Source organism: Nicotiana tomentosiformis, chromosome 12 (assembly GCF_000390325.3).
Source record: "Nicotiana tomentosiformis chromosome 12, ASM39032v3, whole genome shotgun sequence".
NCBI lineage: Eukaryota > Viridiplantae > Streptophyta > Magnoliopsida > Solanales > Solanaceae > Nicotiana > Nicotiana tomentosiformis.
This window is the reverse complement of record NC_090823.1, coordinates 73,207,784-73,279,872: the sequence shown is the minus strand read 5'-3', so window position 1 is coordinate 73,279,872 and position 72,089 is coordinate 73,207,784. Positions and strand designations below refer to the sequence as shown.

The 72,089-nt window shown below is 38.0% G+C and overlaps 1 protein-coding gene, 1 long non-coding RNA gene and 1 pseudogene across 5 annotated transcripts; all 3 read left to right on the top strand.

The window, feature by feature from the left end:
- Positions 1 to 33,036: 33,036 nt before the first annotated feature.
- On the top strand, positions 33,037 to 44,256 carry LOC104109114 (probable pre-mRNA-splicing factor ATP-dependent RNA helicase DEAH4). Of its 4 annotated transcripts, XM_070192257.1 has the most exons (17): positions 33,206 to 33,338; positions 33,817 to 36,051; positions 36,215 to 36,307; positions 36,425 to 36,529; positions 36,692 to 36,909; positions 37,077 to 37,129; positions 37,265 to 37,381; positions 38,069 to 38,160; positions 39,960 to 40,046; positions 40,571 to 40,785; positions 40,897 to 40,989; positions 41,263 to 41,386; positions 42,202 to 42,349; positions 42,515 to 42,584; positions 42,820 to 42,980; positions 43,222 to 43,397; positions 43,479 to 44,256. In XM_070192257.1, the coding sequence occupies exons 5-17, from the start codon at positions 36,711 to 36,713 to the stop codon at positions 43,627 to 43,629; spliced, it is 1,686 nt and encodes a 561-aa protein (XP_070048358.1). In that variant the 5' UTR covers positions 33,206 to 33,338; positions 33,817 to 36,051; positions 36,215 to 36,307; positions 36,425 to 36,529; positions 36,692 to 36,710; the 3' UTR covers positions 43,630 to 44,256. The 4 variants fall into 4 exon arrangements, with proteins under 4 accessions (XP_009616612.1, XP_033515301.1, XP_009616613.1 ...); XM_009618317.4 differs by lacking the exon at positions 33,817 to 36,051 and having other exon boundaries at positions 33,037 to 33,338; XM_033659410.2 differs by lacking the exons at positions 33,817 to 36,051; positions 37,265 to 37,381 and having other exon boundaries at positions 33,037 to 33,338.
- On the top strand, positions 43,833 to 43,952 carry LOC117279807 (U2 spliceosomal RNA; annotated as a pseudogene).
- Positions 44,257 to 49,899: 5,643 nt separating the features above from the next.
- LOC104109112 (uncharacterized) lies at positions 49,900 to 53,135 on the top strand. Its single transcript, XR_689166.4, has 2 exons — positions 49,900 to 50,059; positions 50,178 to 53,135. It is a non-coding gene; the product is annotated as an uncharacterized lncRNA (long non-coding RNA).
- The last annotated feature ends 18,954 nt before the right edge of the window (positions 53,136 to 72,089 follow it).

Here is a 72,089-nt window from a genome sequence, read left to right as displayed (position 1 = left end):
GAGAAAGACAGATACAAAACGACATTTAATGTTCCCTTCGGTCAATACGAATGGAATGTGATGCCATTTGGGCTCAAGAATGCCCCATCTGAGTTTCAGAACATCATGAACTCCATCTTTAATGATTACAGTTATATGTCTATAGTCTATATAGATGACGTTCTTATATTTTCTGATAATATAGATTCTCATTTTAAGCATCTCAACACCTTCCTGAAAGTTGTTAAGAGAAACAGTTTGGTAGTTAGTGCCCAAAAGATCAAACTCTTCCAAACCTCTATTAGATTCTTAGGTCACGACCTTTACCAAGGATCTTACAAACCAATTTGCAGAGCCATAGAGTTCTCGTCCAAATTTCCCAATGAGATTACTGATAAAACTCAACTACAGAGATTCTTAGGAAGTCTCAATTATGTTGCTGATTTTATCCCCAACATTAGACAAGTCTGTGAACCTCTTTACAAAAGACTTAGGAAGAATCATATTCCATGGAGCCAAGAACAGACACAGTCAGTCATCCAAGTTAAAAAACTTGTACAAAACCTTCCTTGCTTAGGAATCCCAAACCCAGAAGCTTCTATGATAGTTGAAACAGATGCTTCAGATATAGGTTACGGAGGTATCCTTAAACAAAAGATGTCCATCGAGTCTTCTGAACAACTAGTTCGTTTTACATCAGGAATCTGGAATTCCGCTCAAAAGAATTATTCTACTGTTAAAAAAGAAGTTTTGTCTATAGTGCTATGTATCACTAAATTTCAAGACGATCTTATTAACAAAGAATTTTTGGTTAGAGTAGATTGTAAATCTGCTAAAGAAATTTTACAAAAAGATGTTAAAAATCTGGTTTCAAAACAAATATTTGCTAGATGGCAAGCTCTACTGTCTAGCTTTCATTTCAAAATCAAATTTATCAAAGGAGAAGAAAATTCTTTACCTAATTTTCTAACAAGAGAATTTTTACAGGGAAAAAATGAGGCCCTTCAGACCTAAAGCTCCTTCCAAAGAAGATAACAAACCACAAATGGCTAGACCATTTGTCCCTCTTCCCATAACTCCAACTAAAACATCAGCCCCTCAAAGGCCACAGCTTTCCTTCCAAAATAGGTATACAGCTCTAGCTGAGTACCCAAAATTACCAGCACCCATCCCAGTTCCCTCAGAGAAACTCACCAAAACCCAACCAAAGCCTTTAGAAAAAGGATCGACATCCAGCTCTACAGTTCAGACTAAAGAGAGCTATGCCATGAAAGTCCCAGAGACTTTTGCAGAAGCAGTAAACCCTTCAGCCAAGAAGGCAATTCAAGAAGATCTTCAGAAAGAAGAAAAATTCGAATACATTACCCTTCAGGTATTACCGATTTTAGCTCTAGACAAAGAGTATGAAAGTCTCAGGATAGAAGACTTGATCAAACCTTGCTATATAGATTTTAATTACGTGGACACTGAGAGTTCATATAAAACAAGAAGGTTTTACGAAGCCATTCTTATTGATACTGATTCTATCGAAGTAGAACATACTTTGTGCCAAAATAGACCAGGATTCATTAATTATTCTAGGTTTACTATTAAGAAAATTTTATCACCGTTCGAGTGGTTCGCCGATCACCTGCACACACCAGTTGCACTCACCATGACTCATCGTCCCCAGACTTATTGCTGGCACGATTACAAAGCAGCATGGTTCAATTTTTTGTATATTAGACCAGGACATACTTGGTTTGTTAAGTATAGCTTAGAGGTTACTAAAGCTATAATCCCTAGATGGTTCTACGAATGGTGGAACGTATTCGGAGGAAATAGAGAAATCCTCCCCCAACAATTCCTCAACAGGTTTGATGATTTTCAGACCAAAGAGGCCATTTCTACACTACCAGAACACATTAAAATGTGTAAATACTTTGTCCAGAAGAGGATATCTTTTATCGTCAGCTGGAACTTTATCAAGGCAGAATTTGACAGAATCAAATATCTGTCCAAAGAAGTCAAGATCAAGGGATGGACTCCTAAACAACAAGTCCCCAAAGTCCAGAAACCCGTTCAACAAAGCTTCCAGAAAGCTTCATCTTCTAATGCAGCCCTCAAGGAAAAGCTAAAACAAGCTTTACAAAATATTGAAGAATATGAAGAAGACCAGATCATGCAATTGATCGAAGATGCTGCTTCTACAGGAGAAAGCAGTAATGGAGATATGTGTGACCCAAAGGGTATAGCCTTGGCATACATGGATCCAAATTATGACTAGTGGAATCTGCACCGACAGAGTCTCCATCAGCAAAGACCAACAGAGTCTCCATCAGCAAAAGGAATCACCTTTCACTGTTCACCTTTTGAAAAAGAAGACAGCTTTTTACTGTTTGCTTTAAGAGTGGACCACCTACTTTTAGTTTGTCGACCACTTTGTGTTGTCGATTAAATCTGATCGTTCATTTGTACGCCTAAGATGAAAGGCATCTTTTCTTTAGTCTATTTAAGACGCCATATCCCCATTGTAAGAGGCATCGGGAAAATTCTTCCAAATTTTCTAAGACCTCTCCCCTCTGTACTATTCTAATATTTTCCGCTGCAATGATTTTACTTTGAATCAATAAAACTTGTAAGTTTTTTAAGGGCTTTTCTTTATACTTGTTTAAGTATTTATACTGCATCCCGTTCCGTTTCTACTTGGTATCAGAGCCATGTTGGCAGTATGCGTACTTAGTATGAGCAACTAAGTACATATACTGTCTAGGGCATGGCAAAATTAATTTTCATTATGTGATATTTAAACTATATATATGTATGTCTTGTATACAGTTCTTTTATCTCTGGTTCTTTACTGTTTCAAAGTTTTCTGTATGAGGTATTTATTTTCTCTATAAGTATGAGGTATCCGATTAATATCCGGCTTAAGACGTTGGCTAGCCTCAAAGAGATAGGTCGTTGTTGCCGAGGTAGGCGTTTAGACCTTGTTAGGTGATCCCGTCGCCAAGATGACTTTAGAGAAAAGAGAGTAAAACCAAGAAGACTTAAACTGAGAAACCTCCTGATCTAAGAGATTAAGGTACTGTATCCTGCTATACATATTTACTGTTTACTTATACGTACTGAATAGTTATTTTAGCCCTATAAGCCCCTAGACTGTATTTTCAAAAATATGAATCAAAACCAACATGTTTTGAATAGTGTTAATTTATCTTCTGGAGCAACTAAGATTGCTAAATTAGAAACTGATTTACAAAATTGGAACATCCCCAATGAACCTTTTAAAAAGATTTATGAATTAGGAAATTTCAGTTTCGTTAAGAAACATAACATTAAGACCTGTGAGTCCACTATTGCTATTAATAATTCTTTAAAAATTATTAAGTTACTTTCTGAGCATGATTTGAATAGATATAAAAAACGATTCAATTACTTGCATATTGGTTTAGTTCAAATTGCTGTCAAACCTCTCTTTAGGAAAGGTTTAGACGTACCTATTTGCATCCTTTTAAGAGATGCTCGTCTATTGAACTTCGACGACTCTCTCTTAGGAGTTCTTCAAAGTAACCTAGCCAATGGCCCGGTATACTTTAACTGCTATCCTAATTTCTCGGTAGATATCAATGACCCTAACGTCATGGATACTTTGACTTTGAACGTCAAAACCAAGAACATGAATAGCAAAATCAATACTCGTGAAGTAGCTATCATTCACAGAGTCTATTATAGACTCATGGACATTACTCTTGCTCCAAGAGCTCGAGTTGAGAGTGTCAAGGGAGTCACCATGCTTATGGAAGCAAATACTGATCACAGTACGGTATTTGTCCCCAGACTCCTTAATTGGAATGATATACTCACAAGTGATGAATGGCACTTCGATGCCATAACTCAACCTTCCACTTCGAATCTGGAAAGATCTCAGATTGAGCAGGTTATTCAATTTCCTGATGGATATATTGATCTGAAATTCCTAGGATCAAGTTCTAATCTCTCGAGCAGAACTAGTTCCTTTAGAAGAAGGACTATTGTTCCTTCCGTACCTTCTTCTTCTAAACCCCCGGAGGAAGACGTAACTGAAAATGTCGAAACTTCCGTTCCAACTACTGGTAACAACAAAGGGAAAGTTACGGGAGTAGATTTCTCCCATACAGTCCCAAAAGTTTATTACCAAAATCATCCCGCTAGTCCAACCCCTAGCGATATGTATCCTCCTCAGGAAGAAGTCCCTGAGTATATCAAAACTATCAAATCTGGTGATCCATATATCCTAGATGAGAAGAAGATGGACCAACAGTGGTACCATCCTGATAACGTACCTAAAAGAAAATGGTATGTTGCTACTTATTCTCTTGAACAGAGAAAAGACTTCAGAAATTGCTGGTTATCAGACATGAGAAGAATAAGATGTGAAATCGATTTCTTCAGGTGGTTTGAAATATCTGGCAAGTACGAACATCAGAAGGACTGCTTGCAAGTCCTCATTAACAAATGGTATACAGCCAACAACAAAGTTGTTGAATCTGTCACTCCTCCTCTAGAAGGAATAAAAATCCATGTTTCCAAAGTTGTTATCTCTGCTTCTCCTTTCAAAATCAAAAGCGAGAAACTAACGAATATGGTTACTTGTTCTAATCTTGATCGAGTTGTTGAACAAAATAATTACTCGAATCAACTCCTTCATGTCATTTCTAGATAAATAGAAGACTCCAAAGAAAAGTCTTTATTCAGCGGAAAGCCAACCTTTTCACAACCCAGTTCTAGTCAGAACATTGAATCAAACCCAGGTTTCAAAATCGCTGAGTTTTCAAAGGATAAATATCCGAAACTCAAAGATACATCTGAAGTCAGTGGTAGTGTTCTTGACAAAATCAACAAACAGTTGGCTGATCTTAATATTTCTAAGGAGAAATCCAAGGATGGTAAAATATCCACCATCCAAGAAAAGGAAGATCTCCTCCATAAGCTCACAAATGAACGCTTTCATAATTTCAAAAATTAACATAAGCGTCCCTCGTTTCCAGATATCCAATACGAGGAAAATCATTTTCTTGCATCTACTTCTCACGAAGGAAGAAGCATAATCGAATGGAACATTGATGCTCTTGCAGAGCACCAAATATACCATAAACTTCATGAAATGGGAGTTTGTATTACAGCTTACAAGATAAGAGGATCTTCTGATAAAGAAGCCGCCTCTATGATAGTAGCTGGTTTTACGGGCATGTTAAAACATTGGTGGGATAATTATTTCACTGATGATATCAGACAAGCCATCTATTCTGCTACGGCTATTGAAACCGTAGTTAAATCAGAAGGAACCTCCTCTGCTATGGTTATAGGTGGGACTGTTACCCCTATGGAAACAACCTCACAAATAACTAGAGAAGATGTCTGTGCTACCCTTCTCTACCACATAGCAAAACACTTCATTGGAGAGCCAAAACTCTTCCAAGACAGAAGTTTACAAATTCTGAATAATCTATCCTGTCCATCTTTAGATGACTTTATCTGGTATAAAAACCAATTCATCACCAAGGTTATGACTAGACCTGACTGTCATCTAGACTTCTGGAAAGAACGCTTCATCAGCGGTCTTCCCCCTTTGTTTGCTAGCAAAGTTCGAACCAAAATCCAGGATCGTTGTGAAGGTAAAATTCCTTACCATCTGATGACCTATGGTGACATTATTAGCATCAACAACGTTGTAGGTCTCGAACTCTGCACAGACATCAAGCTTAAAAAACAACACAAAAAAGAGCAACACTCTTCTAGAAGAGAATTAGGAAGTTTCTGTCAAGACTTCGATTATACAAACATTGTCGCTCCTTCTACTCATTCTTCCAAGAAGGACAAAGCTTACAGGTCTTCCAAAAAGACCCGTCGCCACAAATCCAGGAGGAATTTTGATGGTCCTCCTAAAAAGAAATCCAAATTCAGAAGACCTTCTTCAAAAACCAAAGAGGTCTGTTGGAACTGTGGTAAAACTGGTCGCAGAGCCAACCAGTGCAAATCTGACAGAAAGAAGAAGAAGATCAATCTTCTTGAAATCAGCGAAGATACCAAAAAGGAACTCTTCTCTATCTTAGAAGAACCTAATTCAGATTCTTCTCCTGATTACTCCTCGGATGAGTATAGCGATGAAGATGATATCAACATCGCCTATAACTCTGACTCAAGCCAATATGGCAGTGAATGCCATTGTTCTGGAGCTTTTTGTACTTGTGATAAAACTCAGGCTTCCATCAAAGTACTATCAGATAGCTCCAAAGAAGCTCTGTTTGATGTCGTCTAACACATCACAGATGATGAGTCTAGAAAGAAGTACTTGATTGAACTCAAGAACCTCATTCTTACTCAACAAAATGACAGACCTAAGTCCAGGTCAGTTGTTGAACCATTCAGCATGAAGCAAGTCATGGCTCGCTTCGATAAACCAGCTGAACCATCGATTTCTGATCTGAGGCACGAAGTCTCATAACTAAAGGAAGAAATCAAGGATATTAGATCTAGACTTGGAAAAGTTGAGGTTGATATCTTAACTGATCAGGTTCTCAAACGAGCTAAGACTTATGAATATAAGTCAGAAAATGAAGAAGAACCTAGTCCTCATCAAAGTGAGTGTCATTCTGAGAATGAAGACTCTGTTAATCTTCGTCTTACCAAAGATAAGACTTCATCGTCCCAAGCTCAAGGCCTTACGGTAATTACGAGTATCAAACCTAAAAGTTGCCATATACCTATCAAGATTGTTATTAGCAAACATTTCGCTATTAACAAAATCGCTTTGCTTGATAGTGGAGCAGATCGTAACTGCATCATGAAAGGTATTGTTCCAACCCAGTACTTAGAAAAGAGTACTTCCAAATTATACTCCGCCACAGGAGAACAACTTCGTATTAATTATAAGCTTTCAAAAGCTCATATTTGTAATAATGGTATTTGCTTGACAAATGATTTTATTATTACTGAAGATATTAATGAAGATATCATTCTTGGAATTTCTTTTATCACACAGATAAAACCTTTCATTACTGGCTTTGACGGTATTTCTATTCAGATATTAGGAAAAGAATTACATTTTCCATTTGTTAAAACCCTTTCACAAGATGAAAGTGATTTTATAAGAAAAAACACTGTTTTTCGAATAAATAAACTCTCTCAGCATATCACCTTTTTAAAAGATGAAATTAGAGTTAAGAAAATCGAACAGATTTGAGGTGGTTTGAGGATTCAACTAAGTTCATATAGTATTTTGGGACTTGATGTTATGTTTGGTTGAGATCCTAGGGACCTCAGGTGAGTTTTGGGTATTTAACGGATCATTTTTGGCCTTGGTGAGATAGCTGATATCTGATGCTGCATTTTTCTGGTTTCCTCTTACGCGTTCACGAGAGGAGCCTCGCATTCGCGAAGAGTGTTTCTGAGTTGGTGAGATTTTGCTCTACGTGTCTGCGAACGAGAGGATGCGAACGCGAAGGTATGGCAGTGTGTGCATCGCGAACGCGTGAGTGGCGTCGCATTCGCGAAGGGGAGTGAGGCAGCTGGGGACCCCCAGTCTTTTGTTCTACGCGTTCTCTAGGTAAGGGACGCGTTCGCGAAGGTCTGAGTTTGCAAAGCTTGGCGTTCGCGAAGCATAGGTCGCGTTCATGAAGAGTTATATTGAGAGGCAGTCTGAGTTGGTCTATGTGAATGCGAGAGGACGGTCGCATTCGCGAAGGAGGAAATCTGGACAGACAGTATTAATTTCAGGCCCCCGACCTCACTCAGTCATCAATCTCTCCAGTCTCACTCACGGGTTCACAATGTCATGAAACTAGCCCGACAACAAGGATATGATGTATCGATAAATAACTGAGACTGAGATATTATATGAATACATGAATATGACTGAGTACGAAATATCAATAAAATCAGTGAGATGACAGTAAGAAACGACCACTATGGGTCCAAACAATTTCGGAATAATGCCTAAACATGATATCTAGCATGATTGACAGCTTAACTACTTTATCACATGATGAAAATACGGATATCAATAAAGTAGGACCACTATACAGTGCCATGGAAACAATAGAGTCCCAATTCACATGGTGCACGCCCACACGCCCGTCACCTAGCATGTGCATCACCTCAATACCAATCACATAATACGTATTTCGGGGTTTCATACCCTCAGCACTAAGATTAGAAGAGTTACTTACCTCGAACAAGCCAATACCAAAGCCGAGCAAGCTAAGCGGTGCTCCAAAGATGCCATCCTGCGCGTTCCGACCTCTGATCGGCTTGAAACTAACCAAAAACAACTCAAGTACATCAAACAATTCTAAAGGAACCAATCCCGATCGAAAAAATTAAATCTTGAATCAAAAGCCCGAAATCGGCCAAAAGTCTGAAATCGGCCAAAGGCTCAATCCGGGCCCGCACCTCGGAACCCGATAAAATTTATAAAATTCAACAACCCATTTAATTACGAGTCCAACTATACTAGTTTCATTCAAATCCGACTCCAATTCGATGTTCAAAACTCGAAAATTCATATTATGAAACTTTAGGCCAAAACCCAAAAATTTCTCTTTAAATTCATCAAATAGTTGATAAAAATAAAGATAGATTCATGAAATATAACCAAATCTAAGTAGAGAACACGTACCCCAATTCATATGATAAAATTTGCTCCAAAAATCGTCTTCATCCGAGCTTGAAAATATAAAAAATGAAGCCAAAATCGCGAACCCTTGTATATAACATTCTGCCCAGCACTTCCGCATTTGCGGACAATTCGTCGTACATGCGACCACCGCTTTTGCGGAAACACTTCGCACTTGCGCTGCCCGGCTTCCTCACCATTTCCACTTCTGCGACTCCCTGCCCGCATCTACGCAATCGCAGGTGCGGAAATCCCATCGCACCTGCGGCCTCTGCTCACACCCTTCAACTCTGCACCTGCGCTCGAGCTGCCGCACCTGCGGCATCGCATATGTGCCCAAATATCCGCTTATGCCGTCTTCCTCATCCAGCTCTCATCTCGCATATGCGACGCCTTTGCCGCTTCTGCGGCCATCACACCTGCGCAAACCAACGGCAGGTGCGATTATACTAGAACCAGCAGCCTTCAGCTTTGCACATGAAGTGAAAATGATCTGAACCTCGTCCAAAACTCATCCGGGCCACTCGGGACACCTGTCCAAATATACTAACAAGTCCAATAACATAATACGGATATACTCGAGGTATCAAATCATGCATAACCACATTGAAATAACGAATCGCACCTCAAATCGAAATCTATGAATTGAAACTTCAACTTCCACAGCCGATGCCGAAACCTATCGAATTACGTCTGATTGACCTCAAATTTTGCATACGCGTCACATTTCACATTACGGGCCTATTTCAATTTCTAAAATTGGATTTCGACCCCGATATCAAAAAGTCAACCCCCCCTCCCCAGTCAAACTTCCCAAAAATTCAACTTTCGCCATTTCAAGCCAAAATCTACTACGGACCTCCGAATCACAATACGGACGCGCTCCTAAGTCTAAAATTACCCAACGGAGCTAACGAAACCACTAAAACTACGTTCCGGGTTCAAATTCATAAAAAGTCAAACTTGGTCAACTCTCCCAAATTAAAGCTTCGACAATGAAATCCATTCTTCTAATTCGATTCCGAATAACCTGAAAATCAAAACCGACGATTCACATAAGTCATAATGTATCATACGGAGCTACTCATACCCGTAAACTACTGAGCGAAGTGCAACTGCTCAAAACGACCAGTTGGATCGTTACAGTTCTTTGTGGAGCGTTATATTGAAAGGTAGCGCTTAGAAAGTTTGGTGAATTTAATTATGACAAATATTTTTTACTTGTAGAAATCTGGTGATAGCATAAAAGAGACAAAAAAATCAGGGACCTTCTAATATCTTTAAAGTTGCAAAAGAATTCAAAAGGACTTGTCTCCTCAAAAAAGTATATATGGTATATTTTATAATCGGGAGTATCTTTCGTATTGCATAAATTAAATTAAAAATATCTGAAGAATTGTATCCTGTCAAATAATTTGTATTATTTTATTTAGATTATTAAAAAGGTATTTAAGTAATTTGACTTTTAAGTTTAGAAGTTCCTACTTTTAATATAACTAGTTCTAGACACACGCGTTGCGCGTATATTTTAATACCAATTAGTATTAACTTTTTAAAAAATCATATAAATATACAACCTTGACGTAAAATTCTATATTTGTTGACAACAATAAGTAAAAAGATGGAGAAATTAGAGAGCAAAATGAACAAGAGGGGGTGGGTAAATGTGAGTGCTCCTAAGGTTTTTAGAGCAATGACTTCATATGTTTTTTTTACTCCATATATGTCATCAATCTAATATATTCCATCGAACTAAACTGCGTATATAACTAATTTTCTCCCTGTGACTATTAGAACTACTTCACTGGACTGGTAACGATCTGAATTATGTCTGATATAGAATATATATCATAGGCACTGCGTTGTTACACATTATTGCAAATAAAATATATTTATTAGACTTCACTAAAATAAAATTCCATAATTCAGACCTGTATTTAAAAATTCAAGTATATACAACTGCTCCTATTAATATTCAAAATAAGTTCCACGTACATTATTCATTGATTTTTTTTTAAAATTTAAAAAGCTAAGAAGTGACAAATACACAATCCTCTATTTACACAAACATGTATTTTCATATTCAACCCATTCCACTGGTTCACTATCCTCCTCGATTCCGCTCTTCCTGTTTCTTGCTTACTATTACTTTAGCTTTATTTACCATAACTACAATGGAGTTTAAAGAAGAGTGGGGATGTAGGATATTTATTGACATTTTTAATTTCTAATTAACTAATATAATTTACTTATAAGTTGTATATGATTTTCTCCTCTTTCCACCTTTTAGCATTTTGTCTACAAAATTAATCTTTAGTTTTCGAGCAGTCCCGCAAGAATTTACGATGCTTCAAGATTTTCACCCCTCACAAAATGATTGGTTTTATCTTATCTTGATAACACAAATGGTTTATAGTGATTTTAGAAAAAGAGAAATAAAATGATATATATGAACGACTAATCAATTATGTATAATTTGCATTAAGTAGATGAATATGATATTGCATTAAATTATTTGAATGAATTTAGTCTATAATTGATGAATTACTCATGAGTACTCCAGAGAGGCTTAAAATATATTTCTCATTTCATAATCTAACTAAGTTTGCTTTTTAAATGACATTGCACGGAGTACATCTATAATTTTTTTTAAAATTGTCTTCAATCCAAGATGATAGCATATAAAATACAATGAATTAATTAAAATTTACAGTGTCTCTAAAGTGTATACAATAATGGTTGAACGTATGGCAACCTGTTATTGGGATTATTTCTTTCATGAATGTTGTGAATTATTTATTACCACACCATTAAGTATAAAATATCATTTAATGTGAGGTCATTTTAATTTTAGGTAGAGGGCAATTTGGTCATTCAATTTTTTAAGGACATTTTAGTAACTAACTTCATCTAAAAGTGTTCATGCTTATAATATAGTATGATATGATATAGATTTTCAATGTATATTTAGTTTAAAATTGATTTTCATTTTGATGAGTAGTAAAATAGGTAATAGGGTTTAATTTTACCTTACTTTTCTATTTTATGATAATCTATAAGTTTCCACAAATGAAAAGATATAGAGTATAATATTTAGGAAAAATACATCCTTTACATATCGACCTTGTAATGATCCAACAGGTCGTTTTGCTTTTTAGATCCTCGTTTCCCTAAATAAGACTCCTCGTATGTGCTTTTACTATTTTATTATTTGTGGTGATGGTTAATTCGGGATTTGGAAGGGTTCGGGTTGAAATCGGAGTACTTGGTTCCTTAAGGTTGGCTAAAAAGGACTAAGTTTGACTTGAGTCAACGTTTTGAGTAAACAACCTCGGAACCGGGATTTGACGATTCCAATAGGTTCGTATGATAATTTTGGACTTGGACGTATGTTCGGATCGGGTTTTGGATGACCCGGGAGTGTTTCGGCGCTTAATATTGATGGTTGGCACCTTGAAGGTTTTAAAGTTCTTTAAATTTGGTTTATAGTAGGTTTTGGTGTTATCGAGGTCCGTTTAAGATTTCGAGCCTGGGAATAGTTCCGTATGGTGATTTAAGACTTGCACAAAAAATTTGGAGTCATTCCGAGTAGTTTAAGTATGTTTCGGCGCATTCGTAATAAGTTGGAAGAATTTGAAGTTCATAAGTTGATTCAATTTGGTTTGGGGTGTGATTCTTAGTTTTGGTGTTGTTTTTCGCGTTCCGAGGGTTCGAACAAGTCTGTCTCATGTTTACGGACTTGTTAGTATGTTTGGGCGAGGCCTCGGGGGCCTCGGGTGCAATCCGGACGGCACGGATTGAACTTGGACTCAAAAAGGGCTGCTGGTGCACCAGTTCTGGTGTGCCCGCACCTGCGAGCTTTTGGCCGCAGAAGCGGCTTTGGAGCAGTTGGCCAGTGGTCCGCAGAAGCAAAGGGGAGTGCGCAGAAGCGGACTCGCATCTGCGATGAGGAGCCGTAGGTGCGAGAAGACCGCAGATGCGCTTCCCTGACCGCAGAAGCGGGATCACGTCCGCAGAAGTGGCCAGCACTGGGCATGGGGAATTTTGCAGAAGCGGACCTAGATCTGCAGAAGCGGTACCGCAAATGGGGCCAAGTGACCGCAGGTGCAAAATCGCTGGAGGCAGAATGGTCAATTTAATGCTGGACTTAGGCTATTCTGGCTCACTTTCTTTCATCGCTTGGGCGATTTTGGAGCTCTTGGAGAGGAGTTTTCACCTAGTACTTTGAGGTAAGTAATTTCTATACAATGTGTCATGACCTAAAATCCGTTTAGTCATGATGGCACCTAACCCAACCCGCTAGGTAAGCCAATTATCCACTATCCAATTCCATTAACAATTATTAAAGCAATTTACGTAAAGAAAAATCTTAATCTTATACATCCCCCAAGAACAAGTAGTACAAATCATGAGCTTCTAAGAACAGAGTATACAAAGCTGGTATGAAGTAAATATATCATCTATTTGAAAAGTACATAAACAGAGTTTTATGAATCTAAGGCTACCATGAACAAGAGGCAGCTACAACTGGAACGCATGTACATCTTCAGATCCAGCTCCTAACGAACGCAGCAACATCAGCGACCAATATCTGCACGCAAGGTGCAGAAGTGTAGTATGAGTACAACCGACCCCATGTACTCAATAAGTAACAAACTTAACCTTAGGTTGAAAGTAGTGACGAGCTCGTACCAAGGTCAGAGTCCAACTTCCATAACCAACAATAGTTCATAACAATATAAAACAAGTAATACCCAAAGTAACTCAGAGATAAAATGCTCAATAAAATCATGATTTCTAAAAATAGTTCTGCCTTTCAAGTATATCAGTAAAAACCCAAATCGTTTACCAAAGTTGCCAAAAATATGAATAAGTTTAAAAATAATAATTTTTCCAAAATCCTTTCCATAATAAATAAGATGTTTCATTTTCTTTCAAGATAGCCAGTGTAAAACAAATGCATCACTATGCCCATATATCAATATGTGTGAGAAGTCATGAATGACGTGATACCGTACAGCATGAGAAAAAAATATCTCTATGCCTATATGTCATGGGTACATGTCAATGCAATGTATCTCAGAGATGAACTCATGTACTCACACTCTCAGAGTACTCAATCTCACTTTCTCACACATTCCACTCATCATGCTCAATCACTCGATACTGTATATGTCCAATCCGACCCAGGGAAGATCCATCCCGGAATATACACATCAACTGATCATCAGTCACCCAGTACCAAGTAGGGCCAATCCAGCCCGTGGAGAATATCCATCTCCAGGTATATAATGCTTCGGACATGATCCATGTCCAGGGAAGATCCATCCCTAAATAATATTAACTGCGCTCACTGGGGGTGTACAAACTCCGGAGGGGCTCCTACAGCCCAAGCGCTATAATCCGCACAAACAACTCATGTGTCATAATATCAATATCTTGATCCACACGGACAACTCACGTGCTATAGTATCAATATCCTCACAAACAGGCCCCCGGCCTAACTCAGTCATCAATCTCTCCAGTCTCACTCACGGGCTCACAATGTCATGAAACTAGCCCGACAACAATGATATGATGTATCAATAAATAACAAGTGAGATTGAGATATGATATGAATGCATGAATATGACTGAGTACAAAATATCACTGAAAACAGTAAAATAGCAACAAGAAATGACCAATATGGGTCCTAGCAGTATCGTCATAAATCCTAAACATGGTATCTAGCATGATTAACAGCTCAATTATTTTATCACATGGTGAAAACACGGACATCAACAAAGTAGGACCACTATACAGTGCCATGAAAACAACAGAGTCCCAATTCACATGGTGCACGCCCATACGCCCGCCACCTAGCATGTGCGTCACCTCAACACAAATCACATAACACGTATTTCGGGATTTCATACCCTCAACTCCAAGATTAGAAGAGTTACTTACCTCGAACAAGACGAATCCAATGCCGAGCAAGCTAAACAATGCTCCCGAAATCCCATTTTGCGCGTATTAACTCATGAACAGCTCGAATCTAGCCACAATAAATTTGATTCAGTCCACACAATTTATAGGAATTAATTCCATATCAAAATACTAATATTTTCCCACAAAATGCGAAATTACACTCCAAAAATTGCTCGTGGGGCCCATGTCTCAGAATCCAACGAAACGCGCAAAATCCGACAACCCATCCATTACAAGATCAACCATACTAATTTCACTCAATTCCCACTCCAAATCGATGTTCAAAACTCAAAAATTCATTTTATGAAATTATAGGAATTTCCTTCGATTTCTCTTGAAGATTCGATAATTATACACAAAAAATGAAGATTAATTCATGAAATATAATTACAAGGGAGTCAAGAACACTTACCCCAAGTTGTGTGAAAAAATTCCTCTCCAAAATCGCCCAAACCGAGCTCCAAAATCCGAAAATGAGTGAAAATATAGAACCCTCGAACTTAAAGGGTTCTGCCCAGGTTTTTCGCATCTGCGGACCCTGGGCTTGCACTTGCGCTCCCGCTTCTGCGGAAAAATGTCGCACATGCGTTGCCCGACTTCCTCACCATTTTCCGCTTCTGCGAATCCCTGCCCGCATCCGCGCAATTGCAGGTGCGGAAATCCCATCGCACCTGCGACCTCTGCTGACACCCTCCATCTCTGCACCTGCGCTCGAGCTGCCTCACCTGCGGCCAAGACCCTCGCAAGTGCGATCATATCAAAGGCAGCAGTTCCAGCATTTTTCTTAAGTCCGAATTTGATCCGTTAACCATCCGAAACTCACCCGAGGCCCCCGGGACTTCAACCAAACATACCAACAAGTCCTAAAATATCATACGAACTTAGTCGAACCCTCAAATCACCTCAAACAACGCTAAAACCATGAATCATTCCCCAATTCAAGCCTAATGAACTTTGAAATTTCAAGTTTCCACAAATGATGCCGGAACCTATCAAATCAAGTCCTATTAACCTCAAATTTTGCACACAAGTCATAAATGACATAACGAACCTATTAAAATTTTCAGAATCAGATTTCGACCCCAATATCAAAAATTCAACCCCCATGTCAAACTTCCCAAAAATTTGACTTTCAACATTTCAAGTCTAATTCCACTACGGACCTCTAAATAATTTTCTGGACAAGCTCCTAAGTCCAAAATCACCATACGGAGCTATTGGAATCATCAAAACTCCATTCCGGGATCGTTTACACATAAGTCGATATCTAGTCACTATTTTAACTTAAGCTTTAAACCTTGTAACTAAGTGTTCTAATTCATTCCAAAACCTCACCGAAACCGAACCAATTAACCCGAAACGGGGCTGTAATACTCAAAACGACCGGTTGGGTTGTTACATTCTCCCCCACTTAAACATACGTACATCCTCGAACGTGCCAAGAGTTGTTCCCAAGCCATCAAATCACTATTTCATCTTACCACGTACGTACCCGGGGGTGATCCCACGTCACCCTATTCCACATAGGCCTGACAGCACAATACCAATGAAAATCCTTAATTTAACCTTAGCCCAAAAACCTTGGAATTCAATTCTCAACCTTTAGGATTTCTTTTCAAGACATGAATATTACATTACACATTGTATGATCCTGAACAAGCTGCATCGAGCCATAACCATAACCATGGATATAATCACCTAACATATTACACAACTCGCATGCTCATAGCACCATTCCTGATCACAATAACTACTCCAAAACCAACCAAGTACTAGTATTAAACCCCATATCGAACCAAACTTCATCCCATAACCTTCGTATACTGTTGATAATAAAAGAAACACGCAGAATCGTGTAACCCCGTATGAGATCCATAATCACTTTCTAAGCCGACTTTCAATGTTATCCTCCCAAATATACCGTAATCGAACCCGATAGTACCCATTCTAGGTCCTATGACCTTATATTATTAAACACGGCTATCCCACAGACATGCCACACCAATATAACTCAGAGCCACAAATCGTGTCATCCGTGCGCCAATACGCAATAATTCAAATGTACTCAGTCATGGAAAATGACTCAAATGAGAAAACTTCCCCGTAAGATTAACAAGTACCGCCACAACGAAATGCTGAAAATCCATCACACCGTAGAACCATCACACGATTCTAACACAAGGTTCATACCTTAACATAACTCCGTTGCAATGCGTGACCCCATCCAAACGCTGGTCAATATTATCTACCTCGAGCCACCCTGCTCAAAATCAATAACCACGGAGAGGCAAATAACACAATGCCACACAAAACCTGAAAGAACCTAACCAATATGCAATCGATCATGCAATACCCAAATACTCATCTCGCTCAAATTCTGCCATAAGGCCCCCAATAGAACTGCACCATGTGTGCATATAACCGATGAATCACAACTCCTCGTAGCATAGAAGAGTAACTCACTTACCACTTCAGAACACGAATAATTTCAACATCAACTGAATGGCACATCCCTCAACAATAGCAGTATGGAGCCAACCAATCCGACTCGGTGTATAATACACATCCTAATTGGGCCTACCAATGGACCCCCAAATCAATTTTGGTCACCCACAAATATATAAATAACCCTCCGAAAACTCACATCGACTGAATCATAATGCATCATATAATCTGACTAGCTGCGGCCATGACTTCATAGTCCGCAACCATGAAACAATTTGCTCCTGAAAACTCTCAGTCTCCAAATCCATAGAATACACAAATCTCCATTTTTGATTCCATTTCCACAACATGAATGTCTAACACATCTCTTATACATGATCTTCCCACGAGGAATACTTCACCCATTCTTTCGTGCCACATAGAAACATCTTAAAATCAACAGTCGATCAACCAAGAGAGTGTCGTAATATCTATGACATATCCATAATTCAAAACATAGTGCGCCTTCTGAAATGTACACTCTACCCACGCAATACCAAATAGTTATAGCATTCATCTAAACATCGAAAATCGTACATGCCATCTAAGAATTTATGACCTCCCCTTCAAAACTAAACTGTGACCTTGCACACACCAACCTTAATCCCACACAACACACCGCATATATCATGCCATCATATGAAAAATACGAGAACCTCATAATCATTCTGAGTCACAAGTAGAATACATATCCGATCAGCCATAAGCCTTCCATTTGATCCCACCCGGTAGAAAATCACAATACTCAACATGCTACCTCACACCGATAGAAAATATCCATCTCAAACCATGGTGGAAACCATCCAGAACACTTTGAAATCCATTTGCACATAACCAAGCTATTAGAACTGAATTCCTCTAACTCGACCTAGCCACGCAGAAACCTAAGAATATTGCCACCAAAACATCTGTAAAGTCTTACCATATCGTGATTACCCCAAAGAACCGATCCTACCATTACCGTACTAGTCCAGCCTACTACCCAGTTGTCCTATTTTCTCTGAATTTCTTTTGAATTACCCTCAAGTGTCATTTATCCTTGTAAGAACATTATGATCCTTACCCAAAACTCACTATAAGACAGCCTTAACATAAAACCACACCGCCCTAAGGCCCATAAGCTGTTGTATTCTTTTTAAGCATCTTCATAAATACCACAACTGTAACACTTACTCTGAAAATACCTTATGTGAATTTGAAATTGTTTTTCTTACCTTCCTTATACAAAAATGCAGAATCCACAGTCATACGGAATTTTCGCAAGTCCAGGTACCATCAAATGCAAGTCTCAGATTTTTTTTTTATCCATACACAAGTCCGGAGAAATTCTCAATTGCTATATATAAACCTCGAACCTATTGGAACTCTCGAGAGAGAGAGAGAGTCTCCCCCCTTTGTTCAAATCCAAATTACACCGCCCAAATGGGCCAAAAGACACGTGTCCCATTAGTACAACAACACTCAAAGAAGTAACTCTACTTTAATACCACCTATCAAACTCATACTCTGTGCGCACTACATTATTCACAAATAACAACTCACTCATCCCATGATATTCATATACTCATAAAGCGCCATAACCCGTATCCAGACATTTCTTTACTAGAGTCATTCTCGAACTCCACCTCTGCAAGTCATAACTAACCCACAAGTATGCCTCAGCCCAAAACTAAACCTTTACATATAACCATGAAATTGAATTGTTAACAGCAGGCTCCCCCACTTGGCTCGAAGCCATAGATTAAAACACTCGATAACTCACAATACCCATACTCTATTACTGCCTTAATACCGCAGTCAGTTCAACAAAAATTCTTCTCAAGCTCATACCATGCCAATCATAAAAAAATACCTCAATCGTCCGCTTAAGCTCGCATCCATTCCCTTAACACTCAAGTCAACTTTCTCAACCATGTTCAAATTCAAGTCTCAACACATACACCCTGCTGGCAGAAAAGAAACTCTATATTCACATCATAAGGAACACACCTACGTAGATTACTCCGTAGGAGATAACCCACCTGCTTAGTCTCTAATTGGCATCTTGTTATACCCTTTTTGTAGCCACAATTACTATGAAATCACTTAATCTTTCTGAGTTCAAACTCAATAACCAGACACGAGAACTTAATTTGCCCCAAAATTTAACAACGTGAAAGATCCTTCAAAACATTCATACTCGAGACTGTACGTCACATCAAAACGAAAATCAAGCACCCAATGGCCTTTTCTTTACATTTAAAGGAAACACTTCTCGTCACATTCAAATTTTCTTAACTCATCCCGCAGTTACATCATACTCATCACAAGGTTATTCCACCGCTCATCAAGCCAGAAATTTCACTCGTAGGGACATCACCGGACATATGAGTCCAAATGTACAAGTTACAACTGAAGCTACCATGCTCAAGCTGCAGTCTAACCATGGCCTCAAGTCCTCCAGACTGGCCAATCCCCAAAACACAGAATACACATCTTGAACTTCGTTCATAGAATCACAAGCCGGTGATGCACAGCTGATACTGAGCGCTCATGTGCACATACAAATGCGTGGAAGGAATTCAAGAGTTATGTCTCAAGCTGAATCAATTTCGCACGATAAGGAAGGAAAGATGGGAAGTATATATCCTAAATGCCCTGTAGCCTCTCGAAGATAGGTATGGACGCTATCATACCGATCCGCAAGACTCTACTAGACACTTGCTCATGACTTGTAGAACCTATGAACCTAGAGCTCTGATACCACCTTGTCACGACCCAAAATTCGTTTAGTCGTGATGGAACCTAACCCAACCTGCTAGGTAAACTAATTATGAACTATCCAATTCCATTAACAATTATTAAAGCAATTTAAGTAAAGAAAAATCTTATTCTTATACATCCCCCAAGAACTAGTAGTGCAAATCATGAGCTTCTAAGAACAGAGTATACAAAGCTGGTATGAAGTAAATACACCATCTGTTTGAAAAGTACATAAACAGAGTTTTATGAATCTAAGGCTGCCATGAACAAGAGGCATCTACAACCGAAATGCAGGTACATCTTCATATCCAGCTCCCAACGAACACAGCAACATCAACGGCCAATATTTGCACGCAAGGTACAGAAGTGTAGTATGAGTACAACCGACCCCATGTACTCAATAAGTAACAAACCTAACCTTAGGTTGAAAGTAGTGATGAGCTCGTACCAAGGTCAGAATCCAACTTCCATAACCAACAATATTTCATAACAACATAAAACAAGTAATACCTGAAGTAACTCAAAGATAAAATACTCAATAAAATCATGATTTCTAAAAATAGTTTTGCCTTTCAAGTACATCAGTGAAAACCCAAATCGTTTACCGAAGTTGCCAAAAATATGAATAAGTTTAAAAATAATAATTTTTCCAAAATCCTTTCAATAATAAATAAGATGTTTTATTTTCTTTCCAGATAGCCAGTGTAAAACAAATGCATCACTATGCCCATATATCAACATGTGTGAGAAGTCATGAATGACGTGATACCGTACAACATGAGGAAAATACATCTATATGCCTGTATGTCATGGGTGCATGTTAATGCAATATATCTCAGAGATGAATTCATCTACTCACACTCTCAGAGTACTCAATCTCACTTTCTCACACATTTCACTCATCATGCTCAATCACTCGGTACTGTATATGGCCAACCCGACCTAAGGAAGATCCATCCCCGAATATACACATCAACTAATCATCAGTCACCCAGTACCGAGTAGGGCCAATCCAGCCCATGGAGAAGATCCATCTCCAGGTATATAACGCTTCGGACAAGATCCATGTTCAGGGAAGATCCATCCCTCAATAATATCAATCGCGCTCACTGGGGGTGTGCAGACTACGGAGGGGCTCCTACAGCCCAAGCACTATAATTCGCACGGACAACTCACGTGCCATAATATCAATATCTGGATCCGCACGGGCAACTCACGTGTTACACGGACAACTCACGTGCTATAGTATAAATATCCTCACAAACAGGCCCTCGGCCTCACTCAGTCATCAATCTCTCTAGTCTCACTCACGGGCTCACAATGTCATGAAACTAGCCCGACAACAATGATATAATGTATCAATAAATAAAAACTGAGACTGAGATATGATATGAATGCATGAATATGACTGAGTACGAAATATCAATAAAATCAGTGAGATGGCAGTAAGAAACGACCACTATGGGTCCAAACAATTTCGGCATAATGCCTAAACATGATATCTAGCATGATTAACATGCTCAATTATTTTATCACATGGTGAAAACACGGACATCAACAAAGTAGGACCACTATACAGTGCCATGGAAACAACAGAGTCCAAATTCACATGGTGCACGCCCACATGCCCGTCGCCTAGGATGTGCGTCACCTCAACACAAATCACATAACACGTCTTTCGGGGTTTCATACACTCAGCTCCAAGATTAGAAGAGTTACTTACCTCGAACAAGATGAATCTAATATCGAGCAAGCTAAACAATGCTTCCGAAATCCCATTCTATGCGTATCAACTCCTGAACGGCTCGGATTTAGCCACAATAAATTTGATTCAGTCCACACAATTTATAGGAATTAATTCCATATCAAAATACTAATATTTTCCCCCAAAATCCGAAATTACACTCCAAAATTTGCTCATGGGGTCCACGGCTTAGAATCCGATGAAACTCACAAAATCTGACAACCTATCCAATTACAAGTTCAACCATACTAATTTCACTCAATTCTGACTCCAAATCGATGTTCAAAACTCAAAAAATCGTTTTATGAAATTATAGGAATTTCCTTCGATTTCTATTGAAGATTCAATAATCATACACAAAAAATGAAGATTAATTCATGAAATATAATCACAAGGGAGTCAAGAACACTTACCCCAAGTTGTGTGAAAAAATTCCTCTCCAAAATCGCCCAAACCGAGCTCCAAAATCCGAAAATGAGTGAAAATATCGAACCCTCGAACTTAAAGGGTTCTGCCCAGGCTTTTCGCACCTGCGGAGCCTGGGCTCGCACCTGCGCACCCGCTTATGCGGAAAAATGTCGCACATACGCTGCCCGACTTCCTCGCCATTTTTCCGCTTCTGCGAATCCTTGCCCGCATCTGCGCAATCGCAGGTGCGGAAATCCCATCGTACTTGCGACCTCTGTTGACACCCTCCATCTCTACACCTATGCTCGAGCTGCCGCACCTGCGGCCAAGACCCTCGCAGGTGCAATAACATCAGAGGCAGCAATTCCAGCATTTTCCTTAAGTCAGAATTTGATCCGTTAACCATCTGAAACTCACCCGAGGCCCCCGGGACCTCAACCAAACATACCAACAAGTCCTAAAACATCATACGAACTTAGTCAAACCCTCAAATCACCTCAAACAATGCTAAAACCACGAATCGTACCCCAATTCAAGCCTAATGAACTTTGAAATTTCAAGTTTCCACAAACGACGCCAGAACCTATCAAATCAAGTCCGATTAACCTCAAATTTTGCACACAAGTCATAAATGACATGACGGGCCTATTAAAATTTTCAGAATTGGATTTCGACCCTGATATCAAAAAGTCACCCCCCCCTCCCCCGGTCAAACTTTCCAAAAATTCGAGTTTTGTCATTTCAAGCCTAATTCCACTACGGACCTCCAAATAATTTTCTGGACATGATCCTAAGTCCAAAATCATCATACATTAGAATCATCAAAACTCTATTCCGGGGTCGTTTACACATAAGTCGACATCCGTTCATTATTTTAACTTAAGCTTTAAACTTTGAAACTAAGTGTTTCAATTTATTTCAAAACCTCACCGGACCCGAACTAATTAACCCGATAAGTCATAAAATAATTGTAAAGCATAAATTGAGCAGTAAATGGGGAAACAGAGCTGTAATACTCAAAATATCCGATCGGGTCGTTATACAATGTAAGTTAAATACATAGATTATGGGTAGATTTTAACATATAAAAATTGTGAAAATCATGTGTTTAGGTGAAAAACCTAGGTTTTTGATAAAAATAGAATTTCACCACGAAAATAATTATGGAATTGAGTGAAAACTATATATTCGAGTTCGTGAGGTTATGGGTAACATCTTTCTTCAAAAAAATTCGAAATCCGGGCACGTGGGCCCGGGGGTGAATTTTAGGAATCTTTCAATTTGGGTTGGGTAATTACTCTAATAGTTAAATTATGAAATTTTGAACATGTATTGATTAATTTATACTCCCTCCATTTTAATTTATGTGAACCTATTTTTTTTTTAGTCTGTGCCAAAAAGAATGACCCATTTCCTTATTTGGAAATAATTTACCTTTATGCAATGATTTATAGCTACACAAAATATATGTGCCTCATTTTACACCACATGTTCAAAAGTCTTCTCTCTTTTCTTAAAATCCGTGCCCAGTCAAATAGGTTCACATAAATTAAAATGGGGGGAGTATAACATTTGACTAGTTTCGGGTCGTTTGGCAAAGAGTTGCGGATTTAAAGCATATTTATGGATCGTGAGTGAGCTTGAGAACGACGTAAGTCTCTTGCCTAACCTTGTAAGAGGGAACTCATCCCCTTTGGCGTATTTTGTTGTGAATTTCATGTGTGGGGATCTACGTACGTACTAGGTGATAAGAGTCTATACGTAGCTATATTCTATGTGATGTCTGGGTAGTCTTAGACTTACACCATGCTTTGTTTGATCTATTATGTTGGTCATACATATTAGTTGTCTTAAATAGAGCTGAGATTAAGGATTTTAAGATTTAAAGTCTCCCTTTTAAATTTCTTATGTGTGGGGAAGAATGGAAGAATTTTATAATAACGTTGAGAAATCTATGTCCACTCGCGTCGCAAGTATTTTCGCGAGCGAAGTAAATTTTCTCTACTCTCATGCGAGAAGTTCGCCTCGGCAGGTTAATAGATGCATCTATGGTTCGTGTCGTTCGACCCTCAGCAGTGCACACAATATATACACATATTTTGAATCGGGTCGTACGACCTCGGCATAAATCGTACGTAATAATACTTGGAGCCTAACCTTCTTGATATGATTTTATTGGCTTGGGAGGTTACAATTATTTAAATGATGGGAATTGACTTGGGATTTATTATTAGTGAAAGAAATGTTTATTTATCGCATGTTATAGAGATTTATGGTTGTTTACATAACTCATGCTTATTTAGAATTTCTATATTTTATTGTTAGCCCATAGTAAGTGTCGAAGTCGACCCCTCGTCACTACTTCTTCGAGGTTAGACTAGATACTTACTGGGTACATATTATTTATGTACTCACGCTATACTTATGCACTAACCGTGCAGGATCTGAGGCAGGTGCATCTGGATATCATCCCGACGCGCACTCCTGATACATCGAGACTTAGTGGTGAGTTGCCTTTCCAAGCCGTTCTGCAGCACCCGAAATCTTTCTTTTGTATTTACTTTCTGTCTACTTTATTTCAGACAGTAGTTTAGTATTTTGTGCATTCTACTAGTAGCTCATACACTTGTGACACTAGGTCTTGGAATTTTGCTAGTAGACGTTTAATGATTTTTGAGTATTTATTTCACTACACTTAATCTTACAATTTGTTATGTTTTATTTTATTAAATTATCTCATCTCTTACTTATGTAATAATTAAAAATCAACTATTTCAAAATTGTTAAAAGAGTAAATACACGGTTAGTTCAGTGTTGGCCTGCCTAGCGGCGACGTTGGGCGCCATCACGACCTATAAGAAATTGGGTCGTAACAGACCTTGTCTCCAAATCTGTCTTATATACCTGTTAAACACGGTAATAATATTATGCACCAAAACTTTTAAAAGTGTATCTATTATATACCACTTCGGTATTTGACCACATTTGCTTAAAAATTACTATTACACACGCCAATCAATACCTGATACGTGTCATAAATCGAGGAAAAAAATAGAAAAGAAGCTCCACTCCCCCACCCCACCCCACCCCCTCTTCTCATCATCCCAAAGGAAAAAGGATGCATAAAAGGACAACCCCCACCCCACCTTATCTTCCCAACCCCATCATCTTCTCCACCACTATCACATCACCACCAACCCTTCCACCATAAGTACCTTTTTCTCTAAATATAGATTCAACTCTTTGCCATTTTTTAACAAATTCAGTAACATCCATCACAAATCTTTATAAGAAACTTCAGATTCAAGCTCAAACCCAAAGCTTTAAACTTGTTAATGGTTTTTTTGAATTTTATCAAAATTAATCACCAAGTTTTCAGTATGTTTAAGCAAATTTTAACTCAAAAATAATAACGAATTCAAACTAATTTTGTCTGTCATGGAACATCAAAATCGCCAAGACCGGGTTAAATTTTTAAACTTTTCCAAAAGGTCAATAATGGTGATTTTTACAAGACCCAATAGCTCTTATATTCTTCTTATTCTTCTTCTTAGTCATGGGAGGTTGGAGAGACAAAATAAGAGGAGTAGACAAAATTGGTGTGGGGGTGGGGAAGAAGAGGAAACGGGGGGAGGGGAAACGCGGGGGAAGGGGTTGGGGAAGAAGACATAGGTATGTTCTTTTCTTTAATTTGAAAAGGAAATAGTAAAAAGGGGAAGGAAAAAAAACTTAATTTCAGAATTTTTTTTCTCTTGTGACATGTATTTTTTTTAGCTTTCACGCGCTTGTGTTATGTGTAATACACGCACATGACACATGGCAAAAGAGGTGTGTAATAGACACTTTTAAAAGTTTTGGTGTATTATATTATTCTCGTATTTAACAGGTGTGTAAGAGGAATTTGGGGACAAGGTCGATATGTAAAGTATGTATTTTGCGTAATATTTATGTAATGCTTGAATGGGAAATTCTCCCACCACTTATAACTACCATCCTCAATCCGCATCCACCACCATCACCAATCGATGTAGCTACTTATATCACTAGCCATCATTTGCGATAATCACTATCAATCACCAAAAATCACCACCATCACCCATCACCATATGTCGCCAACACTACTTTCACTCTTCACCACCATTAGTCATTATCATCATTTGCCATCATCATCACTTGTCAACCACCTCATCACTTGTTATTACTTTTTTTTTATTCCTCTTTGATCCCCTTTTATTGGAGTTATTGCTCCTTTGGTGACTCGAACCCACAACCCTGTAATTATTATCACTTTAAACTTCCATATATTCTCATAATAAACCCATCTTTAAAGCTACTTTCTCAACAAGCTCTAATTTTTTCTTCATACCTTCGGGTATAAGATTAGGCTATGCTTGAGCCTAAATTCATATCAAAGGTATGAATTTGAAATGCATTGAACTTCAAAGATTTTGACAGAGTTTAACTTCAGACCCCACCCAACGGTCTACAATTTGAAACTTTAGACTCGCGATTGATTCGGGTATTTAATTCTGAGGCGGTTAAACTTTAAAAAAATTATAAACTCTGACTATTTATTAAACAAGATTCCCAAACAGATCTTACTTGGGCACTTCGCCAAACTTAAAGCTGGAAACTTAGCTAGCGTTTGGACATAAAATAGAAACTTAGCTCGCGTTTGGACATAAAATTGGTTAAAACTTGGAAAATGAGTTTTTAAGTTGTGTCGTAAATAATATTTGAAAGTTGAAGTTGTGTTTGGACATGCATTATATTTGAAAAAAATTTGTAAGTTTTGTGATTTTAACCCAAAAATTGATTTAGACCAATATTTGGGAACTTGAAATTTTTTATCAAAAACTAACCATATTCCATATCCACAAACAATATTTTCAAAAAATATTGAAAATAAATTACCAATTGTTTTGGCCAAACGGGAACTTATCTAGCTATATATAATAGGAGAGGCAATTAAAGACAACATAGTAAGCCAAGTGACAACATAATAAAAAGCCAATTCGTAATTTTAGGACAAAGTTAGTTAGGTTAGGTAATAGTTAGTTCTTTTCTGAATTTAAATTTTAATAAAATTAAATTATGCATTATTTATCATTAATAATTAGTTACTCTTTTTGAATTTGAATTTAAGAAGAAAAGTCTAATTTGAATTTGAAATAATTATAAGCAACATAGTAAAACATATAAAAATAAAAATGTTATATCGAAATAAAATAGAAGAAAAGTCTAATTGTTTATTTTATATAATGTAGATTTAAAAAAAAAATATTAATACATTTTATACAAAATAATAAAAAGAACATATATTTTGGACGAAGTAAAAAGTGTAAAAATCAAAACTTTATATTGAAAATAAAATAGAATAAAATTCTAATTACTTATTCCATATAATGTAGAAAACAAAATCAAAATATTGATACATTTTATACAATATATATATATATATATATATATATGTATTTTTGACGAAGTAAGAAATCCGTATTATCTATGTTATATTAAAGGAGGTATCTATATATTATATATTATCTTATCTATACATAATAAAAGGATAGGCAAAGATATCATATTAAATCAAGCGACAACATAATTAAAAGACATTCATGTTATAAAATAAAGACTATAAAAGAAATAAATTGAAGACAAGTATGAGGGAGATTGATATTTTATTCAACTTTCAAAGTTATGTTCATAATGAACTGAAAACTCCTCTATTTATAGAAGAAAGGAAGCAGTTGCGAGGCTTTTCAGGAAGCAGATGCAAGGCTTTTCTTTAGCTGTTTGTAAACTGTCTGCATGAGCTGCTTGCAACCTGCCTGTTTAATAAGAAGCTGCTGCAAATCATTTCATTGAGTTGCTTGCAACCTGCCTGCATCAGCTGCTTGTAAGCTGTCTGCATGAGCTGCTTGCAACCTGCCTGTTTAATAAGAAGCTGTTGCAAATCATTTCATTGAGTTGCTTGCAACCTGCATGCATCAGCTGCTTGTAGATAAATTTCAACAGAGTACTAAATGGATAATCTTCTTCAGGAAGATTATCTATAGCGGAGTAATGAATGGACATCCACAATATAATATTTTTATAACACTCCCCCTTGGATGTTTCATTAAAAGATAATGTGCCCCGTTAAAACCTTATTAGGAAAAATCCAGTGAGAAAAAAACTAATGAAGGAAAAAGAGTACACATATTTAGTAATACGCATTTCTAACTGCCTCATTAAAACCCCATGGGAAAAAAACTTAGTAAGAAAAAAGAGTACAGTGCGTATTTCACTCCCCTGATAAAAATCTTGTTTCAGATATTTGAGTCTCCGCATTCCAATATTGTATATCATCTTCTCAAAAGTTGAAGTTGGCAAAGACTTAGTGAACAAATTTGCCGGATTGTCACTTGAATGGATTTGTTGCACATCAATGTCACCAATTTTCTGAAGATCATGTGTGTAGAATAATTTTGGTGAAATGTGCTTCGTTCTATCTCCTTTTATAAATCCTCCCTTTCATTGGGCTATGCATGCAGCATTGTCTTCGTATAAAATTGTGGATCTTTTATCACATTCCAAACCACATTTTTCTCGAATGAAATGAATCATTGATCTCAACCATATGCATTCCCTACTTGCTTCATGAATAGCTATTATCTCAGCATGATTTGAAGAAGTAGCAACAATAGATTACTTTGTGGAACGCCATGATATGATAGTACCTCCATATGTAAACACGCACCCAGTTTGATATCGAGCTTTATGGGGATCAGATAAATAACCTGCATTTGCATAACCAACAAGATTTGCACTACCTTTGTTATCATAAAACAAACACATATCAAGAGTTCTCTTTAAATATCATAATTTATGCTTAATCTCATTCCAATGTCTCCGTGTAGAAGAAGAGCTATATCTTGCTAGTAAATTAACAGAAAATGCTATGTTAGGCCTTGTAGCATTAGCAAGATACATAAGTGCACCAATTGCACTGAGATAGGGTGTTTCAGGACCAAGGAGTTCCTCATCCTCTTCTGGAGGTCGGAACGGGTCCTTATTCACTTCAAGTGATCGAACAATCATTGGTGTACTCAATGGATGTGCTTTGTCCATGTAAAAGCGTTTTAAGACCCTTTATGTATAGGCAGATTGATGTATAAAGATCTCGTCTTCTAAATGTTGAATTTGCATACCAAGACAAAGTTTTGTCTTTCCAAGATCTTTCATCTCAAATTCTTTCTTAAGATATTCAATTGCCTTTTGGAGCTCTTTTGGAGTTCCAACAAGATTTATGTCATCAACATAAACAATAAGTATAACAAATTATGATGCCATTTTCTTTATAAAAATACATGGACAAATAACATCATTTATGTAACCTTCTTTCAACAAATATTCACTAAGGCAATTATACCACATGCGTCCAGATTGCTTTAAACCGTACAAAGATCTTTGTAATATGATTGAATATATTTCCCGAGATTTTGAATTTGTTTCAGGCATTTTAAATCCTTCAGAGATCTTCATATAGAATTAATCAAATGAGTCGTATAGGTTATGACTTACATTTAAATGGCATGACATCTTCATGTGTCTGGACTACAGGTTCGATCCTCACAATCTTTTACAATATTATGCACTATATTGTATCAAATATATCATCGACGATCATTTCGTATCAGTTCGCAAACGACATAACTTGTTGAGATCTCATCACTTTCTTTATTTTCAAGTACCTGAACTTTTTCTGGAGTTTCATGAAATGTTATGTCGTGGGCTCTTCCAGAGCTTATTTCCTCCTTATTATGATCATTTTGATCATTTGCTCCTATTCTTTTCAAGGATTGTTATCTTTAGAACCGATTGGTCTACCACGCTTCATGCATACAGTAAACTCTATCCTTTAGGGACTTTAATTTTAATAGGAGCATTTGCAGCTGAAATGTGATATTTAATTTTGGATCAGCAAATGATTCTGACATTTGACTTGAATTATCTTCTAAGCGAGGATCATATTAATGATAATTCGATTCATATAGCATATTTTCAGCTGTTTTATTCCATCCCCCAAATGTTAGAAAAACTAACTCATATCCCCAATCTTCTTTGGGAAACATATCTTTGTGCATTGTGGTAGAGAAATTAATCATATACCACACATCAAAAGTTATTAGATAGTAAAAATATTTGGTTTCTGATCCTAAACCAATCGTGAAGGGAGGACTTATCATATTTTGTTGGTCTGATGCATACAAGTATTGTTGTATGCAATTTAGAAAATCTTAGACCAACACATGAGGCTTTGTTCTTATAAGCAATAGTTTAGCCATTAATAGGAGGTATTCAATGCTAAACTAGCTTGGATATAAACCAGCATCATCAAGATGAACTATCTTGATTTCATAATCTGAAAATTATGCTCTTAATTGAGAAAGACAATTTCAAATGCCAAACTGCAGGTTGACAATAAACATACATGTAACCATCTTATATATGCATCTATAAGTGGTTCATATGATGGGTGAATGGCCCCATATTCACCTTTTATATATTCCAGAATTCGGAGATTTTAGTCCCAACTTTAGCTGGTATAATCAAGTTATTATGAGAACAAGCAACACAAGAGAATTCTTGAAGAATCTTCTAGTTTTTCAGTATATGTTTATCTGAATTCTCAAATAGCTCATTTAAAAATGGCAAATGAAAACTTCAAGTTTATCATGGCATGTGCTATCTCTAAGTAAACTTCTGGTTTACTATGGCACAAACTTTTGCATCAGTAAACTTCTGATTTACTGTGGCTACTTTTGTATCAGTAAGTTTCTGATTTACTGTGACTGCTTTTGCATTAGTAAACTTCTGGTATATTGTGATACATGATGTAGTACAAATTTGAAGAATAAGGCAGGTATCTTCTCACATACATATTTACCCCATATGATTGTGGAAACATAAAAATTTTTAATCTTTTAATCATTTGTAGTCTCAGTATGATAGTCATATGTATTAGTAAACTTCGATTTATCATAACATATGTTTTGACCACAATAATGACAAATAAGCTCTTCGGGAGCCTTCCATTTATTGTCCACAATCAAATATTATTCAGACACTACTTGTGTCATGTGTCTTCTAGACAAACAGTTAGCTCTTCAGGAACTTTTGTTGTACTGCCAAATATTGTTCAGACACTTCTGGTGTCATGAGAGAAAATCATAATCAAATGAACAATATAAAGCTAATTCTAAATTTATAAATGACAAAAATTAAGAATTTTAATATTTCTACCACTAACTTTGTGATAAATATCTCCTTCAAGGAGAAATATCATTAACATCTGAATATTTTGTATCAATACGGCAACCACATAGTCATTGCATCTTTTAAGGAAAGATACACGAGTTGTTATTTCCTTCGGGGAATTCAATAACTAACCATAATATATTAATGTGGTTGTAGTAGAAAGCATTCTACAAGAATGCTTTTGCCTTAGAATGACTTAATAAAATTATCCAAGATATTTTACGTACAACAAGTACGTATGGCAATGATCTTTATGCTACAAAAATAATATTTATATCCTCTATTATTCTACCTCTCCAGGATGTGAGTTGTGGTATTTCTTCATTTACTCCAGGGAATAAAAATATACTTCAAAAATAACTTTGAATAGCTCATTATTTTGTTTAAGTACATAAAGATACTGCTTCAAAATATTTTCCTACTTCAAGAGAAAATTTCAATTGTGTTACTTCTTCAGGAGCAAATTTTAAATACGAAATATTGAGTATATATTCTCTCAATCATATTAACTCTTCTGGAGGTGAATTGTAATATATTTACAACAAGAGCGCGTTCATATTTACGACTTTATTAATATTATCACATTCACTTCAGGGAATAGATTAATATTTATCAAAAATTCTCATCCTTCAGGAAATCGAACATAATTATCTGAACGCGCATTAATCACATCAAATTGTGATGCTTCAACCTCTTTTAAAATATTTACTACTTCAGGAGCAAATCGAGGCGTGCATGTAATATAGAGAATATTTCTCTAACTTATCTTTAATTGTAACCATAGAAAGCCTAAATTATCACTTCTGATGGTCATAGGCATATACCACTTCTGGTAGTTAACAAAATTTAGTTACAATGAGATATACGAAATATAACACTTCTGGTGGTTGTATATTTCTTGCAAACTCTGCTGGAGTTTAAGTGGATCTAACAATGTTATCCACTTTGTAATCCTTTATTAAGATAATAAGGATGAAAACAAATACCAAAATAGGTACTGTATACGTAACATATAACCAAGCAAGCGATGATAAAGATATTAAAATATAAGCAAAAGGCTCAAATTAAATTACGCAAATTTGGCCACTCCATATGTAAGTGATATCTACATCACTACTGCCAAGAAGAAAAACTCACCACCTCAAGGATATAATCTGCCTTATGATACTCAGAATGAACAAGATCTGACCACGGACATAAAAGTGTCGCCTTACATCGGAGATGAACACTGAAATAGAAATTAAATTCGATGTAAGTGCTCAAAATGGCAGAGTCTCGTGCTGATAACGTGTTATAAAATAAAGATTATAAAAGAAATAAACTGAAGACAAGTATGAGGGAGATTGATATTTTATTCAACTTTCAAAGTTATGTTTATAATGAACTGAAAACTACTCTATTTATATAAGAAAGGAAGTAGCTGCAAGGCTTTTCAGGAAGCAGTTGTAAGACTTTTCTTTAGCTACTTGTAAGCTGTCTGCATGAGCTGCTTGCAACCTACCTGTTTAATAAAAAGTTGCTGCAAATTATTTCATGGAGTTGCTTGCAACCTGCCTGCATCAGCTGCTTCTAGATAAATTTTAACAGAGTACTAAATAAATAAGATTATCTATAGCGGAGTAATGAATGGACATCCACAATATAATATTTTCATAATAACTCATTAACTTTAGGACAAAAAAATTGTTATTCAATTAAACCAAATGTCAAGATACTACAAAATATTCTCGGCTCGGGTATAAATACTAGTTTTCAGTAATAGTACAGTAATAACAAGTTGCTCTGCCAAACAAATAAAGAGGTCCTGAATTCGACTGTAAAGAAGAGTTAGAAACCCCTTTACGCACCATCCTTAAAATTCAATTCTCAGAAATCAATGGCCGATTTACCTATAGTTCGATTTGAGGAGAAAATCATAGAAACAGTGGAGAAAAACCCTGTAGTGGTAGTCATTGGTGAGACCGGTTCTGGTAAAAGTACACAACTTTCACAAATGCTTTATAAAAGAGGGTATGCTAAATCTGGAATGATCGCTGTTACTCAGCCTCGCCGTGTTGCTGCAGTTTCTGTTTCTAGGTAATCTTCCTAAACTTTGTATCTTTACAATTTACATGTCGTGTTGAATTTATTTTGTTTCCTTTTTTTTTTCCTCTTCAAATTTAATGCACTCAATATGTTCGTTTATTTGTTTGTTAAATCAAAATTTTCATTGTTTTCTTGTCCGGCTACCTGCTACATCCTACCCGCAATTATGAGTAGAACTCTGGCCACCATTAGAGTGCCGGAGCTAGGAGTTTATACGAGGTGATTAAAAAATGTCACACAGAGAATTTTAACCTATGACGTAAAGCAATTTTTAGAACCCCTTTGCGACTTTACTTGAACCTTCCCTTAGTTTTTGCCCTATTTGCACAATATAATTTTTCAACGAAGGGGATTCAATTCATCTTACTCCATCTCTATTCTTCGGGCATCTTTTTCGTCCTAAAAATTGGAAGAGCGTGGGTAGGGCGGGCTTGGAGTGGCTCACTGGGTTATTTAATGTCATTTTTAGGACCAAAAAGATACCCGAAGAATGGAGATGGAGTACGATGGACCCGCTGTATAAGAACAAGGGTGATATCCAAAGTTGCAACAACTACTGGGGCATCAAGTAACTAAGCCATACTATGAAAGTTTACGAGAGGGCGGTGGAGCTGAGGTTGAGGATTGTGACTATTTCTGAAAATTAGCTCGGATGTATGCTGGGACGATCGACTACGGAAGATATTCATCTTGTTAGGAGGTTGATGGAGCAGTATAGGGAGAGGAAGAAGTATTTACATATGGTGTTCATCGACTTAGAGAAGACTTATGATAAAGTGCCCGGGGGGGCATGTGGAGATGTTTGGAGGCTAGATGTGTTCCTGTTGCATTCATTAGGGCTATTCAGGACATGTATGATAGAGCTAAAACCCGAGTGAGGACCGTGGGAGGGGACTGGAACACTTCCCAGTTATGATGGGGTTATACCAGGGGTCAACCCTCAGTCCTTTTCTTTTTGCCTTGGCGATCGACGCATTGGCGCGCCACATACAAGGGGAGGTGCCGTGGTGCATGTTATTTGCAGATGACATTGTTCTGATTGATGAGACTTGAGGAGGTGTTAACTGTTAACGAGAGGTTAGAGGTTTGGAGACAGACCCTGGAGTCTAAATGTTTCAAGTTGAGCCGGACCAAGACATAATACTTGGAGTGTAAGTTCAGTGGTGCAACTCAGGTAGTGGACGAAGACGTGAAGCTTGATTCACAAGTCATACCTAGAAGAGAAATAAATACCTTGGGTCAGTTATACAAGGGAATGGAAAGATTGATAAGGATGTTACACATCGTATTGGGGCGGGGTGGATGAAATGGAGGCTCACTTCCGGTGTTTTGTGTGATAAGAATGTGCCACCAAAACTTAAAGGTAAGTTCTACAGAGTGGTGGTCAGGCCGACTATGTTGTATGGGGCGCAGTGTTGGCCAGTCAAGAACTCCCATGTCCAAAAGATGAAGCTGAAATGAGGATGTTGAGATGGATGTGCGGGCATACCAGGTTAGATAGAATTAGAAATGAAGTTATTCGGGACAAGGTGGACGTGGTCCCTGTGGAGGACAAGATACGGGAGGCGAGACTTAAATGGTTCGGGCATGTGATGAGGAGAGGCGCAGATGCACCGGTGAGGAGGTGTGAGAGGTTGGCCCTGGAGGGTCTAAGGAGAGGTAGAGGCAGGCCGAAGAAGTATTGGGGAGAGGTGATTAGACAAGATATGGCGTTGCTCCAACTTACTGAGGACATGACCATGGATAGGAAGGTATTGAGGTTGAAAATTAAGGTAGAGGGTTAGGACAGGTAGCCAAGCGTTGTCCTTGTCAGTAGTAGTAGCCTTAGTACGTCATTTAGTGTTACTTGTGTATTCTCGTATCCTTTGACTTCTGTGATTACTTGTTATTGCTTTCGTGTCGGCTTTCTAATTACAATACCTAGTGTATTTAGTTTTGTATTTTTGCTTCGGTTTTCTAATTGGTATGCTTGTTGTTGTTGCCCTTCCTTTTCCCTATCCTAAGCCGAGGGTCTTCCGAAAACAACCTCTCTGCCTTCTTGAAGGTAGGGGTAAGGTCTGTGTACACACTACCCTTCCCAGACCCCACTTGTGGGATTACACTGGGTTTCTTGTTGTTGTTGTATTCAATTGAACGACCTTCCTTCAAGCTGCCTCCGCCACCGCCCACCAAGACTTGGGCAGGCAATTCACTTGTACATGTCTATGAGAAGTTCAGTTCAAAGTTGCAGATGAAGTTAGTCTAGTTAGGCAGGTTGTGGGAGCTATACCAATCTCTTGGAGTTAGTTAGAGTTAGAGTTAAGGAGTCAGTTATGAAATCTCGGAAGGATGAGAGACTATTAAATATTCTGAAGGAAATTGCTAACCAGAAGACATTTCAATGGAGATGCGAGAAGAGAAAACAGGGTTATATAGTAGTAAGAATTTAGGTAATCTGAGATTTTACTTCCCTCTTAATAAGAGAGTCATTGAGGATTATGCTAGCAAGTATTTAGTATGTATAGTTAGAGACTTCCTTTATGCCAGATGATGAAAATTTAAGATACGTTACCTGACGTGGGAAGTCTTGTTGGTTGAGATGTTTAGTTGGGGCAAGGGTAAATGAGGAAAAAGACTTAGTAGTATAAGTGCATTTTTTATTGTGTTTGATAAAACCAGTGGAGGAGATTGCCACATTAGCCTTGACCTGAATCCACTCTTGAAGGTAATAGAAGCATGAAAAAGTGCTATTCGACATTTTTTATATATATATATGGTTTATGCTATAGTTACACCAACATCTGGTGTTCTCTATTTGCTTCATTCTTCGGCTTGTAACTTTATTTTGGTTCATTCTTTGATAATTTCCTTCAACTTTTCATGGACAGACGAGTTGCACAGGAGCAAAATGTTCGACTTGGAGAGGAAGTCGGTTATGCCATAAGATTCGAAGATAGAACTTCGGAGAAAACACATATCAAGTACTTTTTGTGGTTCTTAATTATTGTTACTAGCAATTACCATCGTTGGCGCTTTCTATTGGTTTAGTTCCCTTGCTTCTTTTTTGACATTTAACTGGAATAGTACTCAAACTGCAGATATCTTACGGATGGAGTGCTCCTCCGCGAGAGTCTTTTTAATCCGGAGCTGAATCAATATTCCGTCATCATATTGGATGAAGCACATGAGAGGAGTTTGAACACGTTAGATCCATTTTCAATGACCTTCTTTATGTTTATCTCGGCTTAACATTATAGAGATATATCCAACTGTTAGATTATTGTGGTCTTTCATTCACCTTTTGCTTAGATCGTGTTGGTTATCTCTATAGATGACTTTTTTCATTATTGAATTATCAATCACAGGGATATATTGCTTGGTTTAATGAAAAGATTAATCAAATGGCGTCACTCAAACTTGAAAGTTTTGATCACATCAGCCACTCTTGATGGTGGAAAGGTATCTAGGTTCTTCTCCGACTGTCCCGTCCTTACCGTACCAGGCGAGTTATTTCCCGTGGAAATAGTACACATCTCAGAGCGCCCTAAAAACTATGTGGAGGCTTCTCTAAAAACAGCTATTGGTATGACGAGAACTATGACATCTCATATTTGTTTTATAAGTTTGAATCTTGGTTTTATTCCTTCAATTGTTTCTTGCTTTCTACTAATCTGAAATGTTCACCTTTCCTTTTGTGTGTAAAATTTCTTGTTTTCCTGAAGTGGTCTGACAATTCATTTTGGTGCATAGATATTCACGTACGGGAGCCAGAAGGGGACATTTTAATATTTTTGACAGGGCAGGTGAGTTTTATGGAGTATTTCCTGTCTGATGCTTTTTCTGTATATCGCAGTCCTTACTCTATTTCCCAGAAAAAAATAAATGTTCGAGATGCAAATCACTATTTCCGGGAAAGTGAAATTGAGAATCTTATTTAGGATGACATAGAGAAGTTGGTAATGAAGTTGGAGAAGAAAATTCAAAGCTTAGATGAAGGTTCTTGTCTGGATGCCTTAATCCTTCCTCTTCATGGATCCTTGCCACCCGAGATGCAGGCAAGTTATTTCCTTCTCAAACTCCTTGCCCTGAAATCCTGAAAATTCTAGATCTAGTTGGTTCAGATATTAGCTGATCTATGTTGTGTCTGACTTGACCCTTCCAATTACACGAGAGATTTCATATTTAAACTGAGAGTTTTACTGAAGGTGAACTAAAGTGTCATAGTCCTCTAGTCAAGTTAAAAATAGGAGTATCATAGTCCTAGCTGGCTTTCTGGAACCGATATTGGTAGTTGTCTGTGCTGCAACAATTTCATGTTTGTTTCACTTTTAGGTGTGAACGGTAGCATCTTGATTGACTCAATCCATTTGATTACCAGTTGACAACAATAAGTTTTTTGGTTGTTGAAATATGCGATAAATTATTTGGTTTCCGTAGCTGTTGTGACACAGTTTATATAGTGACTCCACAACATAAGTAGAAGTCAAATATGTGGTTGAGTTGAACTTAGCTTGGAGGACAAACTTTTGTTTGATTGATCATCTTCTTTATGAAACTTCAGATGATTGTTCTTCTTCTTTGTCTTCATCCACATTTTAAATGGTTTACCGAGCTGACTACTGGTAGTTGCGTGGTTATTGCTCTTGTAAATTCTATATGCGTTTGCGAGTATTTTCCTTTGGTTCTCTTATCACAGTTATGTATTGAACATTTTTCCTTTTGTTATTTCTTTTGATGGGCAGGTGCGTGTTTTCAGTCCTCCACCTCCAAATTGTAGGCGGTTTATTGTTTCTACAAATATTGCTGAAACGTCTTTGACTGTTGATGGTGTCGTGTAAGTAAACCTGACACCACTATGCACGATTATTGGAGGTTATATAAGTGTTAACATATTGTCTGCTTCATTGGTTCTTATCCTTTTGTGACTTTGTGATACTTAGAATGCTCAACTTTCTGTTTCTCACTTCCCGACAGATGATTTGCAGTGATTGATCACATGCAATAGTGTGGTCGTCAAAAAGAAGAAAACTCAGTTAATTGCTAAACTAATTGTTATCTAGAGAACCAATAAAGGTAAATGGGTGAAATCAATGGGATTTTAATCTTTCCCCTTGGTGTTTTAACGTGCTCTCTTGAGCATGAATATGCAATATATGTTTCACTATCAAAAATTTGGGGAGGCGAGTAATGCTTACACTTGGAGTGCTAAACCTTGTACAACGGGTATTTCCAGCTATTAGCATTTACTTTAAAGTACAAAAAGGGCAGCCCGGTGCACTAAGTTCCCGCTATGCGCGGGGTCCGGGGAAGGGTCGGACCTTAAGGGTCTATTGTACGCAGTCTTACCCTGCATTTCTGCAAGAGGCTGTTTCCACGGCTCGAACCCGTGACCTCCTGGTCACATGGCAGCAACTTTACCGGTTACGCCAAGGCTCCCCTTCTTACTTTAAAGTATAAACGCTTCAAAATTTTTAGTTTACTATCCCAGGAGTGCTATTGTATATTTGTTTGAATAATATTCGAGTAAGCATCTTCTCAAGGAAAATAATCATAATAATAAAATAATTGAGCACACATCTTTTAAACAAAGACCCCTGCAAAAATTGTAGGATAGGTACTTACAGAACAGTAATCGCAAAGAAATTATCATGTACTTTACTAGCGTTTGTCTTCTTGTCTACTTGGGTATTTTTTTAGTTATGTAATAGTGGTTTTCGGGCTAGCTTGCGCGGACCTCGACTATTCTACCTTATACCTGCATCCTCCACCAAAAGAGTTACTCGAAAACTCTGCTCAACAAGGCTTAGGCAGGAGGGAAGCAATTAGCTGACTTTTTTGCCTATGTTGGGATGTGAACCCTTGTCTCCTATCATTCCAACTTTATCAACCTCTATGACACACCCTTGGATGCAGGTCGGGAGTGTTTTTGAGTGGACGTCTGACCATTTCCTGCTCTTGCAAGAATGTCATCCCCTCTAAGGAAGGCCTTAGGCAGTAATTTGATTGGTTATTTCTATTTTTATTTTGAAGATTACCATTGTCAGTAGGCCCGTGTAATTTACTTATGCAATCAACTTAGTTTTAGGATAAGAAAGTGTTGTATCTAAGAGTTGGGGAATTTTTCATGATAGAAAGGAAGTCGCTTTTTTGGGATTTTGGGGGGGGGGGAGTAGGAAAAGAGCAATATCTAAAACCTTGCTTATGCCTGTTTAAGTTTGACCTTATTTCTTTTGGACAGGGATTGTGGAATTATTGAACTCAAAAGATCCTGTCAATTCTTCTCTTTTACAATATCTGACTGGTATGACGTATGAACGGAGTATTTAGTACTATGGTGAAGTCTTAATCATTCTCTTCCTTCCACTCCTAAAAATCGACGGATTCTCTTTAATTGTTCCTACTTCTATGGAAGCAAAAGCATAATTAAGAAGAATATGTCCTTCCTCTAGGCGAAAGTTTCCACTCATCTTCCCTCCCTTCTTTCCCACAGTGTAGGCTACAGAGTACTAACTGTGAACTAAGGTTTATTTTTATTGCTGTTCATTTTGCTTGCTATGTAATGGATGTTAGATTCGTATTTTCTGCTTATGGACATCATTAAACAGCTTTTTCATGCAAAAAACCTGATGACAGGTATGTCATTGACTCGGGGTATGTGAAGCAACGGCAATATAACCCATCAACTGGCATGTACTCTTTGGAGGTTGTTCAGATTAGCAAGTAAGTTAACATGTGTAACCTTTCTCTCTTTATTTTTGACCTGGTTTTGGGTGCTTGAGAAAGGACTTCTGTTTGAGGTGTTAAGTTGCATTAACAGTCGGAAAATCTAGCTTTTTGATAATGAGAAGGCATTCGTGGGAAAAGATTGTTCCTCTTAGTATTGTTCCAGTCTTTCCCCTTAGTGTGTTGGTCCAGTAGTTCAAGGGTTGCTTGGAGGAATTTGGAATTAATACCATCTTTACCCTGGTATGCGTTTAGCCACCAGACAGTTTTTGGATACCTAATTGACTACTTTGTTCTGTCGGCAGATGAAAAGTATATGGACAGAAAAACTCAGTCTCTGATCTTTACTTAGTGTTCTATTCTTTGTTTTGTCTAATATTTGTTGATATAGATATAGGATTATTTCTACTTCAGTAAAGTATATGACTTCTATTCCTTTTAAATTTGTTGATATAAAGTATAGGGTCATTTCTACTTCAGTAAAGTATATGTTTGAGCTTTCCACCTATGAGTGACTGCAGGGTGCAGGCAAAGCAGCGTGCAGGACGTGCTGGAAGGACACGTCCTGGAAAGTGTTATCGTTTATATCCCTCTATGGTTTACCATGATGATTTTTTGGATGCCACCGTTCCTGAAATACAAAGGTCCTCATTGGCTGGAACTGTACTTTATTTGAAGTCGTTAGATCTCGCCGATATGGATATTCTCAAATTTGATTTTCTCGACTCTCCTTCCAGTAAGCATCAGTTTCTCTTACCTTATTCTTTGGTCTTATGCTCCAAGTCTCCTCTGCTTTTGTAAATGTTTACCTGTTCAATTGTTCATTGTTTTGTTGCTTTCGTTGCAGTCGAGTCTTTAGAGGATGCCTTGAAGCAATTATATTTAGTCGATGCAATTGATGAAAATGGTTCAATCACAAGCCTTGGACGAAAGATGGCTGGTAATAGTTCATCTCTATTGTTTTATATTCTATGTTAGACAGACTAGAGGTCCCCTTTAAGCCGTCCCACCTCAAAGAAAAAAAAACTCAAAACTTTGCTATGAAAGGACGAGACATCAATTTTCTTGTGCATTTGGCTTCTTCCCTTGAGAAACTATGGAGGGAGTTCATAAACCACACTACAGTTCTCCTGCAATCCATAATTCTGGAGATCATAAAGTAATTCATTCTGGAACAGAACTACAGGAGATCTAACTTTTCAATTTTGTGCAGAGCTTCCACTGGAACCTTCTCTTTCCAGGACCTTACTAGAGGCAAATGAGTTGGATTGCTTGTCCCAAGCATTGACAGTTGTTTCCATGTTGTCTGCTGAGACCACGCTGCTTCCTGCCCCAAGGTATATAGAATTGTCCAGAATTCTTGCTTGTATTCATTCATGGTAGCATTGATGTCTGTAAAATCCTATTGTTTTCTGTGCAAGTGAGCTTGATTTTCGTACCAAGAAAAATCTAATATACTCTTCCGTAGCAAAGAAATTGAACCTTTCTGCAGCATTAAAGCATCTGAACATCTGGTGGTGATTTCGATGCAAAATTATGCATACTATCTTTGTGAAAAATAAAATATCACATGTAAAGAAAGTTTCTTGATAAAGAAGTGGGATGATTTAGAGCTGCAAACATGAACCTGAGATCTAGAATGGTTGCTTTATTCCAGATTTAGTGTTTTTATGGTAAAAAACCTCATAGAGATTTTCGAACATGAAGCTTGTGAACTGAAAATAGGAAGTGAAGGATAAGGTTACGGTGAGAAGAGCAGCTTGATTCTTCAGAGTCTAAGTGTCAACTAATATCAGCATCTTCTCCTTCTAAGACACTGTCAGAAAGATTATATTGCTACAGTATCTTTTGTATCAAAAGATTGTCAAAGTCATGATATAAGAAATATGTGACTCTTAATTAGGACTATTCTATTTCTCATAATAGGGTAACCAAAGTGGTGTGTTATCAGTTTTCTATACAGATATAAACATTCCACATGTCGAAGCCTTACATTGACTTGATAAAGAAGGCAAGATGTTTTGGTCTTCTTCTTGTTGTTTTTCCATCTTGAAGCATTGTCAATTTTATGTTCTTCTTTGGCATTCTTTTTGTCCCTCTGTACTTAAGCCGGCAATACCTCAAAGCTGACTACTAATTTGTTAACTTGCAGTAAGATCTCTGAGAAGAAGAGGAAGCACACTCCTTCGAACCTTCCTGATGGTGCTGGCTTGGGTGATCACATCCAGCTACTCCAAATTTATGAGCAATGGTATCAGACTGACTACAACATAGACTGGTGTAAAGAGAACAACTTACAGGTATTTTACTGTACTTCCATGGAGCACCATGAAGCACCATTGAAATACATTTTTACAGTACAATTGGTTTTGTTATTCGAGTATGATAATCCTTTTTTTTACTTTTTATGCCATTGGACATAAGTGGAATAACATACTATTCATTTTGGATCTTGTTAATTGTAGGTCCGCGGGATGGTGTTCGTGAGAGATGTCAGGAAACAGTTATCTCAAATAATGCAAAAAATTGCTAAAGGTAATGGTTTCCTTTTGCTAGAGTTTTCAAAATACAAGCCATTGATAACTTAAGGTCTTCCCATACTGTCATGTTTGGGGTTGTAGAATTTTAACTTGTCCCTTTACATCATAACCTGGCGTATGTGCGCCTCCTTTGAGTTAGGGTTTAGCTCTGGTTGGAGTACTGGCCCGCATAATAGTTCTGAAAAAATCAAGGTCCTAAATGTTACTTTATGTTGTCTTCTTAAAATTAGGCTCATTAGATGTCCAAACAAGCAAAAGACGGAGAGACAGCCCACAGGAGTATAGAATATTGAGGAAAGCATTGTGCATTGGTTACGCAAATCAGCTTGCTGAGCGGAGCATTCGACATAACGGGTATCGGCCTCTTGGTTTCAAGTCTGAACTCGTACAGGTTATTACTGTTTCACAGTGCTAGTTTGTCATGTTTCTCCTTTGTGGAGGGCATGGTCTACAGTTTCATCGTTAGTTTGAAGATGAACTCTAAACATGATGTAGGAGCTCTCCTTAGTTATTATATTTGGGACTAGATCTATATCTGCTGGCGTTATAGTCTAGATGTTCCATTATTATTGTTTTATACTTGAACTGGCATATTTCAATTCAAATCTTGAGTACCTTTTTTATTTGTGCAGGTCCATCCATCTTCTGTGCTAAAAGCAGATGAGGATGGGATGCTTCCAAACTATGTCGTCTATCATGAATTAATAGTTACTTCACGCCCATTTATGCGTAATGTATGTGCAGTTGAGATGCGATGGGTTGCACCAATCTTAGCGAAGCTTGAGAAACTAAATGTCTTCAAACTGAGGTAAGTAACATATGCTTGACATTTGAGGTGACTTTTATTATCCTCTCCGTAATGTTTGAACTTTTCATGCGCATGAAAAAGTGGGGGATCTAGTCAGCCTGATAAGCAAATTCAAGAAGTAACTTTAAACGTGGAAAAGAAAGAAATTGCTACTATTCAGTCACCTGAAGACCGTGACAGCAGGATACAAGCTGCTCGGGAAAGATTTCTAGCTCGGAAAGGTCAGAAGTAGCATTACAATGGTTGTTACTTGTTCAACAGATTGATCAGTTATGTGCATGGACTATCTTTGCCAGAAAATTGTTTGCTGCTTGGCTGGAATGGTACAATGTAACCCTTAAGCGCCATGATGGAGGGTGAATTCACCCTAAGCTTCATACATGGAGGGTGCAATTTTCCCACTTGACTTGTCTTAAGAATGGTCATATGGATTATATACCTTTCTCGGCCTTTTGACTAAGATCAAGTGTAGTATCTGTTTTTATCTGTTTAAAGGCCATCTGTCCACATGATATTTACAAGACTGCTCAGACGGATTCTTGATCTCAAACTTCCACAAGAGGGAGCAGCTGTTGAATGTAAAACAATCAAATTGGCGAGGAACAAGCAAGTTATAGCAACCTGCGTGTTGTGGCGTGTTGCGGGTGAGTGAGTCTTGATGGACAGATATATGATGAAAGACTCCTCATCAACCATCAAGAATGGCAAATTTCATTATGCCCATGACTATATTTGCCAACTGAAACCTAATATATAACATCAGGTGTATGTCACAGTTGTACATTTTCGAAATTCTCAATTGACCCTTAATTCAGAATCTGGTTCTATTTTTTAATGGCCGAGAAATCTTTGTTGGTTAGCTTGGGTACGGTTTGAGATGGTGCATAATAACCTCGTCTTTTTACTCTTTTCCACTTAAATATCAAATTTTAGTTTGAGGTTGTGTTTGAATTGTGATGTCTATTTAACTTACATAGCACATGCGACGTTTTTACCACTCAACTAAATCCCCAAGAGCCAGAAGATGTTTCTATTTCAGCCAAATTATTCTTTTTGTTTGGATGTTATAATTATACAAGATGCTGCTCGCCCGTGCTAGCACAAGCCCAGTAATTTGTGTTATGGAGTATTTATTAATTTGAGAAATGTATATTTTTAGCCGTAGGCGACAATTTTTTTTACATGTGTATTATATACATATTTTATATTCTTTTTAGCTACTAAACAAAGGCGGATTTAATAAGGCCCGAGAGGGAGGTACGCCACTCACTCGCAAGCTTCAGTGATACACTGCATATAGGGGTGTGTGTGTATATATATGTGTGTAAAGTGCCACATGTAATAACAAATGATACAAAGGTGCTAGTGATACACTGCATATAGGGGTGTGTATGTATGTGTGTGTGTATATATGTGTGTAAAGTGCCACATGTAATAACAAATGATACAAAGGTGCTAGTGGCAAATGGTAGGAGATTCCACTTTGGTTGTGGAGGATCAAACCTCGCTGGCAATAACTTTTGAACCTTTTGGCTTGCTCAACATGTAAGCTTTCTTCCTCAAAATGAGTTAGTTAAATTTGTTGTTGTTTTGACAATTTGATGATTGAGATTTATTTTTTATAATATTTGAGAGTTATGTTTTAAATTTGAGCTCATTTGGAGTAGATTTGAGCATTCAATCGTATATTCGATTGTTGAAATTCGAAGAACAAGTTTATGTTTCAGAACTTAAGATTAAAATTTTTGAAGTTGCATTTGAAAGATAGAAGAACTTCAGATTTGATTTCTGAAGTCGCATTGAAGAGATTTGAACTACTTTAGATCCGAACGGGTACACTTTACAAAATTTTATGCAATGCATGTATAACTTCAATGGTGTCCCCAAAAGTGGGTACATATGAAAATGCCCTTTTTTGTGTCTCTTATTAGTTAAGTATTTGCTTTTTTTTTCCGCACAAAGTTAAAATAATATTTTATTTAACAAATCTTCACTCTATCATAACTATAGTACTATATTTTTCCGTTCAGTCGATATATAATATACAAAAAATACAAGTAACTCGAAACAAAGTTCAAAGTTGCTCAAACCGACAAAATATTTACTCTATCTCAATGTATAAATAGCGACACATGGACGTCTAAAGCTATTTGGCACCCAGAAGCTCCAAATCCTGGACCTGCCTTTGCTAGTAAATGCAATTAGTTTCGGCTGACCAGACAATATTGTATTAATTTATTTTAGGGAGTATTACTTTTATAACGACCCGACCGGTCGTTTTGAGTATTCGCATTCAGTTCGGTGGTTTGAGGTCATGAGTAACTTCATATGATGTATAATGACTTGTGTATATGGTCGGTTTTGGTTTTCGAGTTGTTCGGGAGTGATTCAGATGAATGATTCTCAACTAGAAAGCTTTGAGTTGGAAGAGTTGACCAAGTTTGACTTTGCATATTTGACCTAAGATCGGAGTTTTGATAGTTCCATTAGGCCCGGATGGTGATTTTGGACTTGGGAGTGTGCCCGAATTTGCATTTGGAGGCTTCTACGAGGTTTTGGCCATACTTGGCGAAAGTTGGTAATTTGAAGGTTTGGAAGGTTCATGAGTTTGATCGGGAGTTAACTTTTATGATATTGGTTTTGGATTGTTGTTCCGGGAGTTGGAATAGGGTTGTTATATCATTTGGAACTTGTGGAACTTGTGTGCAAAAATTGAGGTCATTTCGAGTTGAGTTGATATAGTTCGGCACGAGTTTTGGAAGTTGAATGTTCAAAGTTCATTAAGTTTGATTTGAGGTGTGATTCGTGGTTTTGATGTTATTATGTATGATTTGAGGCTTCGAATAGGTTCGTGTTATATTTTGGGACTTGGTGGCGTGTTCGGATGGGGTCACGAGGGGTTCGGGTGAGTTTCGAATTGATTTCGGACCCTTTTTCCTTATGCTTGGCATAACTGGTTTTCTGTTGGTTCTGGTGTCTCAGGCCTTCTTCGCGATCGCGAAAGTAAGGACGCGATCGCGTAGAGTTTTGGGGAGCTACTGGTTGTTTATTCATCGTGTTTGCAAGAGGAGAAACGCGTTCTCAAAGGGCTGAGAGGTTTGTTCATCGCGTTCGCAGGTGTTGGTTCGCGATCGCGATTCAGCTGGGAGCTATGGATTTCTGTCTTCGCGTTCGCGAGGTCGTAGTCGCGTTCGCGTAGTTGTGGTGTCTGTGTTCATCGCGTTCGCGAGGGTAGTGCCGCGAACGCGAAGGGTATTTTTTGGCTTATGTGCATCGCGATCGCGAGGGTACAACCGCGATTGCGTAGAGTACCACTGGGCTGTGCATCGCGATCGCGAGGGTACAACTGCGATCGCGTAGAGTACCACCGGGCAGTGCATATAAGTACTCTATTTCGGACCTTGAGCACATTTTATCATATTTTGAGTTATGGAGCTCGAATTTGGGCGATTTTGGAAGAGTTTTTCACCATATGGATTGGGGTAAGTATTTTTGACTCGGATTTGATTATATTACATGATTCCACTTTCGATTTTGGCATTTAATTGGTGAATTTAAAAGAAAAATTGGGTTTTTTTGTCTAATCTTTCCTAAAGTGAATAATTGGGTTTTGAACATTGATTCAGAGTCAGATTTGAGTAAAATTAGTATGGTTGGACTAGTATTCGAATGAGTTGTCGGAATTTTTAAGTTTTGTCGAATTTCGGGGTATGGGCGCGGGTTGACCTTTTGGTTGACTTTAAGTATTTGATTAAAGATTAGACCTTTATCGTTTGTGTTTGCTTCTTATGGTATTATTTGATGATTTTGAGTTGCTTTTGGCTAGTTTCGAGCCGTTCGAAGGTCTATTTGTGCAGGATGGCGCTTCTAGTGTATTGATTTGGCTTGTTTGAGGTAAGTATCTAGCCTAACTTTATTGAAAAGTTTTTTCCTACTAATTGATACTATTTGCTACATGCGGAATGATGCATATGCACAGTGACAAACGTATATGCATGTGCCAGGTTATCCATGCTCGGGCTAGATTATACTATTCTTTGTGCATTGTTGGACTATATGAATTTCTTTCCTCGTATTTTATTTGACTTCTATGATAATATGAATATGAATTTCAATGTTAGAAACCAGGATCCAGCTACGACTATTATTCTTGAAATATTTGGATTCCATACTTGAGTTGAAGACCGCTTTTGAGATTTGTTGAGATACTTGAATGATAAGGTTCTTGAGGTTTATTGAATTGTTATTGGCTTGAGAGCTGTGATTGATGTTCATTTAGGGTATTTGATTAACCACTCTTCTTGATATTATTCATACTTCCTACGGTGCTTTGTTATTGATATACATGTGCTTAGTGAGAAAGAGTATAAAGTACGAAGGGTGATGACGTGCCATTACATATATATCATCCGTGCCATTTCATATACATCATTACACACGAATGGGTGATGCCGTGCCATTTCATATACATTATCATGTGAGGAAGAGAGTAAAATACGAAGGGTGATACCGCGCCATTGTATTTACATTATCACGTGAGGACAAGAGTAAAAGTACGAAGGGTGATGCTGTGCCATTATTTTTTTTATATTATCATGTGTTCATGGCACGAAGGGTATTTCCGTGCAGGAGAGGACGAGAGACATGCATTATATTGTGATGTGTTTTGTGGCTTCGAGCCAAGTGGGGGAGCCTACTATCAACTATCGGATTGCATGATCATGCGTTATATTAGTTCTTGGATGAGGATGTGCTTGCGGATAGGTATGATTTGATAAAGGTTTAGTATGGGTTGAATTAGAGCAAGGTGTATGACTATCGAAAGGGTTTTGATGAGTTCGAGACTCATATGTGGTATTTAAGGATTTTTCAGATTTGTGTATGGCTAGAACTTGAGATTTGTATTAGATGGTGTCTAGACTTGCATTACTTCTATATCATTATTGACTTTACATGACAGTACTAGAGAGATACAAGAAACAACTTCGGATTCGCAGAAGGTTCCTTCAGAGCGAGCATTTCAGATTGAGTTACTTTTGGGTTTGGCAGTCTGCGCGACTCAGTTGAGTGAGAGGAAAACAGTTCTGATGACTTGATTATGTGTTAATAGGTTTCGAAGAATTCACGATGGTTGTGGCTACGGTTCGGAATTGATGTCTTCTACGGGTATAGAATGTGTGATGCGTGCGGCAATGTCCTCCCGGATTGGGTTAAATGGAAAGTTCTCGGTTGATGAGGTGTTCATCATGTTTGTGATTTAGAGTTGATTATGAGATTTTTTGTAATTTTCACGAGTTAGCATGGCAGTGGCGGTACGCCGCGTGGGATTGGAAGTTTTGAGCACAAGGTTGCAATATAATTTAGAAGGGAAGATCATGGGTTCTTGATGGCACAAATAATTTCAGATGTTTAAGAAAATGCTGGCACTATTTGATGTCTCATGAGAAGAGTGATCATTTTAGAAGGCGCATTGTGTTTTTACTTGCGGATGCTTGGCTAGTGTTTTGATGATCGCCTGGTTTTGGGTTGCTGAGGTTCAGGTTTTGCTACGTGGCACAAGAGATCTATATGAGCATTTTTTGTATGATGAAGGAGTATGAGTGATGTATCAACCATTTGAGCAGTAGAGTTGGGATCGGATATGGAGATTTCGTTATTCTTGAGGTTTAAAGGCTGGATGTTCTCACGGGCAGACTATTCTTTAGTTACAGACTGTGAAGATATGCTAAGAATTAGATTGCTGATGGCATATGTTATGGATAGGTTGCTATAGACTTTTGGAAGGTTATATACCTGTTTGGGAATAATCGAAATTGGTTCGAGGGATATTTGTGAGCCTAATGAGAATGTGTTGTTATAGTACCTCTATAACTTTAATTAATCAAACAATTAACTTTCATAATTTAATAGACGAGTATTATAATTATTAGGATAATTTAAAGCTAGCCTACAATAATTAATTAATAATACATTTGTAATTATATGTTATTGGGATTAAATTAGTTTAATTAATTTAATTATAAAAGGGGGTTAAAACTTAAAATAGGCTACAATTGCAATTGATTGATTTAATTAAAGTGGCCATGATTTAGATTCCCATTCCAGCCTAATACCCAATTAATTGTCCCACAAATACTGACCCAATAACCCTGACCTGGTTCAACAGCCCACTACCCGTCCTACTTGGCAATCCTCGCCACTCATTCTCCACCAATAATATGATGCCACGTCACCTCCTTAAATCGCTCACATAATAAACAAATTCCATCTGGACCGTTGATCAAATTCATCAACGGTCCAAAATTATTTGCAAATCCTCTTTAATGTTAAATCCCCCAACGCATTTATCTCTACCGTTGGATCAAAATGATCCATGGGCCCCTGATTTATCCCCACTAAATATTTTCTTCCCTTTTTTATCTCCAAAAATCTGGAGACGTTGATCTAAATGATCCAGCGGCTCCCATACTATCTCCCATTTTTAACTAAGCCCACCCCCAAACCCTAGAGACATTTCGTCTCATCCACGGCCTTTATTTCCTCTTCTTATCTCTTTTCTCTCATTCTCAACCCACCCTGCCATTACTAAACCTTGCACAAGTGCAAGGTCACTGAAGATGATCAAGGCTCATCATTTCCCTCACATGTTAGCCGCAAATCCTGTTGAGTATTCCTTTTCGCTCACCCAATTTTGAATTTCAAGCCCCGAAACCTTACACCAAAATGTAAAAGAGTAAGAATCTCATTTTCTTCCTCTGCTTGTTCAATCGTCACATGCAGCCATGGATTCATTAGAATCTTGACCGCATCATGATGGTCGGTGGTCCAGAGGTCAAACGCAATGACCTCTAGATATTGGCTTTGCCCGGCGGTCCGATTGGTTTCAACGGCTAGTTCACTCATTGTTTTAGGGAGGTAAAAATCTTTACCCCTTTTCCCTTCCTGATTTCGTCACTTCTCAGTCATCAGTGCTCATCATCATCTCACAGATTTTCAAAATTTGAGTGAAATCCTAAGTCTCAATTGTAGCTATAAATAGAGGGTTTTAATGCCCTCACCAAACACACGAACTACCATAGGAAGCCTAGTAAATGCTCTCTTCTTAAATACTTAAAAAACTTTCTCTAATCTCCTTTCTTTATTTTCAATTTTTGCTCGAGTGCAACTACTGAGAATTGATTGTGAACTTTAGTTCCTAAACGGCTAAGAATGGTTACTTGGTTTGTTGCCTCGAAGAATGTCAGTGGACCACTGATCTCCCTTTAATTATTCATTCATTTCATATATTATCATGTTGTCTCGTTTGTCTGGTGTTTTTTGTTAATTGCTTGCCTATGCTTCATCGTGATACTCATCAGCCAAGCATGAAACTTTCAATTGTGTTCTGCTGCTTGTGTTATTTTTCACTTAATCAACTGATACTCCCTGCTAATAGTTATGTTTATCCCCTATGTTGTTTAAATCAGTATTTTCTGGTGATCATTGAATTTTGTTTCTCATACCTATATTATCATGGTATATTGCTTAACTAATTGAATGATTTTCATGCTTATATTATTGTGTTGTGTTGTCTAATTGAGTGATCCTTGTTGACAGTCATCACCATGTTAATCTGCTTAACTAATTGAATGCCCCTCACTGATAGTCATGCCTATGTTATCATGTTGATCTGCTTAGTTAATCAAATAGGTCCAGTTGACAGTCATGCTTATTGTACCCCATTGTTCTATTCAGAATGATCTATGTTACAAGACATGTTTGTTTATCATGATAACTTGAATATGACAAACTTGTCTACCTAGCTTGGCATGTTTATACTTTAGAGCTTAATATGTGACCCGGTTTGCTTGAATAAACAAAAAAATGCTGATTTACAATTCCATGTCTACCTAGCTTGACAGTCATGCTTATTGTACCCCATTGTTCTATTCAGAATGATCTATGTTACAAGACATGTTTGTTTATCATGATAACTTGAATATGACAAACTTGTCTACCTAGCTTGGCATGTTTATACTTTAGAGCTTAATATGTGACCCGGTTTGCTTGAATAAACAAAAAAATGCTGATTTACAATTCCATGTCTATTTTGCCTTGTTTAATTGTAACAAGTATTCTTGTCATCTTATGACCATTTGATATTTGAGGACACTGTCCATAAGATCTTTATGTAATGTGGTTAAGCACTATTGGTCTTGGTAGTTTGAATAAGTATTATTCATTCTCAATGTGCACTATCATGTTTAGATGCCATGCCTACATAATTGACCCTCCTATTCATGCTTAATGTCCCAATTCTGAGTAAGGTGATCAGCCTGGGTTGTTAAGCATGTAGTGAGATCTACACCTATGTGTTTGTTTGTTGTTGAAGGAGTGTCCTAAGGATGTTCTGGGCCTTAATAACTTACTTTGATAATCTAAACTTGCTTCAAAGGAACCCTGTCTGATTAAATCCTTATGAACCATTAGACCTTTGATGAGATTCAGTAAATAAGTGGGTGCATTTGTCTTTTGTTCACTGTTGCCTTAAACCACCTGGAGAAGCATTCATGAAGTTGAAGTTGTTATTAGCACAACAAGCTTGCTCTATAGGGGCATATAGTTGATCACTTGTGCTTTGTAACCCGTTATTGATTCTGTATGTTTACCGCAGTGATACCTAAGAATATTCTGTAGATGTTGTGCCATATGGAATGGTTCAGAATCAACCTCTAAGCTCTTGAAACTGTTAAAAACTTTTGAGAACTTAAATGTGGTAATTTATACTTATATCATGTGTTCTGACTTCTGATAATAATCACTGTTTAAAACTCAAGCATGTGCTACTCCTTGACTATTTAGGGCATTATACTCAAGTGATTGCTTCAATTCCTAGAATGATTGTCTGTTCTTAAAATTATTGGTGCCCCTATATGATTGAGTTTTCTTGAAATATGTCACGCCTAGATGGATTAAGATATCATATGGAACCTTATGTGCTTCTGCTAGTTTGTTTCATATTGATTGCGTGAGACTGCCTGGGCACCTGTTTGGTTGAATGCTAAGATAGGATTTCTTATGTGCCTAAACCTCTATAGAAGAATGAGGTTCAATGCTTAAGGGTGTTTGGTGTGGGCTTGACTTTACTGTTAAGGAACCCCTCCCTGACACAAGCATTGCTCGGGGTCCAAGAGACCCTCGTGAAATCTGGGTCCATAGGGGATCCTTATAAGTGTGGTTCACTCTAAGCCCATAATCATTGGCCTTAATTAATCTTCAGGGGATTATCATAATTAAAATTTGGCATAATCTGTTCACTCTACATCATATTTATGCTCATTTTTATTCTTTTATGATTCTGCCTTTATTTTTTCCATGCACAAATGCTAATTGATTCTTTCTCTTTTTCTTTGCATGAATACTGGACCTGCTGAGTTCATTGAAAACCCATACCCAAATTCAATGAACTGGGTTGCCTCCTTTGTCATCCGTTGAAGCCTGCTGCAGTTTTGAGCTTAGTTCGGCCTGACTAATTGTCAGTCCAGCACAAGAGTCCAGCCACTTTTCCTTATATGAAATTATTATTATTACTATTGTCCCGTTCTTTGTATATGTCCTTGTGGAACTGACATTGGTATTGAATATTTGTTTTGTCTTGATTATTTAGGAAAGACTTTAGGTAGATCAAACCTAATAAGGTAAAAGGTAACTTTCACCGAAAAGATTACTCGCTTTAATAATGTCAACATTTTTTTGGAATCTGACTGCTTTTAAACTAATTGTTTAGAAACTAATGTTTCTTCTTTTGCATACCCTTTTTCAAATGAGTTTCGTTTGTTATTAGCATTGATAGAATTTGAATGAGTTTAAACTGAAACAATCTTTTTGGAAAGAATTTTCAAACGGATAACTTAGGTGTCACGATCCAAAATTTACCTAGTCGTGATGATACCTAACTCAACCCGTCGGGTAAGTCAATTAACAACTATCTAATTTAGATGAGATTTATTAAGAAAAGAAAGGATAATAAAACTATTTTTATACAAGAATTTTTAAGGACTGGTAGTACAAATCATGAGCTTCTAAGATTAGAAGTTATAAAACTGGTATGAAATAAGTATATGTACATAAATAGATTTTTATAAATTTAAGGCTACCATGAACAAGAGGCAGCTACTAACAGAACGCAGGTACGTCTTCAAATTGATCATAGCAACATCAACATTCAATATTTGCACGCAAGGTGCAGAAGTGTAGTATGAGTACAATCGACCCCATGTACTAAATAAGTAACAAACCTAACTTTAGGTTGAAAGTAGTGACGAGCTGGAATACAGGTCAAAGTCCAACACTGATAGCCAACAACGGCTCATAACAATATAATAAAAGTGGTGCAGGAAATAACTCAGAAATAAGATGTTCAGCTCGTTCACAGTTTCAGAAAATAGACATGTTTTTCAGGTATAACAGTAAAAACTCAAATCTTTTACCAAAAATACCAAAATATGAGTAAGTTTATAAAATTGTGATTTTCCTTCCAAAACTTTTCAACAGGTAAATGTTTCAATATCAAATGGCATGAGGAAAAGTATATCTCTATGCCTGCATGTCAATGTGTATGAGAAGTCATGAATGAAATGATACCGTGCAACATGAGGAAAAATGCGTCTCTATGCTTGTATGTCAAGTGTGCATGTCAATGCAGTACAACATAGTGAACAACCATATGCATACTCTCAAAGTATTAATCCACTTAGTCCTCCCAATCACTCGGCACTCTCACTCACACTCAATAGGTACATGCGCACACTGGGGGTGTGTGCAGACTCTGGAGGGGCTCCTTCAGCTCAACGCTATAATCTGCACGGACAACTCATGTGCTACACGGACAACTCACGTGCTATAGTATCAATATCTGGATCCGCACGGACAACTCACGTGCCATAGTATAAATATCTGGATCTGCACGAACAACTCATGTGCTGCACGGACAACTCACATGCCATAGTGTCAATAACTTCACAATCAGGCCCTCGGCCTCACTCAGTTATCAATCTCTCCAGTCTCTCGGGCCCACAATGCCATGAAACTAGCCCAACAATGATGATATGATGTGTTAATATATAGCAACAGAGACTGAGATATGATATGAAATGAATGAATATGACTGAGTATATAATTATAATTTAAACATATAATTCGACATGAGAAATGACCTTAGTGGGTCCACAATAATACCAGCATTTGCCTAAGCATAATCTCTAACACGAGTCACAACTCAGTTTCTCTAACACATAAAAATACATGAAAAAATACAAGTTAATTGACTATACAGCTCTACGGAATCAACTGAGTCTCAATTCTACGGTGCACACCCACACGCCCGTCATCTAGCATGTGCGTCACCTCCAAACAATTCACATAATACGTATAATCAAGGTTCATATCCTCAGCTCCAAGTTTAGAAGAGTTACTTACCTCGAACAAGCCGAGTCCAATATCGAGCAAGCTAAACAATGCTCCAGAAATTCCATTCCGCGCTTATCAACTTCCGAATGGCTCGAATCTAGTCACAATTAATTCGATTCAGTTAACACAAATTGTACGTGACAGCTTGGTATCAGAGCGTTAGTTTCACTTAGGTCTCACGAGTCATGAGCAAGTATAGCAGAGTCTTGCGGATCGGTACGGAGACGTCTGTACTTATCTTCGAGAGGCTACAGGGCTGTTAGGAGTACTTCCCTTCTTGATTTCCTCATCGTGCGGTTTGATTTCATTGAGGCTTGTGCCTTTATTTCCTTCCTACTCAATCTTATACGACGCGAAGCGCTGTTATGAATTGGGCATCGAGGAGTTGTAGTGGTACTGCAGACGTGGTGCATGATGTTTTTCTCTGCGTGTTCGGGCAGGCTATTGTCGTCTCCTTGCAGAAGGATGTTCTTTTGATCCAGCTCAGTATCTGTATTTTCTATGATTTCGAGACTGTGCACGGATTACTATGATGTCTATGAGTGGTTATCGCATAATGTTGGTGTAATTGGTAATGTGTCGAGGCAGAGAATGACTCGAAAGGAGGATTTCTCAGTGCATGATTTAGAGGTTCAACATTTAATTCCAGCAAAGGAAAGGCAATCGGACTATGGATATTCAGGTTTTGGTCGATGGAGTAACGAGACTTGGTATTTTCGAGCGTGGTGGAATTTTCATTGTGATGCGGTATCATCATCCTTGTTTAAATGCATTATGGTTCGTCGGTGTTATGGTCTCCTTTGAGTTTGCCTTCGGGGCAGAGTGTTGCGAAATGGAGCCTGAGGGGCGGTTATCAGAGATAGTGGTGTGCAGTGGTTCAGAATCAAATTAGTATTTCTAATGTTGATGGCTCGAGAGAGATGATCTTCGAAGAGGCTTAGAGTCGGTAACAATTTATTGGTTCAGGTGCTACAGAGATGGATTTTGATTTTGATGCAACATTTGGGCAGCAAAGTATGAGGGAGGACATGGCGGGAAGTGCTTCGCGGTAGTTGAAGTACCAGCAGGTCAAGTATGAAAAGCAGAGATTGAGAATTTGCTTAAAGGAGATGGTTTAACCGAAGTAAGAATGGCAGATTAGCATATGGATTCTGTGGTAGGATAGTCGCGTTCCTTGAGAAAGTGGAGAACGGTTTGGGAATAGTGATGGAAGGTGATTTGGCCTACGGATTTTATTTGGAATGGTGGTCATTGTACGAAGAAAGATTGAATATGGAAGAAAAGAGCTTTCTTGAAATGAAAAGGGGTGTGAAGATTTGATTATCGTTTTAGATGCAATATGACTTGACTTCGTAAGGTATTGTTTAACTTTCAGTTGATGTCAATAGGGAAGGAGCAGACTTATACAGCTGGTGGGCGAGCATGAGGTCAGGAGGATTTAGTGATTATGTGGTAGTTGTACCCCGTGCAGCATCGTTGGAAGATGTCGGTAAGGAATTCCACATGTGGATTATCTCCTGTGAACAGGTTAGATACTACTTGCTAGCCGGTAAGAGGCTGAATATGTGATTGTGACTAATGATTCAGAAGGTTCATGAAAAGTTTAACAAGAGATTTTGAGAAATTTGGCGAGTTATCGGTGCAAGATCATGGTAATTGAGAAGGAGAAATCTTTGTGGGTTCTAGGTTTATGTAATTGTAGCTTAAAACTAAGTGGGGGAGCCCCACCGCCTACGATTGGATCACGTGGTTGTCTGCTTGTGCAGTTTCTGATTATCGATGCATTGATGGATCAATTATGACTAAGAAAAAGAAAACATCTGGGGTAATTCAAGCAAAGAACTTGATGAATATGTGCTATAGTTCGCCTTATCGATTCATGTGCAGGTTTTGGGAAGACTCAGAGTTTATACTTCTTGCGGATGTGATTCATCCGGTTGCTTCTTTGTGAGTGTTCATGTGCTAACATAGCGTTAGAGCTTGGTTATATTCAGAATCAAGTCAGAGTGGGTGACTCTCAACAACGGACCTAGTGGGTTCAAGAATTTAAAGTGCAGTGCCTAAAGGTTTCGGGTCCGTGGTGTGGTTAAGGATCGAGTTTTCACAGTGGATTACGAGCGGGGTTTGGAATATTCTATGTTATCATCGGGTATGCGGTGCAGTATTGGGGGAAAGGAAGAAATAGCTTCGGATTCGCGGATGGTCTTGCAGAATGGGTGTACCAGTTGGAGATGTTATTGTGCACATAAAGAGGGTATGAGATGGTTCATGAGTATTGAGACGATGTGGTCTCGTGACACGGGTCACTCAGGACGAGTGCGGATTGAGTTCGTTATGTTGTAAATAGAGCTATTATTTGTAAGATAGGTCAAGAGTAAATTGAAAGAAGTTGGGTCGGTTAGTAATGGTTGAATCAGCATGATTGTGGCAAAGATCAGTTCCTTAAGCGTGTGAAGTTATAAATGTGGTTTGTGGTTGTACGCGCGGGCTTGACAGCCACCACAACTTGATTGATTTGGGAGGTATTTCATTCAAATGGCCTTGTGGTGTAAATGGACTCCGGAGGACTCATGGTGGTTCAGATCATGACTTGAGGTTTGTATTTTCTGTGGTTTGGGAATTCAGTTGCGTGTTGCATTGGCTCTTCTGAAATGAGCGGAGTGAAAGGTTTCTAGCCAATGAAGTGTTTATTCTGCTAGTAGTTCAGTGGTTATGATGGATTCTTGTATTCTCGCGTAGCGGCATGATAGGTGCAGTGAGCAGCATGGGAATTTGAAAGTTGAGGATCAAGGTTGCGGTTCGGTGTCGACAAGAATGTCACGAGTTCGGATGAGCAGGGGTAAATTCAGATGTTCAGAGTAAGCTGGCATTTTCTTTAGTGTCACCTGAGAACGGTGTCTTGTGTAAGAGGCTTTGTGTATTGAATTGCTTTACAGATTAGTACGGTTGGTGGTATGGAGGTGCAGGCTTTTCTACCTGGTACGGAAGTTCGTGTGAGAGTATCCCATGGGGAAATCTATATAAGTGTGGCATGTTAGTCACTTGATTGTTAAAGATTGAAATCAAGCATGGAGATTATCGTACCATCGTTAAATGTGAGAGTTCATGCCTGGAAGGCGCTCTATTCCTTTGGTTGTGAACTGTGGGAGTTGTTTCGGATTGAGACGGTTTAATTATTCGCACATGTGTTGAGGTCTCGTGTAGCTTGTGGTGTTATATGAGCAGGATGACTCTTGAGATGCAGGTCATTTATCGCGCCTTAGTTGTGCTTGGGTTTTGTGGCGTATTGCGCTATCTGTCTCCCTAGAGTTGTATTTTTGCACTTAGCGTGCTTATGGCCGATATTCGGTACTCCTTAGGTAGAAGCATTATGGCTTAATGAGTATGTCCTTGTTTATTTTTATGAGTGGATCAGGTGGCACGCCGCCACGGGTACATTATTTGGATCGGGTTGCACGCTGCAACGGTATCATGATTGGATCAGGTTGCACGCCGCAACCGTATTATGTTGAGTATGGTTCCCTATATCTATTCCTGCATATTTTGTTTCTCATCCTCTGAGAAGGGTTCATAACATCTGTTCGACCATTTTATTCGTTACGTGGGTTGGGTAATTCTTTTCCAAAATTCGTTTCTCCTTATGAGTCATATTCGAGTTGTAGCTTGCCGGCGCATTGATGGAGTCATATGGGATCTGAGACAGTGTTTGAGATGTCTTATTACCTGAGCAGCTTGTACTGGGTGAGACGAGATTATTGGACCTGAAATTTGTGCAAACAAATTTATACAAAGTACATTAAAGGGAAAATATCGTCATTCAGTTCAGAATGAGGTAATGGTTCTTGTCAGGAGGAGAGACTCCATGAATTATTGATTCGGCAGGTGGTTATGAGTTTCTACACGTCTCTCTCGTCATGGAAGTATTGCGAGAGTTGGAACAGGATTTATATACGTCATGAGATGTATTGCGGGCATTAGATTTGTGAAGTTTCAGCTATTGTGGTCGGAGGATTTTATTATGGGCATGTGAATTATGCGGGGCATGGTGTGAATTCAGAAAAAGGTGTACGATCGTGTTTTGATACGGTGTGTGGTGATTGGTACGGAATTCATATGTTAGAATCAAGTCTTGTAGAGAAATTTGGAGGTTGGAATTTGGTTCTAGGGCCTATTGACTAAATAAAAGGGAGGACCTTCAGTCCGGCTCGAGCTAACGTGCCCAATTGGGATGTGGTGGCATGGGTAGGTGCATGAGATGTTAAACAGTGATTTTGGACAACTCCGTAGCAGTCCTTAGCACGTTCAATGACGAACGTATGTCTAACTGGGGGAGAATGTTACGACCCGATCGGTCGTTTTGAGCTCTAGCGTGTCATTCGGAAGTTTATGGCTTTGAGTAGCTTCACTTCAGGCATATTGACTTGTACGTGTGGCCGAAATTGAATTTCGGTAAATCCAGGATAGATTTGGAAAGAAAATTCTAATTTCGGAAGCTTTAAGTTGGAAGAATTGGCTAAGATTTGACTTTTGAGTAAACGACCTCGGAATCAGGATTTGAAGGTTCCAATAGGTTCGTATGATGATTTCAGACTTGGGCGTATGTTTGGATTGAGTATCGGATCACCCGAGAGCATTTCGACGCTTATTATGGAAGGTTGGCATTTTGAAGGATTAAGAATTTCCTAAGTTTAATTTGAAGTAGGCTTTGGTGTTATCGATGTCCGTTTGGGATTCCGAGCTTTGGAATGGGTTCGTATTGTGATTCATGACTTGTACGCAAAGTTTGGCGTGCAACCCGATCCAAATATATATATCAATATTAATACTGTTACGGCATGCAATCCGATCCATATATGTAAATATAAATACTGTTGTGGTGTACAACCGGATCCATATATCAATATATATACCATTACAGCATGCAACCCAGTCCAAATATATCAGTTTATATGAAATTATTCAACAACAACCAAGCATGGAAAAGTGCACAAGATAACACCCAGAAAACGAACACGCGGAATTCAACTAGGAATTATAAACTCAAATAAAGTATATAAGATGGGCAACTCAGTACCCAAGAGTTAGTCTCCCATATATAGTGACAAGCTTCCACAAAGCATAAGCACATAACCAATCTAATAGTCACTCAATCCCACTAAGCATAAAAGAGTAGGACATGAAATGAGTAAAGGTATATGGCAAGTAAAAATAGGTATCAAGTAGAGGCAATTAATAAGTGAGATCATATAACAAGTAGGGGCATGTAGCAAGTAAAGACATATAGTAAGTGAAGACATGTAGTAAGTGAAGGCATGTGGAAAGTAAAGGCATATGACATGTAAAGTCTGGTAATAGGTAAAGGCAAGTAAAAGCACGTCGCAAGCAAATGCATGAAATAGGTAAGTACATGTAACAATAATAAATCAAGTAGAAAGCGTTGATGTAATGGTAACAAATAGAGGGAAATAGATCTATAGTAATAGACCAAATAAGAAACATAGAGGTAAACCAAGTAAAAAATATAGACATGAAAGTAACACTCAATATGGAAAACATAAATATAAACCAAGGTAGAGTACATGTATGCATCTACCAAACAAGTAACCATAACATAAGGTCCAACTCCCATCCTCTCCGCACGAAAAATAACCACGTGCATGTCACGACCCAATTCTACCATAGGTCGTGATGGCGCCCAACGCTACCGTTAGGCAAGCCAACAGTTAAATCAACACGCCTATAAATAATTCAAGACGCATCTTAAAACAAATAATGAAATAAATAAGTGGAATCATTTCATTTTCATAGTAAAATACTGATATTATCTTAAATATTAGAATCCAGATATCATAACAGAATACACCCAAAACAAGAATCTAAATTCCTAAAACCTGGTGTCACAAGAGCATGAGCATCTACTAGAATTTACAATACTACTACAACAACTATCTGGAATAGAAAATAGACAAAGTACAGTAAATGAATAGGAAGGGGACTCCATGTGCTGCGGATCGTAGTATATAGAGCAGCACACCACCAAATCTCCTCAGCAACTGCGCCTACGCGGCGGTATGACTACCAAACGTACTTGTCTCAGCACCTGCATAATTAATGCAGAGGTATAGTATGAGTACGTAAACTAACGCGTACCTAGTAAGTATCTAGTCTAACCTCGAAGAAGTAGTGACGAAGAATCGATATAGACACTTACTAATGGTCCAATAATCAAAATATGATAAATGTAGACAGGTATCAAGCATAACATATAAAAGCAACAAAAATAGATATACGTGCCTAACACGATCCTCAACAGAAGAGTAGATACAAATACTTAAATACCGAATATTACCTCGAATGGGACATGTATATGATCATTTACAAATAAAATGTCAAACCTTAAGTCAGGAAGACTCATAGGTACACTGACTCTCTATCGAATATCACGCACGATTCTTCCAAGGTCGTTCGGCCCGATCCATAAAATAGTGTACGTTGCCGAGGTCGTATGGCCCAATCTTTGTATGCATCTCATAATACTGCCGAGGTCGTACGGCCTGATCCATAACAATACTGTTGAGGTGTTCAGCCCGATCCCGTATGAATAGTGAGACTTTGATGGGTCACTGGCCCAACTCACGAATATATGTGCGAGTTATGAGATTCAAGAAACTTTCGGACAAATATGCACAACGCAAGAGAAATCCGTAACAAAAGGTATAATTTCTGCGACTACTCACGTAACATGTCAAGTATCTACAATAGCAAAGTTCGATATTCTACGCAAGTCTAGTCACAAGCGAAATACAACTTAAAGCATCTAAACAGGGAAGAATAACTAAAGTAATACAATTAAAATATGGTGTGAGTCTAAGTATACCCGGATATAATCAAAAATCTAGTATACGGACAGACACTCGTCACCTTACACGTGCGTAACTCCCATAACATGTAGCACGTAACAAATATAGCACTTACAGGGTAAATTTTCTCTTTCAAGGTTAGGCAGAAGACTTACCTCACTCTGAAATGTGTTAATCGTCTCCAACGCCTCTCCAACATCTCAAACCAATGCTAAACGATCCAAAACTAGCCAAAAAAGTGCAAACCAATCAAAATATACTCAAAGACTCATAATTTAACAATTAGAAATAAATTTCCAACTCCGCATGAAAAGTCAACAAAGTCAATCCTGGGGTCACGTGCCCGGATTCCTAAAATTATCAAAAATAAATATTATCCATAATTTATATAGTCTATATCCATAAAATCATCCAATTTCGTCCATGAATGACCCTCAAATCAAAGATTTATCATTTCTCGATTTTGGGGCTCAAAACCCCAATTTCTACAATCCAAACACGGATAAAAAATAATAATAAATGGAAATAATCATGGAAAATATCAAAATAAAAGTTAGATATTTACCCCCTTGTTGAGACGAGAACAACACCGTGAAAATCACCTCAAAATACTAAAATGCTCGGTTTGCCAATTTAAAATACTGCCCAGGTAATTTTTGTTCATCGCCTTCATGGGATACCATCACGTTCACGAAGAGCAATTTTTCACGTTTACCGGTCAATCCAAAATTCCTTCTTCGCATTCGCGGGACTTCCCTCGCATTCGCAGAAAATAAAAGTTCGCACCAGAAACCAGCAATCTTTCCTGATACGAAAATGGGCATAACTCTCTCATACGACCTCAGAATTTGACGATTCTTGTTACTATGATACCATAATTACGATATGGATCTATGGTTTAATCGAATCACAAATCAAAGGTCTTTTGCTCAGTATAGTACCCTTTACGCCAAAAGAAACGACGTCGAAACATCATATAAGAGTGAGACACAATCCAAACCCATTCGAAAGTCATCGGAATCTAACCAAAATTTGTGGACAAATCTAAAATCATTATACAAACTTGTTGAAACTTTTAAATCATGAATCCGAGCTAGTTAAGTCTACTATTTGACTGTGGTCAATTCATTTTCTTAAACTCAACTAGTACGCAACTTAAGTGTCCAAATCACACTTAAACATTCTGGATCATGAACAAATGTCACACACAAGTCTCAATCAACTAAATGAACCTATCCAAGGTCCCGGAACACCACCCAGATTCCGATAACATTAAAGTCCACTCCAAGTCAACTTAACAAATTTAAAAACCTTCAAAATATAAACTTCCGACAATACACGATACTCAACCCGAACATACGGCTAGTCCGAAATCACCTTACGAACCTATAAAAATCTTCAAATCTTGATTCCGATTTAGTTTACTCAAAAGTCAAACTTTGGTCAACTTTTAACTTAAAGCTTTCGAATTGAGAATTATTCTTCCAAATCAACTCTGAACTTTTCAAAAATTAAAACCGACTACGCGTGCAAGTCATAATACATATAGTGAATCTACTCAAGGTCTTAAACCGCCGAACGACATGCTAGAGCTCGAAACGACCGGTCGGGTCGTTATAGTGCCAATCGTATTTCAAGCCGCATGGGAATAACCATCATGTCAACATCATATCAATCGCACAAAAATATCCATCGTGCCAAATATTGCCCTAAGGACCCAATCATAGTGTCTTATTATGGATAAATAAGTTCAAGTAACATGAAAATAAAAGGTACAGATGTGTGTTCATGATATAAGAACTTCTATGGACAAGTTAAGTATGTCAACAATCTCAAAAATAGCTCATTGAATTCCTTTAAGATGTTATATGTTTTAATAGGATCTCTAGAATGGATAAATTAACTCATTTAGTTATAGAAGTAAAAAAAAAAAAAGAATATGCCAAAAAGTCACAAAGTTCAACAAGACAAAAAGAAGCATATCATTTACCCCGAACATGGATAACCCTTGCACATACATAAACGCTTGTCACCTCATACATCACCCCCGCATATAGCAAACAATATTATCTATTAGGAAAAGATTTCTCAACAAAACTAGACAAGACGCTTACCTCAAACAAGCCAAATCAATACTCTAAAAATGCTCGCACGACTCGAACTCCAAATGGCTCGAATCTAGCCAAAAAGAAATCAATAACATCAAATAATGCCATAGGAATCAAACACAAACGATAAAGGTGGAATCAACCCAAAAAATCAACTCGGGCAAGCTTCCCGGAACTCGAAAAAACTCACAAATCCCAAACACTTATTCTAATACGAGTCTAAATATACAAGTTTCATCCAAATCCGATTCTGAATCGGGGTTCAAATCTCTATTTTTTTATCGTAGAAAAGTTTTGCCAAAACCCCCCAAAATACATTTTCTTATCTTTCAAGCCAAACCCCTCTTTTCTTCTTAAGATTCCTTGATTTAGAGCCAAAATCACTGATAAGTTCATGTTATAATCATAAATTCGAGTTAGGTATACTTATCCTAATAAAGTAGATGAAAACTCCTGAGCTTCAAAACTTTGTGAGAATAAGTAACTAAATCCCGAAATAAGTAAAAAAAATGCAGTAGTTGTCCCAGCCTGAATCAGATGCTAGATGGTCCCGAAACTCTCATTTGATAAGCCCAACCAAAATTTCTTGCGAGATTACACCCAAGATAGCCTTTTGAATCACCCAATTTGGCCTTAAAATGAGGGAGATATGATATTTTAAAATTTTAAAGGAAGTCTAAAAATTTCAAGGACATAACCGGTATTTTCGGAATTGTTGCACCAGAAAATAAGCAATCGCAAAATCTTTGTTTTACCACCCAAAATTCACTAGGAACCTCCCGGACACAAACCATATATGCAACTCAATCATAAAACACGCTACGAACCTTCTCGCGTACTCAAAACACTGAAAATAGATCTTTTTGACCTGATATTGATCGTGGTCAAACTCTAAAGTCTTAACTTAACTAGTCTCTCAAACAATGATCCAAAATACATCCGAGCCCGTCGGGACCCCATCCAATCATACCAATAAGTAAAAATACATTATTCAAGCTTGTCCAAAATCTCAAAACACCAACAGGAACATCACAACAAAAAATCGAGGCTCAAATCGAATAGAATTTTTTTTAAGTTGTTAAATCTTCATTCTTTCAAAAGAGTGTCCAAATCACACTTAAACACTTCGGATTACTTTCAAACTTTGCACACAAATTCAATTCAATTATATAGACCTATCCAAAGTCTCAGAACACTAATTGGAGTCCAATAATATCAAAGTCAACTCTTGGTCAAATTTATGAACTCTTATGTTCTTCAAATTGCTAACTTTCGGCAAAAAAAACCAAATCATCCTAGGAACTTTCGAAATCAAATTCGAACATACGTACAACTCCAAAATCACCATATGAACCTATCGGGACCATCAAAACCTGATTTTGAGGTCGTTTATCCAAAAGTCAAAGCTTGGTCAACTCTTCCAACTTAAAGCTTCCAAATTGAGAGTCATTCTTTCAATTCAATCCCGAAGCACTCTAAAATAAAAACCGACCATACACACAAGTTATAATATATTATATGAAGATACTCAAAGTCTCAAACTACCAAACGGAATGGGAATGCTCAAAACGATCGGTAGGGTCATTACGTTCTCCCCCACTTAAACATACGTTCGTCCTCGAATGTGCCAAAAATCATTCCAATGTCATGAATTCACTGTTTACTCATCGTACACATACTCATGGGTGATTCCATGTCACCACAAGCTATATGAGTCCATTAGCACAATTTCGACTGAAGATTTGTTTTCTTCAACCTTAATCCATAAGCCTTATAACCAAATTCCAACATTTGGAACTCCTTGTCAGATCTGGTCCTTGTATATATACAGTATATCAATCTCAACAAGCTGCATCAAGTCATAAATACACTATCAATATCAAACCACACAATGTACCACATAATACATGTACTCATAGCAATAACTTCCGACTATAATAGCTGCTTATTACCAAACCCGGCACTGGTAATATACCACATATCAAATAAAGCCATGTTACAAACCTTCGCAACACTGCTAATGATGAAAGAAGCATACAGAAACTCATAATCACCCATGAAATTAATAAGTTGTGGAGTTCTCTCGTCCGACAAGGACCATTGCCAAATTCTAAGCTGACTAATTATTCTTCCAAACATAACTTATTCCAATCTGATTGTGCAATTTCTAGGTCCAATAACCTCGTCTTACCTAGTACAAGTTGTTCAACTGGAAAGTCTCACTAAAGGCCACATGGAACCTCATACAACGCGGTTTGTACCCCAAGCAAGTAATAACTCTAATATAACCAATTTTGGAAAGAAACAAGATAAGAGAACTATCCAACAAGTGCAACTAATATAACAACAAAAGCATAATTCGATGAACTCATCCCACAAAGGGAAAACAAAACACATGAAATAAAACACATAGAAGGGTATCCCACAAAACTCTGTTGCGGCGCGCAACCTGATCCCAAATATATCAATCCACATAGGGATACCCATCGAGCCACAATGCTCGTGCTTACTAATCACATGTGCATCAACATCAAGCACGATAGAGTGGATAAATATAACTGTGGGAAGATGAATAGGCATAATTCACTACGGAAAAGGTAAGCACGACTAAGGTGGAATAATAAAACCAACATCACAAGAGTCATCTCGCTTATATACTGCCACATGGCCTAAACAGGTTCAGAACATCCGTCTGAATAATAAAGTAGCCTCACAACCCATCATAGTGTAAGAGAGGAGCACATAACACAGATCAGGGCATGAATAACATCCATTCTGGCCGATGATACACTCATGGTAAAAGTTGTGTAAGAGTAAGTAAACGCGATCCGGTATGGAATACACATCCTTATTAGGCCAACTAATAGGCCCCAAATCAATTTCGATCATCCCAAAATAGGTAAATAACCTTCCAAAAGTCCATATCACCCTATACATGACACATACCATCAGTCGTTTAACTCTTAACATATCTTCATAGTCCACAACCAAGGAATAGTCTACCCTTGAGAAATCCAATCTCTAAACCTCATGAATACATGAATCCCCATATCTGATCCCGGATCCACCTACTTAAATTAATGACACATCACTCATCATCATCTCACGAAAAATACCAACAAAAATCATCCGTATCAAGTTTCCAACCTGAACATCAACAGTTATCAACCATGAAGATACTGAAATACTAGACATGCATATGCAAATGTCGTGACCTAAAATCCCACCATGAGGGTCGTGATGGTACCTAGTACCTAAGACTAGATAATTCTATCACATCATGATGCCAATCAAGATTTAACAACTTTAGAATTTAATAAAAGCTGTAAAATATAATAATAATAAAACTGCCAAACATGAATAAAATGAGCAATTTCCCAAAACCCGGTAATATTGAGTCATAAGCTCTACATAGAGTGTACATAAATCTCAAAAATACATCACTGTTTATAAGATATAAATAGTAGAAAAAGAAATAGAATAGGGACTCCGAGGCATGCGACCGGAACACCAAGTATACCTTGAAGTCTCCAACAGGTGGACTCCACTCTCTATCAACCAACACGATCTGAGGTACCTGGATGTGCATAAAAAGTGTGCAGAAGCGTAGTATGAGTACACCATAGTCGATACCCAGTAAGTATAAAGACTAACCTCGGTGATGTAGTGACAGGGTTCAAGTCAAGACACTCACTAGTCAAATAACATGTGCAAAATATCAAAGACTAGCAACAGGAAGAATAATAGGAAGCAATAACTAAAATCTTATCAGAACAAGTGATAGTAATTTAATACAAATAAGGCTCGATTTCAACAATAAGTTATCCAATAGAATCGTACACATATGGCACCTCGTGCCCACATTGTCAATCACCCTCGCACAGCAAAGACCTTGTGCTACAACATAAGTCACACTTGCACGGGAAAGACCTTGTGCCAAAATATAAGTCATACTTGTACGACAAAGTCCTTGTGCCACAATATAATCCGATTATGTATTATTTACCAATTAACATGTTCACGAGAACTTTTCAAAAATCAATATAGCAATGCATGATAACAAATTTCTTTTTACTTTAATCTGTTATTCTACCAAAAATATCATTAACAAAACACCTCTAAGCTATCACATATCATCCCCACAATGCCACCCTTATCTCACCGCGTGCGCAATAATAAAGTAAATGTTTGCATTGTCTCGCCACACACTTATTAACAAATCATCTCACCTTGTCTCTCCACATATGCAAACCCGATATATAGCCTGCCTTGTCACGCCACATGTGCAATATCAATAATAACAATAGCTGCCTATTACCAAACCTGATTCCTGTAAATTACCGCATATCAAATAAAACCTTGTTCCAAACCTTTACAACACTGATAATGATGTAAGAAACATGTGAAAAATCATATCCACTCACTCAACCAACAAGTTGTGGACTCCTCTCACCCGACAAGAACCAATGACAAGCTCTAAGCTAATTAACGACATTCTTATCCAGACATACCTTATCCAAGTATGATCGCACTAACTCTAGGTCCAATGATATCACCTCATACAGTACACGCTATTCGACCGACAAGCCACACCAAATATCACCTAGTCACACATGTCGCAACCCATACCCAACAATCACAACTCAAATATAATTGAAGATGGAAAGAGAAACACATGAGAGAACTATCCGACAAGTCCTAAAGGTACAACTTCCCATCAGCACAATAGTAGGAATCCATTCCACAAGGAAGAAGCAAAACACATGAAATGACCATAAAAAATCTCATCCTAACATAACCCCATCACGGCACGTAGCTCGGTCCAAAAAAACTGATCCACATGAAAACACGAGGATCCCATCCTCAACTCGGTATCACAAGTAGGATAGACATCCCATCAACTAAAAACCTTTCATTAACTCAATCTCGTAGAACAAAAATCACAACACACCACGGACCCCCTATGCCTGTAAAGCACCACTCATGGCCGAACCATCCAAAATCACATCAAAACCTACCATATTAAGTAGCAAAAGGCCAACCCTAGTCTCATAGCCCTTAATAGTGACCATACACGAACGAATAACATGATCCAACACAATAGAATCCCTAATGGGTGTAGACACATAAACATGGGTACTCATGAATCACGAGGCATATCCAAACATGAAGCAGAATAGAACGACATATACAAATAAGTAGGGCCCCGATCAAATAAAATTGATGCATCTCTATGACAAACCGGAACAATACATGTAATGACATCATATGGTGCAGCGGCCTCAGTCCTACCAGGGAAAGCATAACAACGGGCCTGGCCTCCCCCTCTAGGATGCCCTCTACCCGCCTGTCCCCCTATCTCTAGCTGGCTGTATAGGTGTAGCAACAACTGGAGCAGAACCCATAGCCTGAGTACTCTGCTAAGGTACACCCATCCGGAGTTTGGGACAATCTCTCACCATATTCCTGATATCCCTACAGTCAAAATAACTTCTCTACTGACGTGGCTGTGGGAACTGTCCGAAACGAGTGCCCTGGGATCCATGGATAACTGGAGCACCACGTGAAGCCTAAAGTGCCGACCGAACTGGCTGACCAACAAAACCTCTACCATGACGTGCCCTGCCCCTAAAATAGGGACTAGTAGATCCTCCAGATCCACGAGGCTTCTTAGACTCCCTATCCTCCCTCTCTAGGCCACGGATACACTCCAACCTCTTAGCGATCTCCACAATCTGATGAAATGAAGTATCAGTCCCCAACTCCCATGCCATCCCAAATTTGAGACCATAACCGATTCCCTCAATAAATCTATGAACCCTCTCTCTTACAATGGAAATTGAAGCAGGTGCATGACAAAATAACTCAGCAAAACTCATAGCATACTCGGACACATTCATAGTCCCTTGGCGCAACTGCTCGAACTCGGTGTGCAACACATCCCTGAAGGTCTGTCAAACGAACTCCCTAAAAAAGAGATCACTCAACTAAGCCCAAGTAACTGGCGCTGCATCAGTTGGCCTACTCTCCTCATAAGCTTGCTACCATCTATATGCCGCCCCTGTCAGCTAGAAAGTAGTAAGGTCTAAACCATGTACATCCTCAGAAGTTGCGCCATTAAAAGTAGAAGTAAAATACTTCTTGAACCTCTCTAACCTCGTCTGCTCCTCCTCTAACACCACTGGCCTGACCTCAAGTTGAACCGCAATCATGGGCTGCACCGATCTAACACCCGGAGCATCATGAACATGAGCCCGCTGATCTGGAGTATGTGTAGCGAGAGTATTGACCCCTCCCCCAACTTTGAAGTAGCTGGTGTAACCGGGATCAACCCCGCCTGAGCCAAGGTACCAAACATGCTTAGAAAATGCGCCAAAGTCTCCTGAAGTCTAGGGGTAGCAACAGGTGCCTCGGGTGCCTGATTGCTCCTCAACCGGAGCTACTGGTGGCTCCTCGGTCGCGGCCCTAGCACGGCCCCTCGCAACAACACATGCTCTGCCTCTGCCTCGGCCCCTGCCCCAGCCTCTAGCAATACTGGACATGGGGGCAGCATCATCACTAATTATAGCTCGTGTCCTCACAATCTGTGAGAGAATAGAAGAACAAAGGCTCAAACTCCAAAATGAATAAATCTGCACGATGAGAAATGAAAGAAGTGGAATTTCCTAACAACTTCGTAGCCTCTCGAAGATAATTAAAAACGTCTTCGTATTGATCCGTGAAACTCTACTAAACTTGCTTATGACTTATAGAATCTATGAAGCTAGAGTTCTGATACCAACTTGTCACGACTCAAAATCCCACCGTGAGGGTCGAGATGGGACCTAGTACCTAAGCCTAGGTAAGCCTATCATATCACGATGCGAATCAGAATTTAAATTGGTATATAATAAAATTTAAGTTAGAATTTAATAAAAGCTGCGAAATATAATAAAATTACCAATCATCAATAAAATGAACAATTTCCTAAAACCCGATAATACTGAGTCATAAGCTCAACATAGAGTTTACATGAAATCTCAAAAATACATCATTGTTTAGAAGACATAAATAGTAGAAAAAGAAATAAAATGGGGACTCCGATGCCTGCGAGCAGAACAACAGGTATACCTTAAAGTCTTAAACAGCTCGACTCCACTCTCTATCAACCAGCGCGATCTGAGGTACCTGGATCTGCACAAAAAATGTGCAGAAACGTAGTATGAGTACACCACAGTCAGTACCCAACAAGTATAAAAACTAACCTCGGTAGAGTAGTGACGAGGTTCAAGTCAAGACATTCACTAGTCAAATAACCTGTGCAAATATCAAAGACTAGCAACAAGAAGAATAACAGGAAGCAATAACTAAAATCTTATCAGAACAAGTGATAACAATTTAATACGGATAAGGCTTGATTTCAACAACAAGTCATCCAATAGAATTATACACATATGGCACCTCGTGCCCACATTGTCAATCACCCTCACATGGCAAAGACCTCGTGCCACAACATAAGTCACACTTGCACGGCAAAGACCTCGTGCCACAATATAATTGATTCCTTATCATTTGCCAATTAACATGTTCACGAGAACTTTTCAATAATCAATATAGTAATGCACGATAAAATTTTTCTTTTTACTTCAATCTGTTATGCTACCAACAACTCGACAGAATATGAGATGATAACTCCATGTAAGTAAATCCAGCTTGGCAACCAAATCATCAAGTAATAACAGAGGCACAATTTAGCATATAGGAACAACGCAACGAAATATGTAAAAATGCATGATACACATAAAGAATTCATAAGCACAAACAAGAATGTCCATATACAACACCACACAAACATCATCAACAAAACACCCGAGGCTATCACATATCATCCCCACAATATCATCCTTATCTCACCGCATGTGTAACAATAAAGTAAATGCATGCCTTGTCTCTCCACACGTGTATTTACAAATCATCCAACCTTGTCTCGTCACATGTGCAAACCCAATATATAGCCCACCTTGTCACTCCACATGTGCAATATCAAAAAATAACAATAACACGGCAGAAATCTCATCCAAACACCCGAACAATCTGCCCGACAAGTCCACATGTGCCACAATTATAACAATATAGCATGCCAACAATTGTCACCAAGACATAAATTCATAATCCGCCAATGCAAATTACAAGAACAATTCAACAAGAAAATGTGGATGGGTGTTCAACATATAAGCATGAAAGCCAACTCAATCAGTAACAATCTTACAAATGCACAACTTATCCAACTTAGGAAA

Bases quoted from the DNA above. Each gene is read 5' to 3' on its own strand.
- LOC104109114 (XM_009618317.4), top strand. From the start codon at position 33,139: ATGGCCGATTTACCTATAGTTCGATTTGAGGAGAAAATCATAGAAACA. The intron at 37,382-38,068 runs GCAAGTTATTTC...TTTGATGGGCAG, and splicing joins CCTTGCCACCCGAGATGCAG to GTGCGTGTTTTCAGTCCTCC. The intron at 40,990-41,262 runs GTAATAGTTCAT...AATTTTGTGCAG, and splicing joins CCTTGGACGAAAGATGGCTG to AGCTTCCACTGGAACCTTCT.